Source organism: Aplidium turbinatum, chromosome 14, assembly GCF_918807975.1.
Source record: "Aplidium turbinatum chromosome 14, kaAplTurb1.1, whole genome shotgun sequence".
Taxonomy (NCBI): Eukaryota; Metazoa; Chordata; class Ascidiacea; order Aplousobranchia; family Polyclinidae; genus Aplidium; species Aplidium turbinatum.
The window spans coordinates 19323118-19395206 of NC_137485.1; the positions used below are offsets into that span (position 1 = coordinate 19323118).

Below are 72089 nucleotides of genomic sequence, written 5' to 3' on the forward strand. Positions count from 1 at the left end.
AGAAAGAAACTGGCCACCCTACTCTCCTTAGTGCCGAAGGTTTAGTACAATGAGAACCTTATTTTCTCATACCCGACACTTGAATCAAGTATGAGAAAGAGAAGAGGAGAGATGGAAAAAAAGAGGAAAGATGCTCAAACTAGCAACATGGAATGTACGAACATTGCATGCTATAGGGCGTTATGACAATCTAAAACAGGAGATAAAAGCAATGGGTATTGACAATGAGAATTACTGAAACACGCTGGAAAGATAATGGTAAAATAGTAAATGATGGTTTTGTGATGATTCATTCAGGCGGATGTAAACACATGCATGGAGTGGGAATTCTAATGAAGAAATGCGTGGCATCTGCAATGATTGGATATTGGCCTATGTCCAACAGAATTATAATGATGAAACAGTAAGCAACCCCTTTCTAACTTACATAAATGTCATACAGGTATATGCACCAACACATGATCATACAGATGAAGAAATAGAAAAATGCTATGACAATATAAACAATGTTTTATCATATACCAAAAGGAAAGAAATTACGTTCATAATGGGAGACTGGAATGCGACAGTTGGGAACCAATATGAATTTCCAGTAACAGGACGTTATGGTTTGGGAGAAATGAACCAACGAGGAAGACGACTATTGGAATTTTGCAAACTCAATCAGCTGGTGATAGAAAATACGTTGTTTCAACAACCACCTAAACGACTGTACAGTGTACACATGGCATTGCCCTGGAGATCAATATCGTAACCAAATTGACTTCATTATGATAAATTAAAGATTCAAGAACTCAATAAAACAAGCCAAAACATATCTAGGAGCTGACATAAACTCTGATTATAATCCGGTTGTTGTAAAAGTGCAAATAAAACTAAAAAAAAAACGAAACGAAACCCTGTTTTGGAACATTTAGATATGAATCAACTTACAATTGAAGAAACGAATTACGACAGTAGGCTACAATCTTTTGGTGAACAACAAATTTGCCTACTGAACAACGAATCTGGACCACAAGAAGGCGACACTGAGAACGTGATTGAAAACCAATGGCATGAAATACAGAACTAGAATGATGCAAGCAAAAAAGTTTTAAAACAAAAAAAAAAGAAGTCTTTAAGCAACCATGGATGAATCAAGAAATTCTTGACTTGACGATACAAAGAAAAATAAAAAAATTCCAATATTTTAAACTAACTTACATAAAGAAATAAATCATAAGTGTGAAACAACAAAACAAAAGTGGTGGGATGAGTAATGTAAAACCATTGAACAATTAAAAGCTACGCACAAGTCACGAGATATGCATCAAAAAGTTAAAGAAATGACCAGTAGTAGAAAGTCAAAAGCAAGATAAAACAATTGCATCAAGGATAAAGACGGACAAATGATTTTCGACCGAGATCTGGTGACGCGAAGATGAGAAGAGTGCATTAGCGACCTGTATGGAGATGAGAGAGGAAATAGTCCTGCTATTAATAATGAACAAGGTGAACCAATATTTGAGTCTGAACTTGATGAAGCCATAAATGAATGAAAAATCAAAAAAGCTCCAGGTAAAGATCAAATAACAACGGAAATGGAAAGAGCTCTGGATTGTGAAGGACTAAAACATATTTATAACTTAGCCTATGTAATAACATCTACATGCATGGTCACGTACCACTAGAAATGTATGAATCCATTCTTGTCAAACTGCCGAAGAAGCCAAAAGCCACACAGTGTACAGAATTTAGAACTCTTAGTCTGATGAGTCATATACTAAAAATTTTGCTGAGAGTTGTTCTCAGAAGAAATAGAAAAAGCATCATCGAAAAAGAAATTAATGAAGCTCAAAGTGGTTTTATGCCCGGAAAGGGAATACGAAAAGGAATTTTCAATATGAGAACTATATGTGAACGCTACAACCAAATCAATAAAGACATACCTGCTTTATAGACTATGAAAAGGCCTTTGACCGAGTTAAACACGAAAAATTGATGCAATGTTTGGGTGATATAGGTTTAAATGGAAAAGATCTGCGACTGATAGCTAATCTATATTGGACGCAAAAGGCGTATATTCAGATGGAAGATGGTTTATCTGGTGAAATGAACATAAAACGTGGAGTTTGCCAGGGATGTATAATGTATATACTCTCTCCATGTCTATTCAACCTTTATAATGAAATGATTTTCAGACAGATTGATGGAATGAAGGGTATCAGCATAGGAAGTATGAATATATCCAACCTACGGTATGCAAACGATACTGTTTTGTTGGCTGAATCAGCAGAAGCTCTATAGCCTAAACATAAATAGAAAAAGTGAACAATACTGGAAAGGAACATAACATGAAAATCACCACAAACAAGATGAAAACGATGATTATTACAAGAAAAGAAAATGTATCGGGTTTAAATATTACTATTGACGAAATGCTGGTCGAGCAAGTCAAAAGCTTTATCTATCTGGGACACACAACAACTGAAAAAGGCAGATGCGATACGGAAATATTGAGACGAATAGAAATAGGAAGAAACAACTTCGTAAAAATGAAAAAGACATTAACAACACGCAAAATTAACATCAACACTCGAAAACGCAATATGAAATGTTATATATGGACTACGTTACTTTACAATGCAGAAACATGGACACTATCATCACAAATGCTTAAACGACTTGAGGCATTTGAAATGTGGATTTATAGAAAAATGCTTAAAATTTCATGGAAGGATAAAATCACAAACAAAGATGTACTATCCAGAATACAAACCAACATGGAAATTCTACAAATAATTAAATCAAGAAAATTGAAATATTTTAGCCACATAATTCGCAAGAATTCTATTCAACGACAACTATTAGAAGGAAAAATGAACGGCAAACGAAATAGGGGCAGACCACATAGAATTTGGACTAATGATATTGAAGACTGGTCAGAACTTAATTACAAAACTGCAGTAGAAAAATCTCACAACAGAGAAACTTGGCGCCTCATTGCTTCCAACCCTCGACGAGAGGAAGAAACTTAATGATGATAATGGAAGTAGTAGACAATTGCCGATTCCAGCTCATTTTAAAAATATGACTTCTCAACAATATGACAAAAATCATATTTTTAAAATTACTTAATTGTTGTGAAATGGCCTAGTAGTTACATGACTCCGAGACAGAAAAAGAAAATACTTTGACGTATTAATGGTGCTTTCCCCACCGGAAAAGTTACTCTAATTTTTCCTCTAGTCGCAAAACGGAAAAAAGTTGGTATTTGGAATCATTTTCAGTTCAGTTCATTAGGTCATAGCCCTGAAAAAGACGTTGATTTAGCCTAACGTTTTTAACCTATTCACGAAGTGGAAAAAAGCTGAAAAAATGAAGTTTGTTTAACGATGACTTTTCAAAGAATAGGTAACTTCCCCTGCAAACCAGACAGTGTTTCTCTTTACTACATTCTTTGGTCACAAGAGCAGTGTGTCTCAGTCTGGGCCTGGGGAATGGTAGTTAAGAGTCTTGTTCCCACGACAGGCCATTAAAAGAAAATCTGCTATATATAAAATGAACTCGTCTACTGCTACTCAACTTAAAAAACTTGCTAAAGAGCGAGGTCTCAAAAGAATTTCAAATTACGAAAACAAGTATTAGTAGTGGTATTTGTCTGAGCAGATAGAACGAGCACGATTAAGCAAACCTAACACCAACGCAAATATCCATTTCATAGGACACAATTAAATTTCAACGCAGTGTGTCCTATGAAATGGAAATTTGGGTTGGTGTTAGGTATGCTTAATCGTGCTCGTTCTATCTGCTCAGACAAATACCACTACATGAATGAAATCGCCAAAATTAAATCTAAGTATTAGTAGCTTTGTTAGAAACAGCCCCGGTGCTCCTGAGTATCATAGATAAGCCAGACCCAGAGGTTTCTACCCCTGTTTTAAACCAACTCCTTATATGGAAAAAATGAAGATTAAAGTGAACGTCTTTAGAACTTGGCTACTAAAATACATTCCTATTCTAGATGAGCCAGTTCCAGAGATTTCTACCCCTGTTTTAAAACCAACTTCATATATTCACCCAAACCCTCAACTTTCTGGGTTGATGAATGACTTTATAGGCTACATTGATCACTAACTCTCTTGGAAAAAATTAAAAACAAAATTTAAAAACTTGATTCTTCACCCCTTAAATTCACTGAAGGTCAATCGTCGTTGAAACAATTTGCACAGCAATTCAAAGTCGTTCCAAACCAGAAAGGATATGACGAAAAATCGTTACTCTCGGGTTAAAATGAAGCAAACAAAATTTTAGAAAACAACTCTGGAACAAAAGTCCGGATGGTTCTAAAATGTCTTCTGAAACGAACTCTTTGAAAGGATGAAAACAAGAATCTTTGAAAATTTTCAGAGCAAAATAAATTGAATAAAATAAATAAATAGAGTAGGCCTAAAGTAAATTTTCGGAGTAATATAAAAGTCAGAGTAAAATTTATTCTTAGTTTCACATGAGAATCCCCTTCATACTGTATCTAGGTGCATATTCCACAAGCAACAAGAAGAGCATTGCAACTTATTGTCTTGAAAATTTAAAGTATCTTCAAATATGACGAGAGATTACTGCAGCTCTCGCTATGATTCAATCACCAGATAAATAACAAATCAGAATTTTTGGCTTTGAATCAGTTCGTGAGTGGAATATTGCGTTGAAAAGCAACGCAACAACTGACGAGTACTGTACAGCTGACGAGTACTGTACAGCTGACGAGTACTGTACAGCTGACGAGTAGGCCTACTGTATAACTAGATAGAACGAGGATTTCTTATTTTTAGAAACTTGTTAAAATGTCTATTTCAAAAGAGACATATACAATCTAATGCACCCTGTAAATAGGCAAGGTCTGCGTGTCAATTGGCTTATTTCCATGCAAAGACAAGGACGAAGTAATTAAACCCAAAGCTACCGTCTTTTTAAGAATTTGTAGAAACTTGGATAAAAAAACGAAAGCAGCCCCCCCTTACTACAGTAATAAATTTTTTTAATTTTTACTGTATTTTTAAGCACTGTGCTTGTATTTGTGGTTGAAGAGTTAAATGGAGCTGAAGCAATTTCATTGTAATTTAGAAAAAAATCTTCAAATGAAGAGTTATGACATAACATTTTTCAGATTTTATTAATTTTTTCGAAATGAATTTTTAGTTTTTTATAAACTCTGAAGCTTTGAAACATGCGAATTGTAGTCCAAGCATATCTTTTATGTTTTTGCTCTGTTCTCAGAGGAATTTTTGGTGACGATGAATTCTTCCAATGCCACTCTGGCAATCAAACTATAAGAGCAAGTTTGGTCTGTACTGGCATAGCGCAGTGTCAAGATTGCAGTGACGAAATAAACTGTGAATTTGAAGATGATCAGTTCTCTTGCAACACTCCAACTGTTGGATGTTTCAGGGAGAAGGACAGATGCGATGGACAAGGTCACTGCATAAATTGTTACGACGAGAAAGGTTGTGAATTTCAAAGCGTATTCTTCTGTGAAGACGAAGGAGATTGCATCTCAGCAGATTACGTATGCAATGGCCGGCCTGATTGCAATGACCAATCTGATGAAAAAAATATTGGGTTTGGTTTCAAATGTCCGGCTTATGAAGATAGGAGAGGATCACAAAGTCGTTGTATTTTGCCGCAGGACTTTGTGGATCGCTACAGACCTAAAGGAGAAGTGAGATGCTTGAACAATGACGATCAGTGTTTTGATTCTAATACCGGGTTCTTAAATATTAGCAGATGTTGGCCTTGCTTAGATGGAACTATCATACATCGTCAACAATTCAGAGACAATGTTTTTGATTGTCCTGACTTGTCAGATGAATGTCTCAGTGCTTCCAAAAACAAAGATTCAGCTTTTGCAATTTGTGTTTCGTTGTTGTCAAACAGCGCTTGTGCTCGTGACGAGGTGTCTTGTTCCAAGGATGGCAAACCGAAATGCATCGCGGTGTCCAAGATTTGCGATGACAACGATGATTGTGACAATCGTATAGATGAAAAGTTCTGCACTCGACTGTCAGGTTGCCCATCACAGAACTTTGAAAAGTTTACGTGCTCAAAGTAAGATTTTATTTTTATCCTGTCAAACTACTAAGTTACTAAACAGGTGGCCATCTCGTACTGTCAATGACACAGAATCTACCAATTCTTTAATTTAAGTTTATTTTCTTTGGACTGAATGCTCCATCACAAACAAATCGTTTTATTTTAGATTCAGTAGCCTATTCCAATAATTAAATTATTTCTCAGTTTATTGGACTTGAATTGTATGTAATTTCATTGAACTGTATAACTAGCAAAAAACAAGAATTTTTAAAAAACAGTAATTCTGTCTTTATTTTCACGAGCAGCCAACAAAACGTGTTTTGACGACTAAATTTCATACTTATAAAATTTTATCAACTTGAGAAACATGCAAGGCATGGTTTGCTTTCAATTAGGACTCGCGACCACATGGGCAGTGACCAGTAGCGTACCTAGGGTATGGCAGGCATGGCTCGAGCCATGGGCGCCACATTGATAGTGGCGCAAAAATCGGTTGGTAAAAGTTGAAGTTTGTGACTTAGGCTTTCTTCAAAATTTAATTTGCGCCCAATACAAAAAGGAGTCTCTCATCTTTTACTGTAGCCATTGTTAAACAATGGAATAGTGACGTTGAAAAAGCAACATTCTCCTGGCTCATTTTGCGTTCCGTCAGCAACAATTGGAAGTTTAGTAAAGTCGCTAAGCATCGATTAGTTGAAGCTGAAAAGGAGCACCAGAACTTACTTTCTCATTTTTATAAGAATTTATAAATTTAATCTGTTGTATGACTTCAATTTGGCCTAACCAGAGCACTCAGTCTGTTCTAGGAAGAAATTAGCATTAAAGTACTTATTGTATTATTATTGAGCCTATAGTCTAAGCATGATTATATGAAATTTTGAGACCAAGAATTAGGCTAGGTATGATTTTAAAAAATTCAATGGAATTGTGTCTTTCGAGGGCCAATAACCATCGTAATACACCACATGCAACAAATAACTTAATGTAACATACGTTCCAAACTAAATGTGTTTCATTTGCAAAAAAATTGTCGTTTGCAGTTTCAACATGTTGTATGATTTTTTTTGTAAGATTGTCAGTTTGGTTAGCCAATACTACCGTATGATAATGTGCCTATTTGCAGATGTTATGGTCCTTATAAATATTTTATTCAATGATTTCATTTGCTGAGAAGTTTTGCTTATTTTGTTGTTTAGGCGGAATACATTTTATTGCGCCCATGGTCAATCGAGGGTTAAACCACAATAGGCTTTGACTTTTCGTTTGGGGACAAGTAGATTGACGCGCTTTAGTTGGTTTGTAGAGGTACCGGCAGTCTCTAATCGGTACGGTATTTAAAACAAGACCATTATGATACACTAGCAAACAATTGACATTAACGATACATAGCCTACGACAAACCAACGATATTAGCAAACAGTAGTAACTAGAAGGTCATAACAAACTTATGTCCGATTACGTCCAATAATTCACTTGCTAGTGGGCTACAGTATACACATACACAGCTTCAGATGAAAAAGAAAGGGAAGCTGCGTTAGCTAGTTTTTATGTGGGAAATAACTTGGAAAGAAGGCACAAAGTGCAGCGTTCTAGCAAATTGATCAGGTCCGCAGATAGAATAAAACTTGCACGCCGAAACAATCTCAGTGACTGCCTTTGAACATAATAAAACTGCAATAACACATTTATTTTCTTCGTGATTTGTTCTTAAAAGACTTGTATGTAATATTTAACTTAAATTGTTAAAAAGGGCGCACATTTAAACTTTGCCATGGGCGCCATTTTGCATAGGTACGCCACTGGCAGTGACGAAACCATTTACAAATGCGATGGGAAAGTGGATTGCATAGATGCCGAAGACGAATGTCAAAGCAATTGTCCAAGTAAGTTTTCATACGCCACCTACCTTCTTGTGTCTTACTGTGCAAACCATAAGTTTCTTTTCAAAAACAGGAGTAAAGGTATGCTTGAAACTATAGATTTCTTTTACTCGTCATCAATCCTTCAAGGAGTATATAGTCTACTTCAAAAATTGCAAAAGTATTTCTCCTCGATGCAAGTTTTACTTCCGTTTTGTTACAAAATAAGCTTTTTAGTAAAGACTTCGAGAAGTGTTTGATTTTGAACTGCATTTTATACAGTAGAACAGGAGTCACCAACCTTTTTTGCATGCGGGCAACTTTGGCATTAAGGAGAGCTGTGGCGGGCCGCACTAATAAAATTTTAAAAGGATAGGCTACTAAAGGAAAAACCTGACTTGGCGATTTTCCACGTTCTTTCTGTTTAACATGCTACCATAAAACGATTTTCAATAAAATTTTGCCCCATTGCGGTCTGACCACCATTGCTTTTGTCAGAGCTTTCAAAAAGAGATTGGGCCTGAGCAGCGAAGCGTGCGACTGTACAGTCTGCGTCACTAGAGACTAGCAATCAGCTGATCTCGCAATAATTGTTACCGCGGGCGATTTGACTGTAGGCTATGTATGTGTGTACCGTACATCAAAACATCAGACAGTTTGCTTAAAACATCAGATGTGGTAACGTGGCTTTTGCTATTGCTGTCTTTTGTGACGTATTCTCGATCAGTGTTTGCACTTTTGGTCATTTTGAAAAAAAATGAAAATAAATGAAACATTGGACTTTGGGCCTTGCCAGCGCCATTGAAAACAATTTTTTTCGGTAATTTTTCATGAAATGTATTCTTGAATGTTCAGTTTACGCATTTTAATGCTTAATTCCCGTTTGAAATTTTCATTTAGTAGGCCCATGGCCACCTAAAGATACGGCCTGATTTGTCACATTTTGCAGAAATTTCCAGGTTGTTCTAACTTTGGGCGAACGTTTAAACAAATTTTTCTAAAAATTAGATTTTTACGCTTTCTTTATTTTTTTCCCCAGATGACACAATAGGTTTTAACATCCTCACATGTTGAAAAACAAAGAAAATTTGATTTTGTAGATTTTAGTCAGACTGTTAATTTTGAATAACAGTCTGATTTTGCGTTTTTCAACTTGCTTTTTCTCATTTGCTACTGCTTCCCCAAGGCAACAAAAAATTTTTTGTCATTAGGAAACCGCAAAAATGGAAAACATCTCGAAAAATGTCAATTAAGCAGTAGCAGTAGCTGTAATCAAAATCTGCAAAATGTGACAAATCAGGCCGCATCTCCAGGTGGCCATGGTAGGCCTTTAAGTAGGTTGACTCTTATGCTAGAAAAGAACGCATTTCGTACCCAGTATCCAGCGTTACATGTCAATATTTATCTTACAATACCGCAGCAACAAAATTAGCCGAACAACCCTACTGCCAGGCCAAGCTCCTTTAACAACACTTTTGACTTAATTTTAATGCCTAATAAACGAGGCCAATTGTTTTGAGCACTTATAGCGGGCGAGCGGTTTCATTAGAATATTCATCGCCAAGCAAGAGTGATGTTGTCACTTTGCTTCACAAAAGATATCTTGTAATTAACAGTTTCAGTAAACATGGAAATGTTTGACACATCGCAATGCAGGCAACACTAGTGACCTGCAAACATATCAGCGAAAAATAGGCTCCAATAACAGGGAGAAAGAAACCAGGCACCATGAAACAAACGCTTGTGGAAATCACTGAAAAAACGTTTCTATCGTAACTCATAAACAGTGTTCCCTCTAAAAAAGCAATGAGTTGGTTTTTCATCCTTTTTTTGAGAGTCAATAAAACGGTCTTTCTTTAATTATTATTAGACAACTGTCACTTGCGGTGCTTATTAGCATAGCAAGAATTGTTGATTAACAACATTTTGCAGTACTAAGCTAAATATTTTCATAATACAATCAGAAAAAGTCGTTAAATTTATATATAATATTTTTCCAATTTATTATAAATTGAATTTGCACACCGATCTATTTTGCCAACAAAAACTTGCATAAAGGAACACTGCTCGTGCAACACAATAACGGTAAAACTCACAATAGCGTTTACATGACATTTACAAACTTAAAATAAGCAACCCTATGCTCACAGACAATTTCGAAATTCGAAAACAGACGTTTTAATCAACCACTGGGGCAGTGTGGCCCGCACATCGCATTGGAAAAACTTTAAAGGACCCCCTGCCTAGAATTACAATCTGATTGGTCGGTCGGTGGAATCGTATGCAAAGCGAAAATATGCTTCCCGGAAAGTAGTTTTTGCCTTCATGCTCTTTAACTCCTCAAGAAAAGTATTTTTGGTTTTACTTGTATGCTGATACCTTCCGCGGGCCGCATATAACAGAGTGGCGGGCCGCCAGTTGTTGACCCCTGCAGTAGAATACACTTTCACTGTTTCGCTTAAAAACATGTTTCAAACAATCATGTAAGCTATTGACTGAACAAAGTGAGTCAAGGGGAAAGATGAGCTTGGCAGTGGCGTACGCAAAGAGGAAGAGACTATTGGGCCATGCCCTTCCCTTTATTTTTTTTTACAAAGAGCGTAGGCCTACGTTACTAGTTGAATCGTTATTGTTTTGAATTTCTCGTTTTTTTTTAAATTTCAAGCATCGTTTTCCTTTTGAATTGCTTTATTGAGCAAAAAATCATACCTACAAAGAGTGTATTTGTTTTAGCAGGATTCCAAGCAGGGGCTCTCTGCCAATAACATCGCACAGACCATAATTAATCACGCTCCATGTCTCAGTTTTTTGAGCCAATTGCAATTACACAACGTTTGATATTTTATGCAACATGTAAACGCATCTTCCATTACTTAAACATTTACTGTTTGCACGACAGATCAGTTGAAGTATTGTGAATTGATTTCTCCGATCGACTACTTCGTTCGTTGGAGGAACCTCAGCAATTGTACGGAAGCGATCCAAGTGGGTCAGCTCTGTGACACTATCTCTGATTGTTCCGACGGTATAGATGAAAGATATTGTAATTACAGTCGTTTTTGCAATGAAAGCGACCCCACTGCTGGGATGTTCATTGACAGATGCAATGTCGAGAGGTTAGTAACCCAGCAAACATTGTACTTCTGTCCAACGTAGTGTGACAGATGGTAAAATACTGTAACTTAGTGCTCCTCTGTTGACCCAACGTATCTTGCATCATTCGTCGCAGTTGGGCCAACTAATTTTAAAATCTTTTGGCCAACGTAAAAAAATTGAGGGTTTACCGTAGTTCGCCCGCAAATAATGACGTTGGCCCAACGTTCTGTACAACTACACACCAACATTGGCATAAACGACTTCCTAATTCTAATTTTTTTGCATTTTCATTGTCCCATTACAATTATGGTAAAATTAATACCATGAAGCAAACTTAAACAATTCTTCGAAGGTATCTTCAATTAAAATATTTCAAAAATTGGCAAAACTACACTACCCTCAGCCAACCCGAACAACCGTCAGCCAACGTTGGGTCAAGAAAAAATGTTTACTGGGAATGTTAATTCTAATAATTCCTCACCAAGTGGATCTCATAAGCGTAAGCTTCACTTCACTAAAACAACATAAAACAAGAAACTTTTTTTTTAAATTTTTGAACTGTTCTTGGCAACCAACAATTATTATTTAAGTTCAAATAAATTTTTACTTTGTAAACACTTTCATCAGTCTAACCCAGTGATTCTCAATCTTTTATTTTGGCACTCCTTCCTTTAACAATGTTTAGAAGTTCTCCACCCCCCAGTTTCAAACAACTATCACACCAAAAGTAATTTTGTTTTTGTTTATCACCGGTACCCAGGGGCGTACGCAAGATTTTCTCAAAGGGGGGGGGGGGAGGGTCATTGAAAATGCTTTTGAATCGAAACAAAAAAAATTAAAAAACGCCCATTTGCTAATAATAGCCAATAGGTCACTGGCATAGGTACTCAGCTTGCATTGACGATAATGTTTTATTTTGCAACGGCTAGTTTACTCATTTGGATAGATGTTGTATTGAAAACAAACGATACGATATAACATTCTTAACGTCGCATTTAATGCCTTACGTAGACGACGTAGTTGGCTTACTAAACCCAATAAACTACGCGTATTGAGGGTACGTTCAGTGGCGTACGCAGGATTTTGTTCCGTGGGGAGGGGGGCATTCGATATAATTTGACTTTTTTTTTATCAAGAATTGCCTTATACTACTCTATAGTCTGACCAAGGTTTAAGGTAGCTTATCTGTTGGTGAAATATAGACTCTCACCGTCTTTGCGTATGTCACTGTACAGATACCGATTCTGAATATGAAAAGCATGATAGTAGGCCTGAACGGAGAAGTAAAAACCATAATAGTTCGATCATGATAGGCAACGTCATTACCTTAATTAAAGCATAAATCGAACTACTCTGTGAAAGTTTAAATATCGAATGCAATTTTAACTTTAATCAAAAATTACCGCACTCTGAATTATAGAACGAAGAAGAAGGCCTACCCTAAACCACCCTCAAGTAATAACATATTTACACTACACAATCACAATAACGCTGAAAAAACACGCTCAGTAAGAGACTAAGAGTATGTAAAGCTAATAAATCATTCGATGGACAATTAAAAACTTTGATTAAGATTCTCAAGAAATGTTGCTTTCAACTCTGGTTTCTCTCCAAGCGTAGCATACCTGTACCCATCAAGTTTCATATCATATCATTAGCCTATCCTGAATTCAAAAACAAGCCGCTGGCATCATCAACGGAATGGACTTCCTCAAGGAAGTGTTCTAGCACCGTTACTGTATAACATATACACCAAAGATCAGCCGATAGATCAACACAATAAGCGGTTTATATACAGTACGCCGATGATCTTTGCATAACATCACAAGAAAAGATCTTTGTTGCTATAGAACAAAACCTCACAAAGTCGCTCGAGGAGTTAACACAATATCACACCAACAATCACCTCAAAGCTAACCCTTCAAAGACACAAGTATGTTCTTTCCACCTAAAAAACAGAGAAGCTACAAGGACCTTCAAAATCTCCTGGTCGGGAGCAGAGCTGGAACATTGCCCTAACCCCGTCTACCTTGGAGTGACACTGGACTGTACTCTCAGCTACAAAAAGCACATTGAAAACACAAAGGCTAAGGTTACCACCAGAAACAATATCCTGAGGAAGCTTACCAACACTGGGTAGGGCACTAATCCACAAACCCTCAGAATGACCGCATTGGCTTTGTGCTACTCCACAGTAAAATATGCATGCCCTGTTTGGAACAGGTCCTGTCACTCATCGAAGCTTAATCATTCATTCATCGTACTCAATCATTCTTGTTGTATTATTACTGGGTGTCTGAAGCCCACAAATACCAACAAACTTTATCTGCTTGCTGGTATTGCACCACCACACATAAGAAGAGACGTTAACAGTCAAGCTGAAAGGCTAACCAAACATGTGATGAAAAACATCCTCTACATGGACAAACTGCTGCACAAACCCGGTTGAAATCAAGAAAAAGCTTCCTAACACACGTCAGCCACTAACCTCAACAAAAGAAGAAACAAGACTTGAGCAATGGAAACAACAATTCGAAAATGATCCATCATTCACTGAAATGAAGATCCCCCCAGGAGCACAAGCTCCTTGGGCAAAGTGGAAAACATTAAATCGACTCCCAACCGGTGTTGGACGCACTAAGTCTGCAATGGTGGAGTGGGGCTACGACACGGGCCCAGTTGCATGTATCTGTGGCACCGAGCCCCAAACACCTTCTTGTTTGCCCTCAGCTTGCCACCCGGTGCAGTAGGTGGGACCTGTCAGTGTATAACTCCGTTGCGGAAGAATGTGTCAATCTGTGGTGTATCAACGAACTTTAGAAGACTCGATAGAAGAAGATTAGCCTATTTCAAGCTTTGATACAAATTTTTATTCTCCTTGCATGCGAACCCTAAAGATCCCTAAACTCTGGCGGAAAGCATTGATTGTTGCAGTCCCAAATCCAAACAAACCGGTAACTGACCCAAAGAGCTATCGCTCCATCTCCCTATTGTGCGTGCCATTCAAACTACTGGCGCGCGTCTTACACCGACGAATGGAACCCGTTATTGACCCCAAACTCCCACAAGAACAGGCGGGGTTTAGGAGAGGAAGATCAACAGTCGACCAAGTAACCTTGCTGACACAAAACATCGAAGATGGGTTTGAGGCCAACTTGAAGTCGGGAGCGGTCTTCCTCGACCTTACTGCGGCATATGATACTGTTTTGCACAGGGGTCTCACTTACAAACTGCTGCAGATAATCCCAGATAGACACATGGTTAAGTTTACTGTAGAACTCATCTCCAACCGCAGCTTCATCCTTAAAACCAGCAACGGAAAGAACATCCGACAGAGACGTTTAAGAAATGGAGTTCCGCAGGGATCTGTTCTTTCCCCAACGTTGTTCAACATCTACATTTATGACCTTCCAAATACTCTCTCTAATAAATACGCATACGCAGATGACCTGGCTATTCTTTATTCTCACCGCACATGGGAAACAGTGCAGAACACCTTGACTAAGGATATGGACATTCTATCTTCCTATCTGCACCAATGGCGCCTCAAGTTGAGTGAAGCGAAGACGGTGACTTCTGTCTTTCACCTATGTAATAGAGACTCAAACCGGAAAATTAACATCCAAAATAACGGCCAATCACTTCCTTTCGAATGCCACACCTACATACCTTGGAGTTCGACTTGATCGGTCCATTACATACCGCAAACACCTAGAACACTTACGCGGAAAAGTGATAGCTCGTACTGCTCTCATGAAACGTCTTGCTGGTACAAGGTAGGTTGCTAGCCCCTCAGTGCTGAGAACAAGTGGTTTAGCCTTAGTCTACGCCCCTGCTGAATACTGTGCTGCTACTTGGTGCAGAAGCGCCCATACTGACCTTGTCGATGTACCAATCAACAACTGCCTGCGAACTGTCACAGGTTGCCTCCGTCCAACTCCAACTGACTGCTTGCCTGTCCTCGCAAACATTGAGCCAGCTGCACTACGGCGCCAACGTGCTGTTCTTTCCCTGAGCCGTAAAGCCCTAAACCCGGGCCATCTGCTACACGCAACCACGCTGAGATATCCACCAAAGAAGTGGTTAAAATCAAGAAAGCCATTTGTACGCGCTGCACAAGACCTTCTGGCAGCCTCTGGTGGAAGCCCTAGCAAACAGTGGTGCCACGCGGCGTGGTGTGAACAATGGTCAAGCAGCACTTCCCCACTTCGCCAAGTATTCAGATCCCCGTCCGAAAACCAGCTGGGACATGGCCTCTTTAGACTTGCCTCATCAAGGCGTAACCGTTTGCTCACTGGTGTTGGACGCTATGGTGCAGACATGCTGCGTTGGGGCTTGGCAGAGAGTACTGCTTGTGAGTGTGGCGAAATGCAGACGGCAGCCCACATTATCAAGGATTGCCGGCTATATAGACCACCCCATGGTATGGAAGGCCTAATTTCCATCGATGACAACACCAGGCAGTGGCTAACCAACGGATGCCCTGACATATAGCGACAATACGAGAGAAGAAGATACAACTAAATTTCGATAAATGTAATACGTTTTTGGCATGCGAGATTATATTGATTAGATTACCTATAAAAGTCTTGCCAGCAACTCCAGTGAAACAAGAAGCAAAGATATGTGGATGCGAGCACTGTTAGTCTTTGAATATCTTGAGTTCAGAAAAATGGAGAAACAGGAAGATAATCTCAAGCTCCAGTTCTTCGAAGGTTAACTTGGTTGTGTGGTTAAACGTTAAGGCAGAAAATTCCTCTTGTGGTTTTTCAAAATTGTTTTTTGGTTAGTTTCCATATTTTCATTCGCATCAGAAAATTATTTTATGCTGTTTGCTTCCTCGATTAGTCCACTCAAACTTAAAGTTACCATCTGCGAGTGCAGCGTTCAACTTAAGCTACTATAAAGCTCACTGAATTTTCTTGTTACCTCGAGTTTTCCATATGTACAGTTTGAATATAAAACTTCTACTTAGCATGTATTTTCTGGACAACCATAAGTCATTCGTGTGAAAAATACACCAGATTATACATTATTGAGGCTTTATCGTTTTACACAGGTTGAACAAACAACCGCAAAAGCTCTAGCATTTATAAAGCACTCTGCTTTTGCAAAATTGACTATTTTGATAATTAAGTTCAGGACACTCTTCGTTGCTCTACTAGAGGCAAAGATTTGGATGCCAAGGCTTTTCGATAAATAACTCAAAGAGTGTTGATACCGTACTTAAAAAAAATACTGTTTTTGTTTTAGATTGCAGAACAAGAGCAAAAATGCTCCGTCTGCATGTAAGCCTGCCTGTTATTTCCAGTTCTTAAAAAATATAAATGGCAAAAAAAAGTTTTTAAGACATTAAATTAGGCTACTGCAAAAAGATTAAATATGGTTGGAAAGCTAGCTTGACCAAATGGGGCGTGCCCTCCGGTTAAGAACTACTGGTATAACCTATGTGTTGGGTCATTTGTTGCAGTTGCTTTTATTGGATTTATTTTTAGCCATATTCAACATTTCAAATAGCAAAACAATAATAAGTCGAGATAAGCGTGAAGTAATGTTTTTACAATAGCAAAGTTGTTTTTCATAAGGCTAAAGGTAGGCTACGTCCAGCTTATATAGCCTATATACTTTTATAACCACAAACTATTTTTAAATCTTGTCATAGCCTACATTGACCAGTGAGTGTGTTTGTTTAGATGCAATCTGCAAGCGGATTGTAAAAAAATCGTTGATGAATTGAATTGCTCTCTTCGCACTCATTTTTACTGCGACAGTGCGACAATAACAAAACCTTCGTACCAGTTTGGAAAAAGTTTGACGGACAATACGATTGTGATGACTATTCGGACGAATGCGCTTTCTCCAGTGACAGCGTTTCTTCCCAAACTAAATTAGTCGATAATACCTTCTTAAATATTTCTCTCTGGATTTTCATGCTACTGGCCGTGATTGGGAACGCCATAGTGATCATAAAGACATCCGTTGATCTTAATACGATGCTTCGTCGTCGATTGAACTGCACCTCTCATAGAGTTGGAGTTTGCAACAAGACAATGATACTGAATCTTGCAGTGTCAGATTTCTTAATGGGCTTGTATTTGCTTTTAATTGCCGCTGAAGCTGTACAATTTAACGGAATCTATTGCAGAGTAAGAAAACAATGGCTAATCAGCTCTGGCTGTACTTTTGCCGGTGTCATTGCCATGGTTTCCGGTCAAACTTCTGTCCTCCTCATGGTCTTGATGACGTCTTACAGGCTATATGGAGTGATGAATCCCTTTAATGCTGAAAAAGTCCGTTGTAAAGCAATCTATATCATAATTGTGTTCATATGGTTAATTTCGTTACTGTTGGCGATAGTTCCAATTTTTCCGGAAACTTCCGGAAATTGTGTCAAGGTACATCAGATACTTAGTTGGAAGTGACTACTGTAAATCGTTCATATAATGGTTGTTTGCTTTTCCATGTCGGGTAATACTTGTTGAAGTCTCACTACGAATTCCAGGCTTAACCATGAGTATCATATCAGGGTCGGTTAATAGTTCAAGATTAACATTTGGTTTGCTTTTCTTTTTAAAAAAGCTCCACTTTCTTTTACTCTGTTTATAGGCAAAAATTAACTTAAAAAATTAGAAACTTAAATCTTGTTCTGGAATCTGCAGCACAATCATAGTTAAAAAACAATAACCATAATTACAAATTTGGTGAGTTAAGCTTTAAGAGTTAAGTTAAGTAATTTATTTCAGACCTGAAATTTTAAACCTTTCACAAACCTAACCCTAACCCATCTTTACTCATGAAAATAGAGGAATCCCGTTTATCTACCACAGACAGATGGTAAAGGTGGTAGTTGACTCGATGACCTCACGGTCCCTTCCTGTCTTCTCACGAATGTGAAATAAAATGAAAACTAATCTAAACTTAACTACCAAAGCTAAATTAATTGAACAATGCTATAGCGTATAGCTTACCAGTTACAACTGACATTCTATTATGACTTCAGCAGCATGAGTAGCCTATCATTATCGCCCACCGTCACAAATACCACATAGCGAGTCACAATCTAAAAACGTAGCAAATTAGTTTAGAGGCATAACTTGTGTATTTTTTGGCTTCACTTAGATCAGTGTTATAGCTGTGAGATGGAGCAACGTATAAGGCGTTGGCTTTCTAATTATACAAACCTGGTTCGACTCCCGGCTTGTGCTAGTTGTTGACAATCACCGCTCACCTCCACCCAGGGTGTAATAAATTGGGTGGTCGTAGTTGCTGAAGTAAAGGCGGCCGAGAAAAAGGAACTGGCCACCTTAGTCTCAGTGCCGAAAGCTTAGTATAATGAGAACCTTGCCTTCTCATTCCCCGATTCTTCGATTCAAGTATGGGACTCACCTTTAGATCAATGTTAACTAAGGTCGTTAATTCTGAGTCTTTATGGGAATAAATTAATGTGACTGTCTTTGTTCCTTTCAAACATTGTCACATTTTTCCACCCTCCAGCAACGTGCCGCCCCTGGATTTATCCGCAAGATCCAATGGGTAACTAACTACGCCACTGGTCTGAGGTTCATTGTAGCCTTCTGCTACCGTACTTTCATGGTTTTGTTCTTTAACTGTTATAAAATAACAGTTAAAAGTAACAGATAACATTTTCAAAGTAACGTTAATAACAGTTATTTAAAAATAACAGTTAAGCACATTTCTAGTGACAACCATCTTATGCTTGCAGATGCAATTTAGTGAAGAACTGCGCCAACATAGCCGATGAGCTGAATTGTTCATCTCTGACACATTTTTATTGTGACGACAACAAAAGATTTCTGCCAACTCATAAAGTGTTGGATGGAGCTTTTGATTGTGACGATTACACAGACGAATGCCTTGTCACAAGTTCAAGTATTTCATCACAAACCGAACTTATTGGAAACCAATTCTTTTATATTGCTTTGTGGATCATAATGATATTAGCGGTGGTGGGAAACTTGATTGTAATCATCAAAACATCTGCGGACATTGGTAGAGCCAATCGAAACGTAAACGCTTCTTCAAGTACAACTGGGCTCTGTTTCAACATCATGCTCCTAAACTTAGCAGTGTCAGATTTTCTAATGGGTTTCTATCTTTTATTTATTGCTTCAAAGTCAGTTGAATTCTCCGGAAGGTATTGTGAGCAGAGGCAAAATTGGTTACTCAGCAATCAATGTGTGTTCGCTGGTGCCCTTGCTGTAGTTTCAAGTCAAATGTCGGTTTACATGCTGGTTGTGATGTCATCTTATCGATTGTATGTAGTTTGGAAACCTTTCAAAGCAAAGTTCATGAGTTGGAGGCGTCTCAGTTCCATAATTGCATGCCTGTGGGTCTTGTCAATACTTCTTGCTGTCGTTCCAACTTTCCCATCAATCTCCAACAACCTGGCTACAGAAATTATCATAGATCAACCTTACATACCACAGTCCATTAGCAGAAAGCAACTAATGAATTTGATTGAAACTGCAAACAATCTTCCTGGAGAAAGACAAACTATTTCTGAAGTCACATCTCTGTCCATTTCAAGTTTTTGCAATATATTCAACAAGTCTTCAGTTGTTCCTTATTATTGTGAGGAGTCCTCCCAAACCCCATTCGGATCATTTGGTTATTACAGCACAGATGCAGTTTGCTTACCTAGGTAAGTGGTAAAATTTTAAACTCTCTTCCTGAGCAACGAAGCTGTTTGAAACAAAAACAACCGACCTTGAATGTTTGTCTTCAATTTTGTTTCGTTTTTTTATTTTATTTTTTTTTATTTGTATCTTTTTATGTTTCTTTTTTATGCTTCCTTTGTTTCGTTAGATGCAAAATTTCATGGTTTAAATTGATTTTGTTTCGAATCCGATTTTAAATTAATAATTTGTTTTTGTTTATAAATTGACTTACTTTTGTTCTTTGTGAGTATTTTCTGGAAATAAATTAAAACAACCAACAATCACAAACTCTGGAATTGCTGGCAAAAAATCAAAGTACATGAGCTGGAGCGTTAACAACCAAAATTCGTTAATTCAAAACTTTTTTTTAACGTTATGCGATTTTGCCATGAGAATAATAGTAATCGAGTAGGCTAACTGGTGGGATTAATTGGCGTTTTAAAGATAACTTACAACTGATCTATTTCGTGTTTGCCTATGTCGCACTAGAAATTCTTAACCGATTCATATCGTTACGTTTTTGCAATTGTTATAAATTTGTTTGCCTCATACAAATACAGCCTTCATTTCGTAAATTCGCTTTTATCTTCACTCCTAGCTTCAGATAATTTCAATTGACAACTCGATACGTGTGAGTGAAAACCCTGCTTCGATTTTAAAGGTCACGTGATAAACTCTCATTCCCACAGACCCAGTGTGAGGTTTGAAACTTTGAGAGAATTTTTCACTTTTCCTCCGACCTCTTCTCTTCGCAAACTAACTGTTGCAATTTGTACTTAAATACATCTAACTATGGCTATTGTTTATACTTCCGATATGTTTTTGTAAATCTACATTTTTATCTCTAATCTCATCTTTATTTTTATATTAATCAGATATTACGGCGCTTCATACGAACCTGCATTTATCTATTCGTTTGGGATATTAATGATGAATTTTGCAGCATTCTTCTACATGTTCATTGTTTATGTGATACTTTACTATGCTGCAAGTTACAAAAAGAACCAAGGTAATGTGTTTGCCCCTGATAAATAAGAATAATAATGATGTTGTTTATTTATTATCGCCCTACAACTGCTATGGTTATTCACGTCTGTCTCTTTTTCCAGGTGAATCATATTTACAATGTACCATATAACCGACTTGTTCGCACTACTTCTCTTTGAAAGAAGGTGCACAATCGGTACAGTTTTTAAAGTTGATGGTATGATCCGATCCGGAATCGAACCCTGGACGACTGGTATTTTTATTGATCAAAATTTAGTTATTTATCATTGCTTCAATTCTACAAGCAATCTTTCTACCAAAGTCTGTGTTGTATGTTGTTGTTTTGCTTGGCTTTGTTTAGCCTACTTGTTGTTTAATGTACATTCATAAACAAAGTAATATACTCAACTTCCACTTATGATTTTGGTTTGGTTTTGAATTTTTATCCTCGGACTGGCAAACCCTTGCTTGGCTTTGTTTACTTATTGTTTAACATTACTTTCGTGCACTAAGTCCTATAGACTACTCAATCTTCACTTACTATTATCATAACTACAGCTAGACAAGACAATGTCAACACCGTCAGTCAAGCACAAGCCAAAAGAAGCAAAGACTTACCGGGAACGATCATGCGCATTGTGATCACCGACTTCTTGTGTTGGATTCCTATTTGCATTATGTCCTTTATGTCGTTTGCTGGAGTTGAAATACCAGGCATTCTTTACCCGATAACTGCCATCTTACTCATCCCGATCAACAGCGCAGTGAACCCGTGGATACACTCGTCGTTTCTAGTAAGAAAGATAAAGAAGGTTCCGTCATTTGTTGGTTGGTTTTGAATCTTTATCCTCGGACTAACAAAGCCTTGATTGGTTATTCCTGGTAGTTTCGCATACTTGTAGACGTAGAAGCTTTTGATGCAGAGCCGGTTACCGAGATTGGCCGAGTGAAATTTCCGATTGTTGAAGTGTTGTTGCCGGGGAATTTTTCCATCCATTGTTTGTTTTTTGTTTGTCGTATCCAGGCTTGCACCCAGTGGTTGAAGATTTAGATTAAGTGGACGGGAAGGCAAGGAAGCCAATCTTCGTGTCCACCTTCAGGCATGCCTTTAAGTGTCCTGCCAGAAACACAGCCGCATGCTCTTGAGCGGTGTCGAACCGGCGCCCTTTCGATTGCCGTTCCAGAGCCCTCACCACTCGGCTATGCATTCCATCCATTAGATGCCGCTGAATGGAGAGCAGTCCTGAAATGAGTTGCTTAAGCGCACATCCAGAGAGTCGAACCAGCGCCGCTTGATCTTGAAGCTTCTTCGTTCACGAAGTCACTCGCTAACCAATTGAGCGATCGGGGCATTGATACACATCCAAATGCAGCAAAAACAAACTTTATGAGCAACAAATCACACGAGCATGTTAATCACCTCCAGTCAAAATTTAAACAAGACAGTGTTCTTTATTAATATTGAAAGAACAAGCGTGATTAACAACATTTTCTGACGCTGTACTGATGTTTTGCATGCGGATGAAAGTATTGCTTCTAGACTACGTGTGGTTTATGACTTTATATGATTACCAAATCACAATAATAAGTAACAATAAATAAGTAAAGCATTGTCTTTACTCTTAAGTCAATAGGTTGACGTAAGCTCCCTTAACAATTCTGCCACACTAAAGTCAACAATTTTGTATAGGCTAGGCCAGTGGTTCTTAATTTTTTTATATCGTTACCCATGAGAAAAACAGGATGGATTTCAACTTACCTCCCTTTCAAAAAGTAACAAATTCCAGCTAGCAAACAATCAATAAAAAAGCACGCAAAAGTGATGTCATAGTTGATTGATTGAATTTTTATCCTCGGACTGGGAAAGCTTCTTGCAGAGCTTCATCTTGGCAGTTTCGCATACTTGTAAAGGCTTTGAATCACTGACGCAGGCCCGGTCACCGAGATTGACAGAATGAAGTTTCCGATTGTTGAAGTCTTGTTGCTGGGGAACTATTCCATCCATTAGATGCCGCTGAATGGAGAGCAGTCCATAACGTGCGTTGCTCAAGCGCACACCCCGAGAGTCGAACCAGCGCCGCTTGATCTTGAAGCTTCTTCGTTCCATAAGTGACGCGCTAACCAATTGAGCTATCGGGGCGGATAATGTTGTACATGTCGTGATGGTAACCCGGTTGATGGATATTTTGTCTACGTTCTAAATTTAATCCATAGGGTTGAAAATGCCGTATTTTATAGGAATGTAGCCAAAAGACGATAATCTAACTTAGCCCCCCAAAAATGTCAAATTTTTCCTTTGAGGGTAATTACCCACAGTTTAAGAACCACTGGGCTAGGCCTACTTGCCGAGGGTTAAAACACAACCACTGACACAGACCATGTCAGCGAATTTTTGATTCGATGATATTGTTACCTGTGATTATTACATCCGGGACTACGTGCAAGATGTCGTGGATGAAGAGTTGCCCTCGAAATAAGTTTATCAAACATTTAGGAGCACACATGGACAGTTGAACTAATGTTACGTGATCTTGCCGTTTATTCATGCAATGACGTAGTCAAATTGGCAATTCTGATTGAAAAGAAAGAAATGTTTGGTGTTAGGGGTGTTTTGAAGGTTCATTCGCCTTACAAGCTGAGTCAAAATTGTTGTGCTCACGTCTCTCACGTCTAGGCATAATTCGTTGTGCTTGCGCCTCGCTTAATTTTTGTTGGCGCCTTCACCTGCGGAAAGGCGCCTTCTCCAAGGAAAGGCAACACTCTTTTGTTTCCTTCATTCAGTGTTACGTTGAATCCCATCCGGATGGCTGTATCTTAAATTCTGCATTCTACTTTGGTGTTTTATGTAAAAACCTAATTTTAATCTAGGTCTGGTAGAAAAAACAGAAATAAAAAATAAATAAGTTAGTGATGGTTTGGAGTCTGCCAGGACATGGATAGGGAGACTTACGAAACAAGCTCCCTGAACGCAACAAATGTCTTTCGACAACCTTGAGGGACGCTCCATCACTGAGCATGGTTTTACTTTCTCAGGTCGCAATTGAGCTTTAGAAAATCACTTTCTTCCCAGCCAAAGGTAGAACCACAAAGCACTGCGTTTAGATCAGGGGTGTCCAACCTTTTTGGCCAAAGGGCCACATGCAGTTTACGAATAATTGCGCGGCCACTTGAGCATTTAGGCTACCGGTACTGCTAATTTGTAATCTTAAAAATGACTGTCTTGTAATTTCTAATTAAAACCCTCACACCAAAATTCTAATCTTGGAAATCTGTATTAACCTCTTTTACAATTATAAGAACAATAGACAAACCAAGACATAGTAAAACCAACAAAGCTTTTACTACACGTCGATATTTCAATGTAAAGTTTGGCATAGTTTTTCTCTAACAAGTTAGGCAATATGCGGTGAAATGGACGATGTAGCAATGCAAAACGAGTTTTCCATATGACTGCCAGAAATTAGTGATCTCACAGGGGATTTGATTGATTGATTGAATTTTTATCCTCGGACTGGGAAAGCTTCTTGCAGAGCTTCATCTTGGCAGTTTCGCATACTTGTAGAGGCTTTGAATCACTGACGCAGGCCTGGTCACCGAGATTGACAGAGTGAAGTTTGCGATTGTTGAAGTCTTGTTGCCAGGGAATTATTCCATCCATTAGATGCCGCTGAATGGAGAGCAGTCCTTAACGTGCGTTGCTCAAGCGCACACCCTGAGAGTCGAACCAGCGCCGCTTGATTTTGAAGCTGCTTCGTTCCAGAAGTGACGCGCTAACCAATTGAGCTATCGGGCCGGACTATTTGACATGGTTCATCTGCGAAAAAACTTGCTCGCACAAGTAAGTGTTGCCGAATAATGATGTCAGGAAAACTGCCAATCTGTGAATTCTCTGATAATTTTCTTAATGCACAATTTTTTTTTATAAAATTCTAGCAATGGAAATTTTTGAACTTTTCCCTTAAACCAAGAAATATCACTGATTGACTGATTCTTGAAGTACCAGTACGATTGTGTGGAAAAAGGTTGACGTAACAATGTGGAAAATGTGATGCGTAACAATGTGCATTGTGATACAATAAAATTATATTTAAACAGTTAGGCGCCCCTGCACTAGGGGTTATAGACTATATAGAGTAATAGAGAAAAAAAGCAAACAATAAATGCCAATTTCTCGGAATGTAAGTTCAACATAAATTACGTAGGCGATTGAGTTGATTATACAGTAGAAATCGCCTATAGCGGCTTCGTTTATAACGTCAATTTGCTTATTACGTCACATTTCGCTCGGTCCCGGCAGAATTCCTATCTTTTACGCACATTGTAGTTCGGCTACAACAGCATCGCCTATAACGTCAATACGCATGTAACAGCACCCTTTACAGGTCCCCAGACGTCTTTTGTTCGTTTATAACGTCGCTTTAAGCCATCACCTTCACCACGAACGGTCAGTCTTTTAATTCAGTTAGCGCTGCTGCTTGCAAAATGTCTTCCCTTTATTTTGTTACGTCGTTGGCAGCAGGGACATTAATTAACTGAATTAACTTTTTCCCGCGTGAAAAACTATCACGTGTAAAAAGCAGCTCTACAGCTGACCTTTAAACAACTCAAAGCAACAGTGTAACGAGTTGTATTGCGCAAATTTTCTGTACCTTTTCGCTGTAGATTATTTTTTTAAAACAGTTTCTTTATTTACTGTATTTTCTGCGTGACTTTTGTCAGTTTGGTGGTAGGCTACACAGTAAACCTGACTGGATTATACACCTCTTTGTTTAATCAAAAGACAGTTTTGGAATAGTTTGCGGTAGTTCGTCTATAACGTCAATTCGGCTATAACGTCAGTTTTTGCAAATCCCTTAGAGGTGCAGTTATAAGCGAATTCTACCGTATGCATTATTTCCAAAAATATCACGCAGGCCATTTAGAACCTTCTCGCGGGCCACGGGTTGGACACCTCTAGTTTAGATGTTTCCATCTGCTACCTTGCCTAGGAACCGAACTCGCCACTCATAATGACCGTGTTCCTTGTGTGTTGTCATCTCGTGAAGCGAAAATATATTCAAAAGCAGTGGATTCATTTCTTTAATATCGTTGCCAAGCGATGATGATACATTCCGAGTGCGTGAAGACCCAAATTCGATTCTGTTGTGTTCTCGCATACGTATATAAAATAACAAATACAGGAAAGGTTTGCTGTGGTGAGTCGACCTCCGTGGATTGTTTGGTCTATATTCCGGCACAGTCGGTCCGAGATAAAGAGGGAACGGAGGAAGAGTCAAAAGCTGGAGGAGGAATTACCACCCGGCTTCTGGTCCTCCGTGGACGCGTGGCGAGGTTGTAGTAGGTCCATATGACTCTTTAAAGTCGGATCATGTCGAAGTGGACGTACCAGGAAGATTCGGCTGCCCTAACGCTTAACTACTTCGGCTGTAACTCAGCGAGGGTCCAGGCTTCGTTGTGGTGTGAAGGACAGCACGCAACAAGGATCAGTATTGAGACGTGGTGGGGAGAAGAGTGTCGATCTTGGTTCGAATCTAACAATTGTTGAGCAGTTGGCTCGGAGGGTAGTAACCAGTAGTGGGCGTGCGTCGATACTGTTGTAGGAACTCCAATACGGCCTGTTTTGGGGGCAGTGAAGACTTGCAAAGTGTTTGCATATAAAGGCCCTCCGCCGCTCCATTGGTTTCCGGATAATTTTTCCATGAATAATTTATCGCTTTTGGAAAGGCGACAAGATGTTTTAATTCACGAGATAGTGTCCTTAAACATGTAAATTGTGAATGTCGTCATATCTAGTGGTATACTCTGTTAATTTTCGAGTTCAGGTAAAGAAATTACGAAATCGTTTTACTTAAAAACATCATCTTCTCTTTTTTCAATTTTGACAGGGGAAGCAATGCTTCCCTTGCTTCCATTGAGGATACGCCCCTGCCACATTCCCTCCCTGGACTCGACGCTTCTAGAGAGTAACTTTCTTGAAGGCTTCTACCATCTCTGCATACAATATTATATGGGTAGGCCTGCATGCCTTGCATGGACATTATTTTCAGGTCATTCAAATGGCTGAAAATATCAATCAGATAGAAAGGATGAAAACTTTATCTTTAAACTTTTCATTTTCATCTTTCAACTTTTCGTCTTCCTTGTATCGCATCTGTAATCGCAGAGTACTGTATGTTATCGCAATGTACGCAAATAAAAATACGGGTCAGGACTTTTCCATGGGAGAGCCACCGCACTTCTGTGTGGAAAAAAAGTACTTGATGTTCGCTTTCTATCTCCTCACAAAGCATATGTGCTTTAAAGCAGTGATTCTCAACCTTTTTTGGCCCATGGACCATATTTAAAAAAAATAATATCCAAACCACTTTGCTATGTTGACGCCTCATGAACGCCACTAGTCGAAACTGTAGGCCTATTGCACATAGGTCAGAAAAATCAAGGGCCTGTTCAATCTTAGTCTGTTTGTTTGTTTATCTTTATCCTGCATTGCGGGAAAGCGGACTTGAGCGCTATGCATCGGTGTACGCCTTCCGACGTACACCTGACCCACGCTGCAGCCGACTGCAATGTCTGTTTCCGGTTGTCTACTCTACTTATGACTTAAATTTGGTACTACCCATTACTCGAAATCGATCACTAGGTAGAGGCAATTATCGTTAAGTTTCTTGCCCAGAGACACAACAGCAAGTGCGGGTGGCTGGAGTCGAACATGCAGGCTCTCGACTGCGAGCCCAACGCGCTAACCACTCGGCCACGGCCACGTTCTTAATAAAATAATACTTTATAAACTAATTAAGCAAACCCTTTTAATTTGCACACTTAAGCTTAACTACTTGAATATACATAATTTTAATTTCAAATTTTATTCTAACAAAACATCATGCACAATAATTGCACATATTGTTTCAATAAAATGGTAATCTCTCAGTTGTCAGTTTTGCCTTCTTAGCAACATGAGCTTCTAACATTTTGTTAATTTGAAAGCACTGCAGAATACAGTACTTAATTTAGCGTTTGAAAATGTATAACATGTGACATTCATAAAATAATTTAATTAACATTCAGCGAATAGCTCTACTCTCCCTATAGAAACTTTGTACCATGAAGAAGCGCAATCTTCGTGCAACACCACAACAATTAGAGCAACATATGATTTATTGAATAGGCCTGCAAGCACTTCACTTATGCCTTAAACAGTTCAATAGCCTACTCGTCAACTAGTAAAATAAGTTCAAAAACTGCTGAGCTTATCTAGCACTTCCAGAAAAATCGATCAAAAATCACGAAGTGAACATGATTATCGTGTCACGCTGACATATAATCATAATTTTCTTACACCTGTATGCACTGTTATGCAGTCCTTACACAATTTACTGTACTAAGTTAGTAAATGATACAATTTTGAAGAATGTTTTATAAAGGATTTATAGAACTCTCTGTGGACCAATAGAAATTCCTGGTGGACCACGTTGAGAATCACTGCTTAAAGGACGCCCCCGGATGTAATTGACAACTTTAATACAGACTGCAACAACTTTTTTGAGGTAGGGCGGCAACGTCTTTGCTGCCAAGGCATGGCGATAGACAGTGGTTTAAAATAAGATCTGGTACCCTCTCCTTTACAAGGGCAGACCTGCTTTCGAGCATGGCTGGAGCATCCTCTGTGCAGATTGATCCTACCTTTTCCCACTTAATCTGACGCTTCTAAAAAAACTGTCCAAGAGTCGAAAAACATCTGCTGCTTTTGTCGTTGTCTGCAAAGTTTCGCAGAAAAGGAACTCATCTTTAATCTCACCATACTTGACGTAACAGGTAAAATTGCATTTTTTTAATACTGTATGCAGTTAGTACCCCTACAGTCTATTCCAGCACCCCCGGTTGAGAAACGCTGCACTAAACTGAGCCCGCAAACAATCAACTCAAATCATCTTGCCTTCAGGCACGGCTTGTAAATTGTATCTTTCTGTATTGCTTCCACGTTTGTAAACGTTGAATGAATATAAAATAGCCTACTGTATAAAATATTTTGATCCAGTGGTGCGGCTTTTTGAACAGGCAATTTAAGCACCAGCAAGTCAACTGCAATATTTTACAGGCGAATATGGGTTTGTTGTATTTGCAGGTACGTTGGTACAATGTCTGGAACGTCTTAAAAAAAGCTAGCGAAATGTATTTCACAAAAGAACAGTTTGCACAGAAAACCACACAGTCAATTCACCACAGAAAGAACAAAATTTTCCCACAACTTCGAATAAAAAACACATTGTTCTAAAGATAAAGCCGGTCAGATTCGGAAATCAATCAACTTTTCAATCCATTTTTGCAAATCCCAAAAGCTACGCACAAAGGCGATAATTGGAGCCTGGTACCATAAAGCGGACTTTTCCCCCCAAAGTACACACGGTGTTTTTTTCGTTCCAGGCCCCCCTTGCAAGACTTTGAGACCCTAAAATGGTCCTGGGTCCAAAGTACCTCCTGTAAACACTAGCGGTTACGCAAGAATAATGTAAAACACGATGTAATGTAATAGACCACAAATTTTTCAACTTGATTGTTTATCACAAATTTGTGATGTGAAACAAGATGCTCATGACGAGGTGGCGGTAAATGTACCTCAAGCAAAATGTAAAACATTTACAAGCGATGTAGTTTTGGCGACCACATCTCTGCAAACAAACTGCAACTTGCCCACGAATAATTACTTCCAAGCGTTGGATCAATGCAAAATTTAGCAAATTTAGAAACTATATCGGAAACAGTCAAGTAGACTGCACAAGGTCGTCGGTTCCGTCTTCAGTGGATGTGAAGTTTGTGCTTTGGCAATTCACAAAGAGCTGTCGATGCATCAAACATAAATTCCGTTGTTTTACATCACTCAATGTCAATAGACGTTAAAGTGACGCAAATAATACGTTTGTGTACTGTATGAATAAGTTGCGCATTTACATGAACAAAGCAAATGATAGAATGAAATCAATGGCACTTTGATTTGCTTCGAAGCAACGCCGTCCTTGCTATGACGAAATATCGTGTGAAGCTTGCGTGTCACTTTTGAGTTATTATTTTTTTGATACCGCCAAAACACTGCAAGTGGAGATCTTTAAACAATCAAGATGCATCACCGGAAAGCCTCAGTATAATGGTGTACGCATCTCAAAATAAAATAGTAGACTTTCCTATGAGGATCATAAGTTCAACGCTGACAAACAGGAAAAAGCAAAACTGGCCGTATTTCAATCACGTATTAACATTCCTTCGTCCCAGAGCCTGTGTTTTGCGACATGCCACGACGTGTTAAGTCGACTTCTAACCGTAAAGAAACAAACCGATGAAAGTAAACAGGAAAGCCTTTGGTAACTTCTCAAAAGTAGCAGGATCAAACGAAAAGAAAATACGCAAAATGTTTTAGGTGATTCCTTGGATATTTAAACGGCATGACGTGTGGCCAACTTGAGTGGTGTCGTTTTGAAAGTGAATCGCGATGGCTGTCACGTCAAATAGAAGCGATTGTTTCAGGCGGGAGAAAGGATTAGCGAAATCTTCCCCTTCCCCTGCCGCGACCAAGCATTGCTTTAGGAATTCTGGGCTTTAAATCCTCATCTGCTTCAGAAATACCTGATGTTGAAGAACATTTTGTAAAAGACTGAAATGAATACGCAAAAATACTGAATGCTTCACAAGAACGTTAGCTAGCACAAGCAATGCACTTTTTGTCAGTGTAACTGAACTTATCTGCAATAGACGCCTGTGAAGCAAGGATCAACCATCCGGAAGGTTTAGAACAAAGTTGTTTCGAAACGACCCAAAGGCTCGTTTGAAATAAATTGTTTCAGTTAAAAGACTCTGTTTCAAACAATAACATTTGATTTGAACAGCGAGGAAATTTAAAAGTGCTTCAGTTTCCACATTGGTATCTGCCAGAACTTGTTTTGGAGTTAGTGACCAGCAGACACTCTCTAGACACAAGAACCCAGCCAATACATGTGGGGACTTTCTCATCATCTCCACCTCAGCAGATGGGGAAAATAATTTTGAGATCAACTCAAATAAAGTTCGAGTCCAAAATTTATTAAACCTGAGTTTGCTGATCTCTGAACGTTAAAGTCTCACTCAGTCAATACTGACAGTCGTGATTCTTTTCTTATATCGAATTGAAATTCAGCAGTTGCAGCAAATAGTTTCACCAGAAACCAGAAAACGATTTCGCAAAGCTTTCCATGCACAAATCAATTAATAATTATTATAATCATATCATCACACCATTAAATATAATCAGCTTACCAGAAGACGACATGCTGATAGTGGCATTAAAATCTTCAGACAAGGCATCGATTCCATCACCTGTCACCATACTAGAAGACCCTAGAAATGATAACAAAATGATTCAGTGACTTAAAAACGAGTGGTTGGCCATGACAAGTAGTCAAAGACAGAAAGCCTTGGGTTGACCGGTTTTGAAATTGAGTTGTTGACAACGTTTTATTTTGTCACAAAGTTTCGCTTTTCATCACACAATGAGTTGATAGAAGCGAGAATGAGATTAAAACTGAAAATTACAAAACTTAAAAATAGCTCTGCTCGGCAGCCAACGTTATTTTTGTCGCTTCAAAAGTCGTACACTGACCATGACCAGCCATGCTACCAACCTGAAGGCGGCCACTCCTTTGGCTTCACTGGAAAGTTTGCAGCCATCGTACTTTGCTTCTGAAATAGAAATGTTGGTAATAAAATACAGTAAGTGAGGTAGATTAAAATTTTCCCAACCACAACAGACCCAATTCAAATATTTAGTCTTTAGTTACACAACGCAAAGGTAGCTTATGGCAATTCGATTGGAAGCAAGTTTTGCGAAGGGATTCCTTCATTTAAGAGAATGTGCAAATTAACTGTTGGTGAAGACAGTTTCCACCACCATGCACAATCGCATGATTTTCTAACACAAGTTCACGTTGATCTGCAGAACACGCAGACGGAGTTATTTAATGTGGCATAGAAAAAAATTATAGAGCTTGACATACTAATGGCTTGGGGAAAGCTGATTTGTGATTGGAATAATTCCCCGGCAATAAGACTTCAACAATCGGAAACTTCACTCGTCAATCTCGGTGACCGGGCCTGCGTCAGTGATTCAAAGCCTCTACAAGTATGCGAAACTGCCAGGATTAAGCTCTTCAAGAAGCTTTCCCAGTCTGAGGATAAAGATTCAATCAATCAACAGATTCAGAGCAGGGTGTTAAACGCGACCAACATAAAACATATATAACCAACATATATAACGCGACCAACATAAAGACAGATACAATCCGACAAATTTGCTGTCGGATCTTATTTTCGTGTTACCTTGGAGGATAGTGATAGCAGACCGCTTCAGCGCTATAGCAGAAGTTGTAAAGAGTTTCCTCTGAGAATGTTATTACTTGGAATATGAAGTATTATAAAACTGAATTGAACTGTTTCATTTTCATTACGTTTCTCATTTTATTCCTCAGTAGAATCTATAATTGTTTAAATAAATCAAACAGCGGACCATAAAAAGGAAGGCAGAAGCGAGATAAGTAAACAGACACTTCAAGTGGTGCCTACATCGAGGCCAACTGTGGATAAGAACTTGAAAATGTAAGTGAATCTTGTTTTTTCTTATTTAAATGCAAAAAGACGCTTTCTTTTGACAAGTGTCAGCACCTCAAGAATAGTTCAAACCAGCGTTGCCAGATAGCAAATTTTGTCCCAATTTGGAAAAAACTTAAGGTGGTTAAAAACAAAAAATTGCAATTGGAAAATTTTGGAGTTCCACGAAGTAAGGGTAGAAGGATTAGCTTTAATTGGAAAGCTGGCAACACGGCAAAGAAGGCAAAGACCTTTTTTGAGATCAACTAAGATTGGCGAAAAATCAGCTGTAAAAAACGCAGATGATATGGTATTGCGACTGGGTAATTTTCTATGCGGCTGTGAAGAAATTCACTTGACGGCGTTTGGCAACACTATTTCAACAAACGTTTACTTACATTGGTAAAATGAGGATTAGAGACAGGACGACGACTTAATCCAGTGCTTGGCTTGTTTCCTACCAAGTTAAATATATATTTAAGACAAGGCAGCTGACTATCTTATATTTTATGTTAAATAAACAAAAAATCGACAAATTTAAAAAGGATTATAGTTGGATGAAAATCTTTCTCTACCAATCAAAAAGCGGCTCAGGTAGCAAGATCCCTAACTTTCACAAAAAAAAAAAAAAAGTAGAAACTTTAATACAGCACGATTGATTCATGAATGACAAACTATGTAGATCTCTTCCATACATGATCTTGGGAGGTTTGGTTTTCCATCACAGGTCTTTCACGTCGAAGAACCTTTGTCCTTCACAGCTAATACCAAAGACGAATGTTAGAAGATCACTGTCAGTTGGGCAACCCTGTTTACCACAACTATCCACCCTTGATTAATCGAAATCATTGCTGAGTTAGCTTTTGATCGACTGGCAGCTGGGTATGTTCAGTGGTCTCAAGGATAGTAGGTTCAATCACCACTCAGAGCGGTGTTTTGGTAACACTCAATGGGATAAGCAAAAAGTGGAATAGCTGCAACCTTGAACTCTTTGTTGGAAGCATCACACATTAGCATAGGGATGAAATTGATAAAAAAATAAAGCACATCAGTCAAATATTCTTCTAAGAAACTAACAAACCTACCGCTTATGAATTGCATCTTTGGATCTTGATCTACGCTCTCAGTCAGAGTAGTTGTGTCTGGTGGCATCGAGTTGAAACTCTGCACTGAATAAGAGGAATTCTCAAAGGGCATGGTTGTGCATTGGGTTGTGACAGGTACCTGTGGCGAAAAGGAGATTAAAAAGACGAAACAAATCACTTTATTAGCTTTCGATATGGATATTCAACCACAATTAGCACAAACGAGTCAACATTACCGAAACGAACGGAAATATGTGGAAAGTAAAGATGAGAAGATCTCACAAGAAGAGCTCCATTCCATGAGATCAAGTTCAAAAACGTCACTTACCACGTCAAAACTGGGCCTATAGCGGACATCCCTAGAAGCGTAGCCACTGGGAGGAACTTGTCTGTTCTGCGGATACTGAATGAACTCGTGGTTTTCGTTTCTCCTGGAAGCTAAAGGATTTGGACGATCTCTATTTTGCCTCCGATGTCCCTGAAAACATGAAGTCAGCACAAAATGAGGAAAAAACGAATATTCTTGAATGTAAATCAGGTTCCAAGTAAGAACGTTCGCGTTTTCTTTACAAGCTTTCTTTAAGGATTTGAAGACCCAATCAACAAGAACCATCGATCAACAACTCAAAAATAACAAGGGTTTTCTTTCAATATTCCAACTACATTAATATCGATACGTCCTTCATGAACAGTTCTTGAAGGTATCCCTGTTCGGGGTAAGATATCCCTCACCGGAAAATCCTCGACTTGTTTCGTATCGGGAGCGATGATAGTGAAACTCGGCTCTTTCTTCACAGGGAGATGCTGGTCAGTTATCTCAAAGCCATAAGCCTTTGCAAGCGAATCACTCATCCAGTAACTGCAAGATACAATTAACGTAAATCGTATTCTGAGCAATTTTTTTAAAAGTTTGTTAATGACCAAACACAGCATAGAAAAGTAGAATCATAACCAGTCAGTTACGATGGATGACCACGCCGAATTACCAAATCGCCATCAACACGCAACATTTACTCGTGATCCATCAACAAAAGGTCTAATAAGTCAGTAGTTTTACACTAGTTTTGTGTTATACACAGATGACTAGATCAAGTGATGACAGCTCAGATGTCGGTGTTGGCAGCGCAAGAGCAAATTTATATCCAGCAGCAACTGGTGGATGGATACTAGGCTATTGCACTATTGCAGGTGCCTCGACCGTTTCAAATATTGCTTGTCTGCATTTTGGTTATGTTGATGTAAGTAGACCACCCATCTGAAGTTTTGAAAAGAAAATCCATCAAAGTGTTCCTCGCTTGTCGGGGTAGTTTTTGATTTTCATTGTGAAAAGGTTCAAATTTTGCCACTGGAGGACGCTGTCGGAGGTTCACAATACTTCAGGAGCATTAAAACGATGCACTTTTTTGCACAAATTGAAAACAATTGTGTCCACATTGCCTGTTGCGTCTAGAGCTATGGGCAGTGGGCACTAGAGACACATTTTAACCTTTTGCTGCCAATCTTTGCTTAAACGTTGGATACACGGTCCATACGAATTGACACGGAACCAAAAGTCAAGTAAGTTTAGATTTAAATTAAAATTTAATGCTACGCCTGCAGCATTGCAGCAACCTCATGGATACCTTTTCTCAGCCAGCAAAAGCATAGTTGGTTTTTTCAAATCGTTTTAACGTCATTAAACATTGAAACGATGTGAAAAAGGCAACTTTGTTAAGTACGGAAAAATAATAGCACTTCAACTGCAAGTCGTCCAAGTCGGCGGAAGGCAATTGATTTACCCGAACGCAACTATGTATATTGTATGAGGAAACGAAATGCTAGAATGTGCTATCTTTAAACTTTTTTGGTCGATAGGAGTGCAGGTACAACGTGTGGTGCACCTGGTACGACATTTTCCATCGTAGATGCTTGAAGAACACAGGGATATCTAGAGAAGGGGATATGAAGGCTTTTAATACGTCTGACAATAGAAGGGCTTCTGTTTATCGTAAATAATCTCTGTTTACCGTAAAATGACAATTACCACCGGTAGTAGTTCAATAACTCTTGTTATGATAACCTGCATTGCGCTATTGGCATCAGGCCTGGATACTCACTGCATGCTCATGGTGATTTGTTAATTCAACCACCCGTTTATTTGCTTTACATCTGGCCTACTGCAAAGACTTTGTTAGGAAAATCAGCAAACTGGTAACTTTTCAACTGTCTTTCCAAACAAGTGTTCTTTATATATGCTCTATGTAACATTTACTAACTGTCTTCTGTAACTGACTGTACCAGCTACACAACAAAACTTTCTGCAATTGTGAAAAGAACTGCATGTTTCACGCTCTACAAACTACCGCCCTGGTAGTGTCATAAGAATAAGGCAATCGCTGTGAGCCTTCGCATCCCCTTCTTTAGATATCCCTGGAAGAACAAAACATAAAAAAAATCCCATGTTTAGTGTTAACAAAACCATGTCATATCCGACTATTTCCTCACCAGCATTTGTTCACGGTGAGAAGAGAGCAATGAATACATTCGATCTCTTCATGATAGTCGCACCTGCAAAGCAAGCGAGTGCAATCGTAATCCGCAAGCTATCTGCAACTTTACTCTCACATCAAGATTTTAAGATTTTGACAAACAAAATTGTTAAATGACATAAAATACAAAAGGTTTTGAAAATAACTTGCTGTTGCAACAAACGAATTAAAATGTATCAAACGTGCATTGCAGAACGGTGCACTGCGAAAACTGGCTCACAAGCCTAGTACCTTGGTGCGGTGCTTTTAACTTTTTCTAGCTTACACCCCAGTCCCAGTTTTATTGACAATTTTTTTGAAGGCACACCATGACATCTTACAGAAATATTACATTAAAGAAAGTTGAGAACAGAAAATAGAATAATACAATTCAAGGATTCAATGCTTTGTTCGAATCCACTCGAAGACTGCGAAGAACAGCGCTCTAGTGGAATGATCAATATTACAACTGCAATGATTCTTAAAAAAAAAGTAACTGGAAAGTGCTACTTCTAAAATGACTGCTAATAGTTTCCTTACATTGTGTTTGCTTCAAAGTCATACATATGACTGTTGCAGCCGTTCTCGATGGTACTCAGTGATGGTCTCATCATCCCACTGTGATCGAACAGCTCAGCAGCCATGTCCTCAAGTTCGTACACCTTACCAAGCCTATTGGCAACCCCTGTGCGATAAAGAAATGCGGACATTTGTATTAATCGGTGGGAACTGACGAAGTTAATTTTATTCTTTCATTGAAGTGGCCTAGTGGATATAGTACGTTTAGTTGATAGATATACTACAAATACCTGCCTGGTCATACTAAAACGACATTATAATAGTGCTGCATCTAGTTCTTGGTTACCATTCAGCACTGAAGAAATGAATAAAGATACCGACGTACGCGTCTTACAAAGTTGCTCTAAAACTGTTTAATATGATGGTGCTGAGAGCCATGCATATCTGTGGTGAATATACAACAGCCATATAAAATGCGCTTAAGTGGTTTCCACTTTATTTTGTAAAGCAGAGTTAATGTTTGTCCTCGCAAAACCGTGATTGGCTCCAAGACTTTTTAAACCGGTATAGCTGCCGGACTATTTAACGTCAGGGACGTTTTGCAGGCTCAGGAGAATTTGATTCGTTGTTGAAATACCCTGTAACTTCCACGTGGTAGAGTTCAAATGAGTGTGCCCTCAATTAGATGACGTTTGACCGGCGTGATTGCGTGAAACATGTAGAAATGAATTGATCACAGTGTTTTTGTGTGTGGGGACAGAAGTTAAAGCCAGACCTAGTTGAGGCGAATATTGCTTCATGCGAGTCACTGGCTGCGACTTTTGTTTTGCCAGTACGAAGCAAAAAATCTCGTTCAATCTTTAGCAATAACACGACCAGATGCAAGAAAATTCTTTATGGTGAACAAACAATATAAGCGCTGATAATTTTTAAACCCCCTCACCTGCGTGAGCAGAAAGCCACTCCAAACAGAAAATAGTCTTTCGCTTTTCAGCAATCTGAAATAAAAGAAGTGAATTAACAAATCTAGCAAAGTAACGCATGAAATTATGAATACTGAAAAGTTTGGGTGTTCATCAGGACAATTATCGTTTCTAGCACTAGTTGCTACGTTCATCTGATGAAATTGATGTGTTATTCGCTCTGAGGATGCGCATTGTCACGGTGCGCGAAACGTCAGTGAAGCAATAAACCATCCTGTTTGTTGTTAATTTTACTTTCAATTCCATTAGATGAACGTAGCAACTAGTGCTAGAAACGCATGAAATTATATTGAAATGAAGAGATGAGAACGAAAAGTACTAAAGTCACACTTGAATAAAACAAATTGAGAGCATTTCAAGCATTCGTACGATGAACCTGAACACATTACCAAGATATATGTACGTGAGTCTCCAAAGACACTTTTTCTGGTGAAGATTTCAAGGTTTCAGATATTATTTGTATTTAAGGTTTAAGATATAATTGCTTACAGAGCTCTGTATTCAGTATTTTCGCTGTTTATTTTCGTTATGTTCACAGTTTTCGTTCTCACGTCTTTATACGTTAACAGTACAACAAAAGAGGTAGGCTACACCAGAGCACGCAACATCGGAGTTTTTGCATGGGAAATACTGAAATAATCGTTAGTTTGTAATAATGTCACACAATGCAAAATTCAATATATATATGATTTTTTGCTATTACTAATATTAAAGGGACGTTTTGTCACAAGTAGAGGAAGAAGCCATTCCCCATAGGTGTATGCTTGAGCGGAAAAGCCAAAATCAATCAAAACAATGACTTGTCAATACAAGCCGCGTTTGCAGGGCAATTGAACCTTTGGAGTTCTCTTGAACTATATATATTGTTCATGTGACAGACAGTACAGATGAAAACATTCTAGTAGCAAAACTTTCAATTTAACGTCACAGTCCGAACAACTGAACATAACTGAGAAAGGACTTCCTTAATGGCACCTTTCGGTTGGTCTGTTACCTGTTTTGCTCCGCAAAAAGCGCCAGGAAAACATGTTACATTTACTTAATATCAAAGTCAATGATAATAGAAACTTATTTAGGATCAATCGCATCGCCCCTTTTTTGAAAGTCTATTTTTCCAGTTTTACCATGTATGTAATAATAATAAATTGTAAACACCATTTCAATCGGCAGATTCTGTTCGGTATTGCTCGAATCAAAGTCTTACAGTCTCGTTTTTGTGCGAGTCTTTGCCGCAGTATTTTGAGCACAAGTACAACGTTTCACTGGAATTCCTTGAGAAAAAGAAGTGGATTGCAAATATAATTAGATTCTTAAAGTAAACAGCAGAAACTTTTATTTTAGTAAATTTGACCACATTGGTTGCCGTGTACCCCACGGGACCAGGTGGCCTCTGTATCTGCTACTGGATGATATGAATGAAACAACCTGGATCCTGGACAACCTTCTTATTCTTGACTATGTCTCGTAAGGGAAATTCTCCACAGTCGGCAATGGAGGTTTGAAAGGTGCCACAAAGACAAAGAATAATTTAATACTTATTACGACTTCCAGTGTGGTACGCCTATGGCGTTACTCGAGGTCGGTAAAAACTACAAAAGCTTGCCAACTAGACGTCAAGCGTGTCGATGATCCCAGTCGTTAACTGCGCGTTGAAAATATTGTTGTTTTCTACTTTAGAATTCGGAGTGTTGCAAGTAGGCAGCAATCAAATTTCATTGCGGAAATGTCCTGATGTAACGGCGCATATGCGCTCGTTAGGGGGGACACTGCTTCGTACCTTCCTAGCATACAAGTGAGACAACACAGAGTGACATAAATAAGGAAGTCAAAACAGTGTGGCCGAGTTCATATAAGAAAAGCACACAATCTAAAATAAAATATCCGGTTCAAAGTCTTCCTTAAACTTTCATACAATGATTCTTTAGGTCATTTTCAACAAGAAGCTAAGCAAACAGGATAATGTATCATACCCAGTCAAAATGTGGACCGCATATCAGGCGTTAATTACTCGGAATGGCCCGTTACGGTGAGTCCGATTCGGAGAGTCCGATTCGGAGAGTTCCCTATTCGGAGATTTTTTGAATTTTTTTTTGAAAATTATCTGGTACCGTAGCCTGATTATCATTGCCGCTTTTACATCGTTTTAACGTCGCTAAACGTTCAAATCGTGCAGAAAAAAATAGAAATAAAATGTTTGAACAATTAAATGAAAGTTCGTCGGTACCGTAGCCTAATTATCATTGCCGCTTTTACATCGTTTCAACGTCGCTAAACGGTCAAATCGTGCAGAAAAAATAAATAAAATGTTTGAACAATTAAATGAAAATTCGTCGGTATCGTAGCCTAGTTATCATTGCCGCTGTTAAATCGTTTTAACGTCGCTAACCGTTGAAATCGTGCAGAAAAAAATAGTCGAAGCTTTAGATGAGTGGGGTTTAGATTAGACATAACCATTGAGATCTTAAGACTAAAAAGCGAATTAAATTTATTTTTCAACTATTAATGCTTAAAATTTAATTGTAAAATATTCAAACATGAGAACAGAGTCCATAATGGTTCGAAAACATTGTTAACAGGGATATCACATCGAATTTGTGACAGACAGCTGAGAGATCAATGAACACTTCGTACCTTGCAGAATAGCGGGGGAAATGATGAGTTTCTGTTGGGGTTGACAAAGCGGGTCAGTTCGTCCCATATGATGTGATACCGGTCGTCGGCTTTGTCGAATCCCTCTTCGGGAATGCGATGTGATTTCTCTGCAAAGATTTTTATCTCTGCTCGCATCCCGAGCTTTATTGGTCCTGCAATTTATTAAAATTGAAAATATTTGTTGCTTTTAAAACGATTAGTGACACCTGCCACAACAAATTGTCTATGTAGAAGGAACGATCTATCTACCTATCAGTACAAGCCTCTTTCGTATCCCGGCTGCTATCAACCGCATGTTCACTCATTCAGATAAATACGAGTTGAAAAATCATAAACACACATTTACACAACGAAATATGTAAAAGAAACACAAATACACAAAAATAGCAACAGAAATGATTGGCAGCATTGAAGTCATTGCTGCCTGACATCATGCTTCTGTAATTACAACATCAAAAATATTAACTTTTTACATCAAAGCTAAAGCAGTAAACTGGATGATTATGCAATAGAGTTTTTAAAAGAGACGTAAAACATATGCAAAAGATTTATAGGACTAGTTAAGAGTACTACGTAGTCATAATGGCACAGAGAGTATTAATGACTATTTAACAGCAAAACAGAAAGCATGATACATTACTTTGTACTAAGTTTCTAAATGACAACTTCATGTTGTTTTAATTAGTAGATAAAAGCGTGTAGTAGATATTTAAAGGCAGCTGCTACACAACGAGAGAAAAATCGCTATCTTCTAATTCTGCACAGATAAAAATTTCGAACAAAATAACTTATAAACTGAAAACATTGTTTGCATACATTAGACAAAAACGCCGGGCTGAACTGAAGTCACAAGCCCGAGAATTACACTGCTCGAGATGACACAAATCAAACTCATAACTCACGAGCCACTGAAACGCATCAGTAAAAAAACTTGGAAAATCAAAACGTTCCTATAAATTATAGTCAAAAATTTGAGCAACAGTAACGCTGTGGGAGTGAAGGCCTAAATCAGCTAAAATATGATGTTTTGAACAAATAAGCTGGTACCTGGGTCAATAAATTTGTGCCAAACTCTCTCGATTCCCCTGTTTAGCGTATAGTCGATGCAAGCAACCTCGCACGGCTGGTAGCCCTCTTCATCAGGAAGTTCGAAAAGGGATTGAAAAGAAATCAAGTAAAAATGGACATCACAGACACCTGCAAGCAAGAACGAGACAGTGCCATCAGCACATTTCATTGCAGAACGTGGCTGCGCACATAAATTATAATGAAACGTTTAGATTGTACGGATCTCAAAATATTTCCTCACTGAAACAAAGACAGTGAATCTGCAGTATGCTAAAGAGCAGCAATTTGGAAAATGAAAATCATACGCTTAGCACAATAGTTGGAGTTATAGAATTTGTATGTCTTTCCCAGTAGCTATTTGTATATATACTGTATATATACCGTATAATACAAAAATGATACAATGATACAATGCAAATGATCATTACCAGTTTCACTACTCACTAGCCGCCACTCGTAGTTATATATTATTTGAACTACCACTAAAGCTAACCATTGTATGTTCATTGTTCATCGTAGTCATTGACAGTAACCATAAACAGCTAATGCCCAACACCTAACGATAGCTATTTTACACGCTGTAGTCATGTATATAATGACATAGCTATTGATTTATTCACACAGTTGAATGAGCTTATGCGGGAGTGTTAGAGCGTTTCAGCCCGGTCCCACAAACGAAATAACTCAGAATAACTCGTTTCTAAAAGTTGAGCGATTCCGACTTAATCACAGGCCTCTAGCTCTAAGCTCCCGGTGGCCATGGCCGCCGAGAAGTCGTTAAATGACCTCCGAAACTACCTCTCCGGTAGGCCATGTTTGGACGCCGGCTTCCACAGGCCAACATTTCTTAATACTCTGTTGGAATTTAAAATTACTTTTCTCAATTTTTTTCACCACTCGAGTTTGTACGTGAAATTTTTTTTTCTTTTTACATTAGGGTCTAGTTTGTGTTGCTCTTACTCGAACGAACGCAAAAACACGACATTAATTATTGGATTTTAAAAATACAAATTTTTAAAGGATTTTTTATTTTGGCTGCGGGATCCAAGAATTTGGCCGCCGGGAAGAAGCTCTGGTAATCCATGCTTGGTCGTCGGTAAAATAAAGGAGCTCGGAGACCTGTAATCATCATGTTCAATGGTGGTGGTGGGGCAAATGTTAAAGTCCATTTTTGCGGACATTTACACGTGAAAGCAATTAGCTTACCATTTCCTACAGGCCACTGACTTCTGTAAATTTTCCTTGCTTGCTTTCTTTGTTTTACTGTCAAGTCTTCCATATCAACTCGAAACTGAAACAAATTTTAACATTTGAGGACAGTGAGGTGATATTGAAACATACAGCACTATTACAACAATATAACAAGTTATATAAATAGTAAAATGAAAGAAAGAATAAAGTTTATTGTAAATTAACAGAAAATAAAAAGGTATACGACATTCTGACATGGCTGACTTGACGCAAGACAACTGATCGCGGCAGACCTGTCGCGGAGATATCTCACGGCGAAACTATTTTTCACTAAACACTTGCTAAGATGAAAAGTCATTCAACACCTATTTGGAACAAGAAACAACAAGCTACGCAAACACAAAAAAGACAAGATCATTCTATTAAATAATATCGTCTTTTTTAAACAAAAATGGACAGCTGTTTAGTCACAACAAGACAGTGTCGACTAGTCAAAAACAAGTTGTGAAGGGAATTCAGCATGATTTATAAGCAAAAGTATCCACACAATGCAAGATAGAGTAAACTTTGCGTCAAATAGTCTCGCGGTGTCTTCTCTACAACAGTTGGATCGCGATCAATTGTCTCGCGTCAAGTCGGACGTGACACAATGTCCTGATCCCTCAATAAAATCAGCCAGGTTGAGAAATGAGAAACCTGTTATTTATTGATAAAGCTACAGCTACCACAGAGGCGGCTTCTTCATTAGTCTATCCTATTCAACTAGAAATTAACTTGTAATTCAAACTTAGCTTGTAATTTTTGCAGTGATTTTAAAAAGAATTTTGAAAAACAATAGTTTTGCATATCTTGGACCCAAATTTCCATTGCATGACCCATACATGTCTGATAACAAAACAGAAATAACATAGACGTTAGTACTTATATACAATTATACATATTCTTACATCCATAGGCTGGCCAGTGCAATCCAAACGACCTGGCCTATTTTGTTTTTTATTTTGAATTTTCCATGCATTGGCCTTTTCTTCGTATACAGATTTTTCCGCTGGACTCATATTCTGAAACAGCAAGTAACTATAAACAAAGCAGCTTTGAAGGTTACATATGTTATTGGCAGTGCACTGCAGATTATTCTTGAAAATTACAATTGAAGCATTGAAAATTATTTAATTTATCAGTTTAAACAAACACCAATACTAACAGGCTCAAAACAAAAACGTTTAGTTCTTAAACAAAACATTGTGCTCTATAAAAAAACGAGATGAATAAGGTAACAGTGCATGCAAAAATGCCTAAAAAGAAATGTAAAAAGCTCAACATTTAACAAAAATGAGAAAAAATGGACATTTTTAGTGCAAGGTATTAGAACAACTAATGAAATTGTTGTAAAGTTTACACAGTTTCAATATCTTTGTAGGTGAATACAAATCATCACAGGCCTCGAAATTCGTTTTTGTTGACGGCCGACAAACATGTCCGGTCTGAGCAGCTATCTCGGCGGACAAATTAAGTCTCTCGGCGGACACACCAGTTTTAGTGACGTCATGCTTAATCACTTTATAATTGACACTTGATAATTCTTCGCCATTTCAGAACTATAGCTACGGTTTAGAAGGCTTTTTAAAATTTCAGCAAAGTCACTGTGAAAGGCTTTCATCAGATCAACGACGTGCGCTTGAAGAGTCAAAGAGCCCTGTAGCTGCCTAATACGCCGCATGACTGATTAACTTCTATCGAACGAGGTCGTGTGGCTTCTTGCGTCACAATGCTCTGGGCACAAGTTGGGAAACGTCTACACCAGGGGTGTTCAAATGGCGGATCTCGATTCCGGATCTTTTCAACTTTTTGTGTGGATCTTCCAATGTCAACGGAAAAGATGGGATACCAGTGCATGACAGTGAAGCATTTTAGTTTGGTGTGCTTTAGCATTCTGCATTCAAAGACTTGTCAATTTATGCCCTCACATGTTTATTGCCACTCGTTAGGTTGACATGTTCCACTTTCCATGCTTGAAAGTGACTCTACAAGAAGTTAACTGTGATAATGACTTGTCAAGCTTAGTTGAATTTCTGGAAAATTTGGACACTGAGTTTTGTAACACGTTCAAAGAATTTTATGAAATCAGTTCAGTTATAGAATCATGAAGAGTTACTTAAGCAGAGATGGGGTTGCTTGGGGCCCACAAGACCATTATCACATGTGGTGGTAGGCAGCAATATTTTATCAAAACTTAACTTTATAACTAAACCATTCCAACATTGAACCTAAAACCCTCACATGTTTGATTGACTAATCTCTTACTCAACTTTATATTGCCAATAAATTTTCTCAATTTTTTCAACATTAAAGAATTGTGTTAACGTCAAAGTCACTTGATGAGATTGAACTACTATGTTTCATGGCAGAAAATTAAGTAGTAAATGCATGAGTAGAGCAACAAATATAAAAATACACCCGATAGTCAACATCATTACACTTCTTCGCATGGCGATCTGAATCTGGTGATAAAATTGTTAGAGAAGATTATGATTAACGCTTGGAGAAAAAAAGTTAAATTAAAGCAGCCTTCCATTATTTCCCTTTGTGTGATCTCCATCATGCTTGGTCAACTGCATTTAAAAGCAAACTTTTATCAGCTTGATAAAATGTTCCATAATATATGGGGCCCGACATAATAAATAGGATTTCCATCCCTTTCTGAAGAAAAAGGACCTGATTCACAACTACATGGAAGAATGAAAATTAAGAGAACGGCAAATCCAGAAAACTTTAAAGTTAATAAAAAGAATAGCTCATAAAAGATGTGCAAAAAAGATCAATAGACCTGCCGAGTAGCAGAAAACTAAACCGGCTAGTGGCTAAAGCATTTATGCAGGATTTACGTCAGAAGCGTAACAATCAATGATGAGATTATTGCCAGTAAAGTGGGATGTTGCAATTAGAAACTAAAAACTAGGTTTATCTCAATTATAAGACATTCTTCCATATGACAAAATAACAAGCAACATGTCATTTATGAGAACTTGAAAACTAATACCAATAATAAAACACTACAAGCCAGTGAAATGCAATTTACCTTCCACCTTTCAGATGCATGAGCAACTGCTTCACCTTTGAATGAAACATTTTGTCCAGATCGTCTAAGTTCTTTCACTGCATCCTCAAGGTAAAAACCAAAAGCATTTTTTGGTGCTTTTTTCTTAGAGGTCTTTGGCTTGTTTACGAAAATTTGCTGACCCGCAACATGATTCATTTTCAACCAAGTTCCTTGAAATGCAATTAACTTCCTTGTTTAAAAGTAGAGGCAATAGAAGAATATATAAAAGTCTAAAACAGTCAAGATATAGTTCATTATCTCACTTGCAAAAGTGGAAATTTTATATTTATCCCTCAGATATGTTTTGGATGATGACTTTGAAAAAAAAAACTGAGCTACTCAAAATGAAATTCATTTGATATCCACTAGAAGCATATGCCAATTTTTTGCACCTCATTCTATGTCACTGCTGCACCAGCGATAGACACTGTTCCGAAAGTGTATTTTATTGGGTGCTAGGCGGTTATATAGCATCATCATACATGTTATAATTATGGCACTTTATATAGCTGTCCAAATCGGAATGGCCCGTTTCGGCTAGTCCGATTCGGCTGATCCGATTCGGCTAGTCCGATTCGGCTATTACCCTTTTCGGCTACAGCCCGATTCGGCTAGTCCGATTTGGCTGATCCGATTCGGCTAGTTCCCTATTGGGCTACAGTCTTTAGCGGTTAGTTCCCTATTCGGCAATTTTTTGAAAATCCAACGATAATCCTTCTGTAATCCAACAAAATCCAACATCGTTTCTTTTGCATTCCGACAAATTTAGCGAAAAATGTTTGAATAATTAAATTTCTTTTACAGTTGAAATTATCGAAGCTTTAGATGAGTGGGGTTTTGACCTAACCATTGAGATCTTAAAACTAAAAAGCGAATTAAATTTATTTTTGAACTATTACTGTTTGCTCAGATGAAATTGACATGTATCATGCGTCGCCGTCTGCATGCAAACTTAGAATATATTAGAATCCTCAACTATTACAAAATTCTAAATCCAACGACGCTTTCTGTTTATTTACTGTAGAGAAATGTGTATTTTGATCTCGAAGCTTTAGATGAGTGGAGTTTAGACCTAACCACTGAGATCATAAATCATATTTATGACACCGGTTACATCCCTAGTGATATGGTACGTTCCATATTCATAACTTTACCAAACCAAATCGGAGCAACAGAATGCTCACTCCACAGAACAATTAGCCTTGTGAATTACGTAACAAACAGCTTACTCCAAATCATGTTGATGCGATTGAGACCAAAACTACAATCGGAAATTTCAACAGCACAATTTTTATTTGTTCCAGACAAAGGGACCACAAAAGGAATTTTTACATTAAAAATGATAACAGAGAGATGTGTCCGATCTCCAGATCTTATCAACGCTTACAGTGAGATGATTTTGAGAGACATCGAACATATGAATGGAGTAAAGGTTGGGGTACAAAATGTAACAAGCTTGAGATACGCTGATGAATGATGATACAGTCCTGATAGCAGAATCTGCAAACGATCTACAGGACTTATTAAATTGTGCTGTCAATAACAGTACACGAATGGGTAAGAGTTAAATTCAAACACAGAATGTATGACCGTATCAAAAATGAAAACTTATCCAAATTGCAACCATACATTCAATGGTGTGTTGCACTCAATGGTGTGAAACAAGTTGATAAATTGAAATATCTTGGGTACACTATAACTTGCGATGGCAAAGTGACACTGAAATTAAAAAGAGAATCGCTATAACAAAGGATACTTTCAGTAAAATGAGCGTAGTCTTCAGGAATCGCAACATGACAACAAAGACCAAAATTAAACTTTTGAAAGCATATGTAATATCAATTCTAACCTACGGATGTGAATGCTAGACAATAAGTAACGATATGATAATAAGAACAGTTAGAAGGCGCCAGATGCAATTTGTAGGTCATATTTACAGACAGGGAGATTTGGGATGGGAAAAAGAAGCAGTGGCCGTCAAAGATTAACTTATTTAAACAGATTGAATCAATGGGCCACAAACACAACAGTTAAAACGAACGATTTTATACGAATGGCAAATGACAGAAAAGATTGGAAGACCATGATCGCCAACGTCTGTATCAGATGAGACACATAATCATCATCAATCGTTTCTTTTGCACTCCGACAAAGAAAAATAAATTGAATTGAAATTTAGCGAAACATAAAAAGCGAATTGAATTTATTTTTGGACTATTAAATTAAAATGTTGCTCACATAAACTTGACATGTATCCTGCGTCACCGTCTGTATGCAAACTTAGAATATATTCGAATCCTCAACTATTACAAAATTCCAATCCCTAGTTTAACAAGTCAATACAATCAATACGGTACATAACAAGTAGGGTGGGTCGAAACGGACTTTTTCTCCGATTTCATTGCTACAAACTTTCTTTCTTGCGAATAATCATAAAACGACATTCCTGAAAGTTTGAGCTTGATCGAACATCGTCTTCATTTCTAAAAATGCTGATTCTTGCCAGTGTTCACTACCTGTGAAATAAGTAGGGCCAGTAAAAGTCATTAAAGTCATATTTTTTTGGTAATGCAGAAAGTTGTCAAACCGATAACAGTGAAACAACGACGTTTCTACGGTGTCTATTTAAGAAGTTATAAAGTCATAAAAAGTTATATTTTCTGTTTTAGATCATAAAATATGACTTCATTTTTACTTCAAAATACAAAGATTGAGCCGGAGTAACTTTGTAAATGCAGTTCAAACAGCTCCTGTAGACATTGAACTTTGATAATAATTTGTGGAAGGGAGGCAATGAGAGTTCTCACGCTGAGTCTCACTTAGCATTGGAAGCAACATTTTTATTACTTTCTGTAGCCTAGTAATAGCGCTTGCTGTTTGATGTTAATTTGCATTGTGACATCATCTTGACACATTATTTTGCAACACACAATCCAGTCTCTGAACATTATAAACACTTGCAGTAGGCCACTACGTCGCTAATAAGCTGAACCGTCGTAACTCCAAAAATGCAGTTTTGAGAAAATTGAATTTTAAAGTTCACGCTGTGTTTGCTGTACATTGTTTGATCTTTCTAAAAGTTCTCTAACGGAAAAACATGAAAACTATATATACATTGTCTTTCATGGAGCTTTGTTGTTGAAAAAAAGATAATTCTTTTTTGCAAAAATTGAACGTTAGAAAAATGAGTATGGACATACGATAGTTTAACAATAAAAAATTGTCGAAATGTAGTTACAATAAAACAGCAAAATTGTTATGCGAAATAGAAAGAAATATAAGTAAGCCTTGAATATCAACATGCAAAAAACGATTGAAAGAAAAATTACCTAAAAGAAAAGGGAGTGTTAACGTGAAACGTGTAAAATTACTTTCAGAGCAGAGTATCGTAAGTCCCATTTTATTATTTTATTTTTTTGCAAAACTATCGTAACTCCAATTTGCGATAGTTCATCATTCTGTATCATCAAAACTAAAGCAGATGGACTTACGATGCTTTAACAAAATAAACTGTAGTTTATAAAGATATCAAATCAACCAAAAACGCAATTTTGAAAAATTTGGACTTACGATAGTTCAGCTTAACGGCGACTAAGTCAACCAGTGCTGAGACCTCAAGAGTCAAGGGTACTTTTCGAGTACAGAGCTTTGACTCGTACTACTAAGTAGCTGGTTTGGTAGGTAGGCCTACACATAGGCGCCGACTTTTATTTTTGCACGGGGTGGCAGATAGCACAATATGGCAACCTATAAACTTTCAAACTGCATGTTTTTGTTTGATTTTTACTAAGCATTCGAAAATTGCATTTTTTTAATTTGAAAATAGATATTCATTTAGGGGGTGGAGCTAATTTTATTTCCGAGTATTTTATAGCTGTCATAATTTATAGCGATATTAAGCAGTTTAAAATTTTTCAAAAAAGATTTTTGGGAGAGGCAATGGAAAGATCGTATTTTATTGATTAATAAATCCCATTGTAAACCTAACAAATGTAACAATGACTTATGAAAAGTAACAAATAAAACGATCCCAACAACAAGGAAACAAATCGTAGCCACGTGTTGCGTAATCTTCACGTAGCTTGCTTGATGTTACGCAAGTATCATGCTTGTGACAAAAACAATCATTTTCTTCGCAATACTGTATTGGTTCACCTCTTGCTTTACGTTGACTTGAAGCGAAAACCAATAATCAAAAAAAGATTTAAACGTCCGTTCAAATTACATTTATTTGCAGTAAGTAATGTAACCTAAACGGGGTGGCTGCCATCATGCCATAGAGGTTATGGGGTGGCGTGGCTGGCCACCCCGCAAGTCGGCGCCAGTGGATGCATTAGACATTTGAATTTTTGTAGTGATTTTCAAGTGAAATAGAAGTGTTTTGTTAGTTGTTCGAGTGTGTTGTTGTTCAAAATACATGTAAAAACTTACATACGAGTTATTAATTAGAGATTAGCATAAATTTGATGCTTAAAACAAAGTCATATATTATCATATATTTCAAAAAATAAAGTCATATTTTTCAATTTTTTAGGTAAAAAAATGGCCCTAGTAATAAGTAATAGCACAACGTCACTATCAAAGCAGTTGTTATTATTAGGGTAGGGCAGTCCGTGGTGCATTCCCAGGTCCAACGTCAATGCAGGTGAACAATGGTTGCGATTATTACAATTCAAGTACTTGACATTTCTTGGCACATTTTCTCAAATGATCAAAATATAGTCATCATAACACACATTATTACCTGATTTGTTGCCACACAAGTGTTGATGCGAGCCTTGCATTTCTCATCACGTCGGGAACAACGCCAGTATTTCTTAAGCCCGTCTGGACTATATTGAGCTAGTTGAAACATGTAGCCATCATGTAGAAAAACCTCACCTTTGCGCTGTGTACTAATCGATTCCTCTGCCATGATCAAGTAACATCAACTGAGAGTCTAACGAAGGAACTAACCAAAGGAATTTCAGGTCATGTAACGCCGAAACCCAGGTTTACTCTAAACTGCCACTTAGGTTTTAACTTCATCTTTTATTGCAAACGCTATTTGGCAACTGTCTTTTTTTCGTTGACACGTTTTCGCTGAGACTTTATCTCATTAACCCCTATTGGTAATCATGAAAACTGTTGTTTTCATGTAAAACACATATTTTGAACGAACCCAGATATCAAAACTCGTCATTTTTACATTGATTCAACGTCTGCAGACGTTGAATGAATGTAAAAATGACAGATTTTGCCGTCTGGGAAGGCACTCAAAGGTAAACACTGGATAAAATGCAAGAATGCAAAAGATACCATATTGTCGAATTAAAATACAAAATTCTCTAAATAAACAGAAGAACCGGACATACATTTCTCTGTTATCATTTTTAATGTAAAAAATTCCTTTTGTGGTCCCTTTGTCTGGAACAAATAAAAACTGTGCTGTTGAAATTTCCGATTGTAGTTTTGGTCTCAATCTCATCAACATGATTCGGAGTAAGCTGTTTGTTACGTAATTCACAAGGCTAATTGTTCCGTGGAGTGACCATTCTGTTGCTCCGGTTTTCTTTGGTAAAGTTATGAATATGGAACGTACCATATCACTAGGGATGTAACCGGTGTCATAAATATGATTTATGATCTCAGTGGTTTGGTCTAAACTCCACTCATCTAAAGCTTCGAGATCAAAATACAAAATTCTCTACAGTAAATAAACAGAAAGCGTCGTTGGATTTAGAATTTTGTAATAGTTGAGGATTCTAATATATTCTAAGTTTGCATGCAGACGGCGACGCATGATACATGTCAATTTTATCTGAGCAAACATTGATAGTTCAAAAATAAATTTAATTCGCTTTTTAGTTTTAAGATCTCAATGGTTAGGTCTAAACCCCACTCATCTAAAGCTTCGATGATTTCAACTATAAAAGAAGCGATATTACAACATTCTCTAAATAAACAGAAGACGTTGTTGTCCATTTTATGTGAGCAAACAGTTCAATTTAATAGTTCAAACATTTTTCGCTAAATTTCATTTCAATTTGTTTTTCTTTGTCGGAATGCAAAAGAAACGATGTTGGATTACAGAAGGATTATCGTTGGATTTTCAAAAAATTGCCGAATAGGAAACTAACAGATAAAGACTGTAGCCCAATAGGGAACTAGCCGAATCGGATCAGCCAAATCGGACTAGCCGAATCGGGCTGTAGCCGAAAAGGGTAATAGCCGAATCGGACTAGCCGAATCGGATCAGCCGAATCGGACTAGCCGAATAGTAGCAGACCCGTCCAAATATCCAAACTATCGCCATGGATTGTCTGCTTTTCAGCTGGATAGGTCACAGTTTTCTGGGTCTGCTACTATTCGGTGAGTCCGATTCGGTGAGTTCCTAACCTCTAACCCCTAACCCTAAAATGGCAATGATAATTAGGCTACGGAACCCGACAATTTAAAAAAAAATTTGAAAAAATCCCCAGTGGGATCGTACTCACCGAATCAAACTCACCGAATCGGACTCACCGAAACGGGCCATTCCACAGTTTTCTACACAGAAATTGGAATAATTTACCATATGCTGTAGTTCAGGCATGCACAACATACGGCCCGCGAAACCTTTTCATGCGGCCCACGAGATATTCCGTGATTTCGCTCATTTTTGCTGAAAAATTTTACAACAACAGTCCAACCTTTGTTGCTTGTTTCTGCACAAAGTGCGCGGATGAATATTTTCAAAACGTAGTGTCTGGTACCGTAGGTGTCAGTGTACATCAGAATTTTACTGTTGGTTGAGTTGTCAGCATTTTGTAAAATATACAGTACCCCGTAATCGCGTTATGACAAAAGATGTAACGTTTCTCATTAAATTTCATGTTTTGATATTAGTCTTGTATTATGTATAATAGATATTAGTATTATATTAGCATGTAGATTTCTTGTTAATGTTAGGAATTTATACTTCGTTGGATTTGTTATTGTTTGTCACCGTCGAGGGGTTACTTTTGTTGTAAAACCGTCGAAACATAGTTACAAGCTCTTATGAGAGATAAATAGAACAAAACAGTAATAAACTTTTCTCCATGGTTACAGTTACATAATCAACGAATCCGATGCTTTACCGCCGATAAGCGTTAAAAACAACTAGATACTGTAGTGCGAGAGGCAACCGTCTCTTGACAGTAACCATCTTCTCAACTATATCTCTTATTCGACAGTTAATCGGTCAAATTATGTAAAATAGGCTACACGCTAGTTACAACAACGTTAGCACGCGCCCGCAAAAAATATTTTTTTGCTAAAACGGCCCGTGTACTGTTTTGAGTTGTGCATGCCTGGATTGCCTGCTGTAGTCAATAGTATGTCTATTGCAATATTTAAGCGACGTGTCAAAAACTATTTATGATTGTGTCTTATCTTCTCTGCTTCTTGTGATCTTTGTTTTCTCTTCATATCAATTGTTATTTGCGAGTATGTTAATGTTTTTCTCTGTAGTACCGGTACCATGTGTACTGGACCAGAATACAATATAATAATAATAATAAAGTTTGTACATACAAAATCGATTAATTGTATAGAGAGAGAAAGAAACCTTTTATTTTGTCTGTTGCAACAATAGTACGGTGCAATTATACACAATACGAATAAAATAGTACCATAGCTATCTAAATACCACAACAGACAGGAAGCAGCGAAAGACTATATCAGTCATCGAGTCAGCTGCTTCCCAGTTCTTAATGTGACAAATGTCAAGCATTCGCAAATTACATTGAAACAAGATAGGCTGATGTTCAGTAATATTAATGAAAGAAAAGAAACCATGTGCTGCTGCAATCCTCAAGTGAAGCCCTAAGGTTTTATTCAAATATAAACTTTATTACGGGTGATTAAAAATAGGAAAAACTTTTGAAATCAATAAACTCTTGTAGCAAGGGCGTTTAAACTTCACTGCAACCAAAAAAAGTTCAACCCAATAAATAGTACAAGGCTACGAGTAAAAACATTTTCAGCAACAGTATTATATACAATACAAAAATAATCACAATTTAAAAAAAGATATAGGCCTATTATTCTGTCATAAAACAAATGGCTGAGTGACTCTCAGTGTGACCTGTTAGGCTGCATGAAACTAGCGCAATGTGATTGTATAATTTGACAAACAAATTGAATAGAATGTAAATGAGAAATAATTGAGTGTAACCTAATAACACAATTATAGATCAATAATGTTTTTTTCAGACGAAATTTAACAAATCAAATCCAGGTGACGTATTATTACAAAGTTTGAGCCCAAAATAACAATTTATGACAATTTTTGACACTTTTCCAGTGACGAACAACGCATTACATTTTTGCGTCGTTCGGCAAACATGGTCACATCCTCTTATGACGAACGGAAAATTATCCAGAGAAATTCTTAAATTCAAGAAAATTAAAAAACTCTTAACTTTATTAGGCCTACTCATATTTGAAGACATAAAAAATTGGGCTGTAAGCTACTCAAATTAAAAATTGACCACAAAAATGCAGAAGCCTAACAATTAAGTCACTTCGGGTCAAACTTTAATTAAAAATTGAAAAAAAACGCTTCCGCGTAGTACCGTATCGAACTCATCCCCTCTGGAGCACCAGCCCGATAAGTATCCTATGCGCCACCGAATCAGTTGAACGTAGGTGTTGAGTTTAGAACTTATATAGGCACTCTTCTCGTCTTTTGCTTTGAAAGAGAAAAAGAAAAAAATGCCTACATAGTGACGCCATGACCGGTCAAATAGTGTTTTAGATTCAAAAACCGGCGCCGGTTAAATAGCCACTGCCCAAAAAAAATGAAAAATTACATTAAATTTGGTGCATTCTGAGCGTATTTTCAGCTCTAAATTGTAATGAAAAGTTAAGATAAAACTTTTGCGGTTTGCTCTTTTAAAGATTAGATTTTTTTCCAAGCCAGATGCCATTGTCAAATGAGCCATAGGTTCCCACTCTTGTCCTGAAGTTTTTCTACTGTACTCAGAAATAATGTAACAGAAGTAGGTACGGTAACCCTAAACTTACACCTTAAATCTTCCTGTCAACACGTCCTATACCATCCTGGTTTTTCCATCTATTCCTTGTGTGGGTGTTGTTTCTTTGTGGTATTTTTAGAACATCGTTTCTTTCGCATTCCGACAAACCTAACTAAAATTCATGATCAATAAAAAATCAACCAGGTTTGGTAACTACAAAAATTTATTGGTAGAGCTTTTGCCGCCGTAAAGGCGGCTTCATCAGTACTCTTATTCAAATAGAATGATTATTTCAATTAAATAGAATTATTTCTATTTGAATAAGAGTACTGATGAAGCCGCCTTTGCGGCGGCGAAAGCTCTACCAATAAATTTTTGTAGTTACCAAACCTGGTTGATTTTTTATTGATTATTATACGTTTGGTTGAATCCTCTCACATGGATCCTACAATTATTTATGATTAGCAATTCCCATAACACCGAGAAGCCAGAACTGAGGTTAAGAGTCTGCAGAAACCTTTTATTATTAAAATTCATGTGTAGCGATTTTAGGTTTTTATGCTGCTGCATTTTTCTCTGTACAAGATTGCCAGATTGGTATTTCCGCAGACAACTTCCAGACATTGACTATTTCTCGGCAAAAATACAAATGGATTCCTGAAAAAATTGCCACTGTTTCGTAACGTATTCTATTGACAACACTGAATTTGAGTACAATTTTAAACCCACGTGTAGTACTTGTCCAAATTGAATTGAATGCAAAATTATTTTTTTAAAGATGGAAGCAATAATATTTATTTGGTATCTTTGATCTATGCTTGTTGACTGTTGTTCATGTTTTCCCGTGAATTGAACACCCGAAAGGGAATTTCCCGTGAATTTTTAAAAGGGGATTCTGATTTTAACTGCACTTCAGAGCAGTGTTGAGCGGAGTGTGATTTTTGAAACTCCGATTCCACTCCTACTCCATGAACCCAAATTCCACTTCAATCAAATTCCTAACAATTTCATCATGTCAGACTCTGAATCCACTCCACTCCAGAATCAAATTATGAGTAGCCTAAAGGAAACACGAGCACGTGCGTATAACAGGAAGTTCAGTTCAGTTCATTGTTTTGCTGGCGATAAACAAACAAAAAGTACATACAAATTGAGTGTCTATCAGCAAAAAAACAGCTTAAAGCTGCAAAATCCAATGTCAACTTTATCAGCACGCAATTTTGTTTGTGGCGCACGCTCATGAGCATCAGGTAGGCCAGAGTGGTCCAAACCCTGGCACGCGGGCCGCATGCGGCCCGCGAACACTTTGTGCATACCGCAATTATCAGTGCTAAATCCAAGGTTTAAAAATACACCTACGTTACAGCCCTATATAAGTCGCGCATGATCGGGTCAATAGGTAACTATGAGGGAACAATGTCGGTTTGTGACGACACAAACGTGCGTTGATATTTTGCTTTTGTTGCCAGCACTTTCTCCGTTATGAAGCGATTAAAAAGCGACACACGGAACAGAATGGCCGATGAAACTCTGGATGCCTGCTTACGTCTATCGACCATTGAATTTAAACCAGAGATCGACACTATATGCAAAAGCAAAAAAACAATAAATTGTTTTGGTTTGCTAATTTGTTGACGTGTTATGTACGGTATCGTATCTTTTTTACTATATACCTAGCTGAAAATCACTTTTTGAGTCGCAAACAGAGATTAAAAACTTAGTGAGTTAGACGTGCAGCAAAACATTAGGTCGATCAGAACAGCAAACTCAGTCCTTTCATTGCAACTGTATTTTGTCAGCGACAAGATTTGTTAATGTTCATAGCCTGCGAACAGTAAGAATGTAGCTAAAACAGATCGAAATCTATAGAAAAGAAGTACAAAATCGCAACCTAGTTAAGTTTTTATTTAACAGCGTTTCTACTTTCAGCAACGCCTTATCATTTCTCACTATGCGGCCCGTGAAGTTTTTCTCAGATCCTAATGTAGCTCTTCATATTCGCAGTCTTGGACCACCCTAAGATAGGCTATAATGCTTAGCCAAATATCCTGGGGAGAATTTTCATTTCATCAATCATCAATCATTTTATTTTTCGTCATTAACGCGTCGGGGACGAAAAAGATACTAACTACAAAAATCGATATAAACCTACCAGCACGTTAACGAACGGGAAAAGGTGGCAAAACCTTGAAAGGTTTAAAACGTGCCTGAATGAAAAATTATGTAGTAGGCTATATAGGCTATCAGTAGTTAGCACGGCCACAAAACCCAAAAATTTCTTTTTCACCTGAAAACAAAACTAAAATGTGTGAAACTTAGCCTATTTGATTCAATCAAACTAAAAGTTCTAAATCCAGGCCAAAACTTTTTGTAAAACATGAAACTCCGAATCCACTCCATTTTCTGAAAATCGAGCAAAACTCCGGATCTACTCCGACTCCACTCCTTGCTCAACTCTAACGCAGAGGTGTACATAGTCGAGTTTTCTGGACTTCTGCTACCCACCCACTCCGAAGCTATTCCAAATATTGACTCCAAACTCCAATCCAATTCAAGATGCAAAGCATAAATGACAACCGACATTTTTTTTGCCTTTTACGCATAACATTGATACCTTCTGATACCTTCTTCTAAAAATGGACTCATAAAAAAAATAAGGCCTGGAGAAAAGCTAATTTTAGAAGAACCAAGAAGAAAATTTAATTGTAGTCATATCAAAATCAAAATTTTCAAAATCCATCAGAAAGTTGCAGAGATAATACAATTTGAAGAAACCTTGAGTTAGACTAGCCAACAAGTCAACAGTCATTTTCTGCATTTAAGAAATTAAATCACTGCTGCTAGACAAATCATCAAGTTTTGAAGACAAAAAAAAGTAAGTCAAAAGGACTCATTTTGGCATTCTTTACATTTTCTCAACCGAGCCATTATTTTTTACCCAACTGTAAGTAGCCTAACCTTCAACCCAATCAAGACCAAGTTCAACCATCGACACCAAAGAGGTTCATTTATTGGAAGCTAAACAGTTCAAATTCAGAAGAAAAAAGATTAAATCTGGACAGTTCATCGTACGATACCACTCCATTTTTTTTGTTTAATTTTAGCTTGTTATCCTATTAATTTGTACTTCTGCACAATATTGGAGTGATTAGCTATAAGGCTACTAGGTCAAGACTGACTGCTAATTTTTTTCCCTAAGTTTCATAGTTTGTGACGTAATAATAGTATTTTTGAAATTTTTACCATACATTTCGTTTTCCGACATTGATTGGTATCTTAAACCGACTAAATTAAATATTTCATAACGCAATAATATAGTGTTTATTTTTCAAAGTTTTTCGTCTATCAACTGAAAGTCACTCCGTAGCCTAATCAGTCATATTGTCATTATTCATTGCACATGTATATGTCAGTCATTTTTATTGTGTTTGTTGTAATGTCCACTACTAACATCAATTTCGATTCCAAAAACTACCTCTCTACATCTGATACTAAAAAATTCTTTCAAGAAAGTAAAAAAACAAAGCTCTCCTTGTTCCACTTCAATACCCGCAGTCTAAGTAAAAATAAAGACAAACTCGAAGAGTTTTTGGCCGAAATTAATCACCAACCTGATATTATTGCAATTTCTGAAACTAAAATAAAACCCAATTGTGTTGATAACTTTAACCTCATCGAATACAAATTTTTACACAAAAACTCTCCTACAAATGCTGGTGGCGTTGCACTTTACATTAAAAATAATATTGCATATTCTATACGTAATGATATTAGCTTAAATGTACCAAATTGTGAAGACCTCTGGATCGAGATAAAAAATAATTCTCAAGACAGCGCAGTCGTGGGTGTCATCTACAGGCATCCTGGACCAAATATTGATAGTTTTCAAAACAGGATAATATCAACTATTGCGGAAATTGAGAAGACGAAATCACAATACATCATTTGTGGAGACATCAACATCAACCTTATGCATGAAAATAAAACCCCTAAAGTAAAAGAATATTTGAACTCACTTGTGGCCATAGGTTGTAATTCCGTGATAAGCCATCCAACTAGATTTTCTAAAATTAGTGAACCATCTTTATTGGACCATATTTATACAAACATTGAAAAACAACACAAAACCAGCGGTATCTGTTTATATGATGTTTCTGATCATTTACCAGTGTTCTTGAGCGTAACTAATTTGAATTTCCTTAAAACCAAAGTTCCGAAATTGACACGATGTATGCGGCATTTTGACAATGAAAACTTTTTATCTGAAATGCATGTTGCTATGAACTCCCTTGATTTTACAAAAAACAACGTCAACACACAATTCTGTGAATTCATAGACACGTTCCAAAAAACACTCAATAAACACGCACCGGTAAGGAAATTATCCCGTAAAGAAGTCAAATTGCAAAACAAACCCTGGATCACAAAAGGAATTCTTAAATCCATAAAGACAAAAAATAGACTATATCGAGCGTGCTATAAGCACAAAGACGACATGAAAGTAAAGAAATATAAAGCTTACAATAACCGCTTGGTGCATATAAAAAGATTAGCTAAAAGACAACACTACACTCATTTATTTGAAGCAAACAAAGCTGATGCATCGAAGACATGGAAAGTAATTAACGAATTGATCACTAGCAAATCCAAGTCAACATCATCGCTTCCCACCAATATGGAAATAAATAACATTTTACACAAAACTGAATCAACCCACTTTGCAAACATAATGAATGAGCACTTCACCAATATTGGTACTAATATGGCAAGTAAAATTAAACCAACTGGCGTATCCTCTTCAGATTTTTTAACAACAACATGCCAATCCAGTTTTTTACTTGAAGACATCATTCCCAGTGAGGTTTCAAACATCATAATGACATTGAAAACAAAAACTTCTCCTGGAATACACGATATCCCGACAAAATTCATCAAACTTGCAAACTGTATTATTTCACCCATCCTTGCTCGATTATACAACAACTGCTTTGCTCAAGAGACCTATCCAGATCCACTGAAGCTGTCTAAAATCATCCCAATACCAAAGGTATCCAATCCCACCGCTTTAACCGATCTCAGGCCAATATCTCTTTTGCCCACTTTCTCCAAAATTCTTGAAAAGCTTTTGTACGAACGAATGATCAAATTTCTGGATAAAAATAATATATTAACTCCCAGTCAACACGGCTTTAGGACAAACGATTCGACAGAACTCAGTATAACTCACATATATGATCATTTACTCAAAAACTTAAATAACAATAACTATACGTGCTCCATTTTTCTTGACTTGAGTAAAGCATTTGACACTGTTGATCATGGAATTTTATTGAACAAATTGTATTGTTATGGTTTGCGTGGAAAAATATGGAACTTGATGAAGTCTTATTTAACCAACAGACAACAATGCACCAAACTTAACTCATTATCATCAAACTTTTCGACGGTCAAATGCGGCATCCCCCAAGGGTCAGTCCTTGGTCCTTTGTTATTTTTATTATATGTAAACGATCTACCTACTGCGTCCTCTTTCATGACCACTCTTTTTGCGGATGACACCAGCCTAAACATGACACACCATAATTTGACTTGCCTAGAACAACACGCCAATGAAGAAATAAAAAAGATTGATGTATGGATGAGAACTAATAAATTATCGATTAATTACACTAAAACTAATTTTATGATCATTTGTAGAAATCCTCCTGTTGCAAAATCGTTCTCTCTCACCTTAAACGGCCAAAGCATTAACAAAACTGATCAAGTAAAATATCTTGGAGTAACGATGGACCACAGATTGAACTGGAACGCCCATATATCTGACCTTTGCACAAAATTGAGTAAAGTATGTGGCATTGCTTACAAAATCAGATACTATGTCCCAATATCCACATTACGGTTAATTTACTTTTCATTATTTCAATCAAATCTTCAATATTCAATAATTAATTGGGGTAGGGCCAACAAAACGTTAATACACAAGGTAGAAGTGATTCAGAACAAATTTATTAGAGCCTGTTTGTTTGGTGACAGGAAAACCTCGACGACCTACATGTACAGCAAATTTCAGGTATTAAAAGTGTGTGACCTTGCAAAGCTGGCATATGCACAGTTCATGTTCAAGTACGAAAATAATTTTTTGCCAGCATGTTTCTCTGGCTACTTTGTTAAACTAGACGACATACATCAACATGATACAAGACATAAGGCTAAAACCAGATTTTTTCTTCCCAGGTTTGAAACAAACTTTGGCAAAAAAACACTCCATTTCTTGTGTGTGCAAGTGTGGAGTGAAATTTCACACGATATAAAAGATTTACCGTTCCAATGCTTTAAAAAAAATGTCAAAAACCAACTGTTACATGAATATACATGCGTACCTTAAGTGCTCAATACAAAGGATAACTTACCTTTACAGTATATCATCATATCGTACTTATTAATCTTTGTTCTCTATAGTTAGTATCAAATTGCCCTGTTTTTGTATGCTTTACATAAAAATTGTTGCAATTCGGTGGTGGTATTCACGTTTTTCCCCGTTATTTCAAGAAAACTTTCGCAAGTGCTGTAGCCTATTATAGCACACAATCACTTATTGGTCGTTGGTTAATTCTTGGTCGCTGGTTTGAATCTTCATCCTCGGCTTACTCAGTTTGAGGATGCAGATTCAAACCAACAGCAGTTGTTTTTCAATCTCAGTGGCGAACCTTTTTATTCAATGAAGTAGTGTGCCTGCCTCTGCACACTATTGTGTATGAATGTGTAGTTAGATTTACTGTGATGGGGTGGTGGCTGACTAGATGACTGCTTATGGTCTTTCGCTACCATCCTGATTGCGCCATAATCTAACCAACAGTTGTACAATGCATTGTTTTGACAACTACATTTTACTCTGATTGTTTGTTAATATATGGCGCTGTTAAAACAAAATAAATTGACTTGACTTGACTTGACTTCTGTTTTTGCCAAACTTTTCATCAATCTTTCCTCTGTACCAATAAAAAAAAAAAAAAATTAAAGTTACGCATCATGGTTTTATTGGTGTGTAACGACAGTCGACAAGAGGTCAATAGACCTTTTGCATAACAAACCAACAGAGCGTGACGTTGGAGTCGTGAACGACTAGCCGCTGTTCACAATGCTCATTGCTGTGCGATAGGGTTAGTGGCGTAGCTTGCAGGCGAATAAATTGTTTAACGTTTGCTTGAGCTGTTGTTTTGTGGTCTTGAGCAAGTTGTAAATTTAGGCTACAGAAGTGTAAACCTTCGACCAGGTCTTTGCTGTATTGGAAGCGATCTTGCCAGGCAAAGATAGAAAGAATTTCTTGTATTATACAGCTTCAAAAGCTAAGCATGCAAATCAAAATATTGATGCAGAACTTAATGACGAGGCTACTTTCGAAATACCTCAAAATGCTACAGGAGCACTGCATCTACATAGATTAGCGGTGGAAGATTGAATTTTTGCTGGTGTTGAAGCTTCGCCTGGGTTTGTTTTATACAGACAAGCACAAGGTTTGGTATTAGTTCTGCATTCGTACTGTACTGTACAACGTTTTTTTCATTCATGAATGCACCTCATGTATTTAAGATTGATTAGTTTGAACATATTCCCTCATCGTGACGTTATCATAGCAACCATGAAGTCAGACTTCAAAAAGGACTACTCAAGCACCATGATCATCATCGACTGCACTGAAGTAGGCCTACGTCTCGAAACACTGTCCTCACTTCACCGTCAGTCGCAAACGTACTCGAACTATAAAAGTACAAACACTGCAAAGGCATTAGTCATTAGTGGGAGTTGATCCAAATGGGGGTAATATGTTTGTATTTCAGTTGTACACTGGTAATGTGAGTGACAAAGAAATATATCAGAGGAGCGGATTTTTTCACCTTTTGAAGCAGAAAATAGCTGCTAATGAACTGCACTTCATGATGCTGTTATGGCCGATAAAGGGTTTCTTATAGAAAAAGACTTAGCCTACATGGTATTGGTCTACATTTGAATATCTCACCGTTCCTAGGTAGAAGGCCTCAAATGAGTGAGGACGAAGTGTTGAATAAACGAAGTATTGCACGCCATCGCATTCATGTAGAGAGGACCATAAAAAAATTCGTCAATTTCACATCTTCGACAGGAAAATACCAGTGACTATGCTTGGTATCATCAAAAAAATGTGGTTGGTTCGTTGCATATTATGTTATGCAGAATGAAAATAAAATGTTGCAAGACAAGGTGCCACTATCGTGGTCCATAATTCCCGGTCAAAATGCACACGCTTCACAATGGCGTCCTAAATTGCCTTTCCTAGTCTGTTAGCCAACACTATGATTAAAACGAACAAGAATTGAAGTGTGCCGATAATCTACAACAATTCATAAACACAAAAAGTTTACTTTCACCTGCCACCGACCTCACGCTTGCTTGCAATAACAAGAAACGCCTTCATAAACCGTAGTAAACCAGCGATTCTCAACCCTCAGACTCCGCGTAACTCAAACGTCACGCTCTGTTGATTTTGAATGTGCAAAAGGTCTATTCTCACTCCTTTTTACTCCAGCGTAGTTCCCAAATAAAATAAGTTTTCATCTTTGATGTTTGTTTGTATCTTTATCCTGCATTGCGGTAGCCTAATATGGGTAAAACTTTATTCTTGTCAGGAAAAGTATTATGAAGCATTTATTCACTATGTGAACACTGCGAGCAGTGCTGAAAAACTCCACTTTAAAGGGAAACTTTCTTCATTCATGGTTGGTAGTTACTAGCAATTTAGTTAACATGGGTGGTGGGCATTTGAAAGGAACATTAACCTAAACCTTTTCTGACAAATGCACTTCCTTTTGACAGCTAAAAATATCAGTGATAAGATCTCTTGCATTATGTCACAAATGATCTGCAGGAAGCATCAATGACAAAGTGTCTAAGACCTTACAACACACGAAAAGAATAGGTACTTCTGTTTCAACATTTATAAAGCATATTCATCGTTGTTAAGCTATCAGTTAAAAAACATGTTTAAACAAACTATTGGCAATAGCTTGCATTAGTAAAATACCACAAACAAGGTACCGGTAATGTGTGTTCTGAATACTGCCATCTTATTTTTGCCAAAATTTCGTCAACCCATTGAGTGTGTACAAGAATAACCAGTAGGCCTACCGGTATACTAACATCGTAGGCTACCTTCCATAAAGGGCACTTCCATAAAAGGAAAAAGAAATTAACTCATCTACATTATGTCATTTATCAAATTGCATTAATTCAATGTTTGTCAGGTCTACTGCCACAAACATGCCTGAGAATGAAAAAGAAAGTGAAACAACGTAGGCTATAGGGCTATGCAAAAAACATATGCTGCTGCCAAGCACACACACTTGGGAATTTCAGCACACCAATAAAACCAATTTTACTAGTTTAATGTTTTTCAAGAGCACTATAATGAAACTAAGCTGCAAATTGTAAAAAGTTTGCAACTTTTCCAGAAAAATATGAAAAAGAACCAAAAACCGCGTGTTTTTTTTGGCCCAAGTTTTTTTTGAAAAAAAACAATTTTTTTTTTTAAGAAAAAACGGTTCGTTTTTTTTGCATTTACAACTCTAGCCCTAACGTTTGCTGATCACAGTTTCCGCAAACATTTTTCCGCAGTTTCTGCTAACCCTTACCCTAATTCTAACCATAGAGTAATGTATGCTCTAACCCAGGGGCGGGCAACTTCTCCAGGCGGCGGGCCTGATATGGGAAAATGAAGTAGTTGGCGGGCCGGATTCATGAATTGCTACATTAGGCGTGTATTTATCCACCTAGACAAAGAATGAATTCTATTTAATGTAATGTAAACTTTAAGTTTAAAGCATAAAGACCAAAAACAGTCTTTAATGAATTTATTAACAATTAACGTAATGTAGCTTCTGAAGTCAATGAGACATCTGTAGTCGATCAAAGTTGTCACTTTCATTGCAAAGCAAACGTACGGTAGCCTACTGCTTTCTTGCCGACTTGTGTGAAAAAGCGCTTGAGCATATTTGTTAAATTCGCGACACTCCTTTTCAACTTTACGTTTCTTGGCAAAATCCATAGGAAAATATTTATTGTAGGCTACATTCAAAATCTAATTCTAACTGAAAACAAAGAAACTAAAAACACAAAGAACCAGAGAATAACCAACAATCACCATTATTTGTATACGTTCCCCGTGTAATTATTACACTAATCAGCCAAATTTCACTTTGATCTATTTTTCCAGCTTGAGACTGAAGGAGGTTCTTACAAGAGACAAAGAAAAGGGATGGAAGGCCCGTTAATGACGGAACATAACATGCTTGTCACTTGACTAAAAACCGAAAATAAATAATCAAAGAACTAAAACATAACCAACAGTCACTATTATTTGACGTAGTAAACAAGTAGTGGAGGATTGCGGTAGAGTGGCCGCGGGCCACATTATGTAAAGACCGGAAACTGCCTGCGGGCCGCTCAAAATTCCGTCGCGGGCCGGATCCGGCCCGCGGGCCGTATGTTGCCCGTCCCTGCTCTAACCCTAACCCTCGCTGATCGCAGTTTCCGTTAAACACAGTTTCCGCTTACCCATGGATAGGGGTGTTCAATTTCGATTAAGGTGATATTCGAAATTCGTTTTTTGTATCGGACATATTCGAAATTATAGCCGCCTTTTCGGCTGAACGAAGTTGAAAGTAACGCAAGTGGCGCGAAAGCTGTCTTGTCGGATTTTGCAAGCGAAAAAAGACTTCGACACATGCGCATCGTCTATCACGTGACTATCACACGCTCTCGCTGGTCCAACGGCCAGTCCTGCACCAGGGATGCCAGGTTGGCATTTTTAATGCCAAATTTCTCAAGAATAGAGATAGCTAGGTTGTGCAATAGCAGAAAGTGTAAGGCTGAGCTTTGTCGCAGTTTTATCCATTTTTTACCGAATCCATAGGCGCCTAAGCCGTGTCGTGGGAGCAGGGCCGTTGCCAGACCGCAGAGCAAGGGGTAGCCATACCGCAGAGCAAAGGGGGGGGGCGAAAAAATTGATATGGGCAAAATTATTATTATTGCAGCTGTTGCCCGAGAATGTTGAGATTTTGCTAAGGGGGGGGCAAAATTTTTTTCAGGGGGGCGATAGCTACGGGCCTGCGTGGGGGTCCAAGCTCCTACGCATATTTCTGTGAGAGGGCAACTTTTTATGCTGTATTGATACATAAAACAATAGATGAACTAGCGATCGGCAGCAGGAAAACACTTTTTGAACGCAAACCGCAACAGCTTTGCGATAAATAATCACTAGAACGAGTCGCGATGCTACAATCCAACACCAGACAACAAAATCTGTCATCTTTACATTGATTTAATGTCGGCAGACGTTGAATCAATGTAAAAATGACTGATTTTGCTGCCTGGGACATAGCAAAAATCAACCATTTTGTGTCGATTCAATGTCATCAGATGTTGAATGCACCCAAAAACAACATAATTTGCTACGTAGACGGAGCGTGCGTTTAGCTTTATGCGCTTGCAAACATACTCGATGTCACTTTCAAGTCGAAACCTCTGCACTCTGCAGTGAAATGTTGCGGCAGTGAATCGCTCGCTGTGAAAATGAGCTTGAAGTGTTTGGGATCCCAGCAACCTCGGCTCCAGCGGAGCGATCATTTTCAAAAGCTGGCCTGACCGTCATGAAGCTGAGTTCCCGACTGACCGGTGACCATGTCGATCAGCTTGTGTTCATAAACACCAACATGGGCCTGGAGCTGTAGACGTTATTTTGTGTTCTTTTTTCGCAAATTTTCATGGCTTTTGTTTGCATTTTCTAGCAAACTTTCATGTCGTTTCTTTCAATAAAATCACATTTTGCAGTTTGGTGAATAGTTGTGATATTCAAAATCGAAATTCGGAAATTGAAAATAAATTGAATTTTGAATTTCGAATATTCAAATAATCGAAATTGAACACCTCTACCCATGGATCACGGAATTAGAAATTAATAAAAATTAAAAATAAGGATTAAAAATCTAATTCAGTGATCCATGGCTTACCCTAACTCTAACCATAGAGTAATCTATGCTCTAACCCTCGCTGATCGCAGTTTCCGCAAACATTTTTCTACCGTTTCCGCTAACCCTAACCCTCGAGTTTGTTTCAAATTGTTTCCAGAGGAAACTCCGATCAGTGACTTCGTCGTTGTGTTATTAAACTGCGATCAGCGACTTCGGCTTTTTTTAATTTTTTCTCTCGATCTTTTTAGGGTACAAACTGACTGTACAAATGGTTCAAGGTACAAACTAGGTTGCACCCCTTCAAGCGCACGTCGTTGGTTGATGAAAGCGTTTCAGAGTGACTTTGCTGAAATTTTAAAAAGCCTTCTAAACCGTATCTACTGTATAGTTCTCAAATGGCGAAGAATTGTCAAGATAAAGTGATTAAGCATGACAATCGATGTTAAAACTGGTGTGTCCGCTGTGAGACTTAATTTGTCTGCCGAGATAGCTGTTCAGACCGGACACGTTTGTTCGTCGTCAACAAAAACGAATTTCGAGGCCTGTGTTGGCTGTCATTTTTATACATTGTGCATGTAAATGATCGTGTATTTATGATACTAGTGTTTTTTTTGTGAATCTAGTGTTTTTTTCAGTCAAATCTAGTACTTTTTCATGACAAGAGAGTGGCAACTGAGACTGAGAGAGGTACTGCTAATTTTTCAGTACCATGTTGCCATGTAGTAGTCTTGAAATTTCCGTTATGACAGAAACTGCTGGAATATATGCCAGTGAAAAATATATGGAATATATGCCAGTCAAAATGTCTGACCCCTTCAATAATTTGGGCTGGCTACGCCAATGTCTCGACACTGACAATTTCCTCACGATTGATCTGAGGCGGAATCATTAAAATTAATCAGCTTCTCCACTTACAGATCTGTCCAGGTTTGCTTTTTTTTTGGGTGGGGAAATTGAGAAAACGTCTTATTTTAAAAACACATTTTGATGGTAAAGAAACTTGCAATAGATTGAGTTTCGCTTTTAGCAGCATGATCGTGTTTAAAGATCGAGCAAGTTAAAAAGCTTGCTTGATCTTTCTGTTGATCTCAACAGTTTTTCTTTTCTTGTCACTTCAAAGACATCATGCAGCTTTCTTCCTAATATGACATCACAACCTTCAACAATTTTTTGAAGCTTTAAATACTAAAATTTGGGACTCTAATTCACTTGTGTTACTTGTTTGACAGCGCGATTGTGGCTTTTCCCAATTTTAGTAATATGACAAAATGCACGAAAGTCGAGTGTTTTTAAGCACTACCAGTGCAATTGGTTGGTTGAGGCAACATGGGTTACTTTTGACACGACATACTTATGGTAAGTGTGGAAGCGATATGGCAGAAAGAGTGAAAAGAAACCTGGCGGATGGGAAACTTTGGCATTGCAAAGAAAAGGTAGTGCATGTTAAATTGATTTAAAAAATGGAATAAATTAGTAGGGCTGTTCGAAACAAACTTTCTCAAGTCGAAACGAAATCTTTCTAAAGATGTTTTACTCCGAAACAAAACCAAGATAAATAATTTTTGGTCGAAACGAAATCAAGAATTTAAGCAATTTTGCTTCGAAACGAAACATTTTGAAATATTTTTGTTTCGAACAGCCTTAATGCGAATTCACTTCGATGCATGAGTTTTTGGCACTTTTTAAATTCCCAAATTTTTGTATATTTTGTTTCAAACGCAGAATGAAACCGAATGGCTTAAATTTCGAAATGAAACGAAATTCTTCACTCAGAAATTATTTCAAAAAGAAACTAAGAAGAGGAATTTCGCTTCGAAACAAAATATTTTTGTTTCGAACAGCCTTATAAATTAGCATCAGATTATGCTAGTTTTGATGTGTCTACAAGCGGATCCAGAAAAGTTTAAAAGGGGTGGCTTTCCCACCCAGTTATGAACCACTTCATTTCATTTTAACGCTCCACAGCGCAAAGTTGTGTCTACGTTTTCATTTGCCCAAATAGTTTAATGTACTTTTAGTTCATAATCGGAATAGTTTTAACAGCCACCGGTACCCCCCGGCAGGGTAGCCCACTGTCGTTTAGCAGCCCATTTATTTTTAGCTAGCTTATACAATGTTTTTAGCTATTTGAAAACAAGAAAGATGAACGATTGCTCTAGAAGCTCGGTATTCAATCGTGCAAAGCCCTAATATACTCCCTCTGCGTAGGCTACCAACAGCTACCGGTAGGGCACGGCTGTTCAGGTGCTCGCTCATTTTTAGTCTGCCTAATGTTTTTTGGCTATTTGAAAAGAAAAGTGATTAAAATACTGCTGCAAAAGCTCAATATTCAATGGCTTACATCACACTAGGCGATATTAACCACTGTCCGCACCCCAACTGAACGGAATGGCCCGTTTCGGCAAGTGCCCTATTCGGTGAGAACCCTTTTCGGCGAGTTCCTTATTCGGCGATTTTTTGAATTTTTTTTTTAATTATGGGGTACCATAGCCTAATTATCATTGCCGTTTTAGGATTAGGGGTTGGAGTTAGGGGTTAAGGGTTAGGGGGTTGTTTGAACGTTTAGCGACATTAAAACGATGTAAAAGCGGCAATGATAATTAGGCTACGGTACCCCATAATTTAAAAATGAAAATTGAAAAATTACCGAATAGGAAACTCGCTGAAAAGGGCTCTCGCCGAATCGGACTAGCCAAATTGCACTCGCTGAATAGTAGCACCCAACTGAAGGGCTCAGTCATTTCTTATTTATCCAGCGTTTTCGGCTATTTCAAATGAATGCTGCTGCAGAAACTCGATATTCAATAGATTACATCAATAAAGTTTTTTTATTGTCAGTCATCATTTGCATGCAACCAAGGCGTACTTTACCTCATCCTTGTACATTCTCTGGGATGGGGATTTAACTTGGGGATTAGATTTAACCTCTGGGATTTAACTTCATACAGTATCATACTTGAGTGAATAAATGTAGTGGTAAGAGGCATACTTTTGTTTAGGAAAACTGCATTGACCAAGATTCGTTACCCCCGCAACTCCTCTACTAACTTTAAATATGCATCGATATCTAAGCTTGATATCATGTGATTGAACGAGTAAAAGGAGGAGACAACTTGAAAAAAAATTGCACTGCTTTGGGGTGGACGCATGACTAAGCTCCCCTTTGGCCTGGTACTGAGTAGGTCATGAAATTGTTTCAGCTCCACATTGCGTTTTACAAAGATCACATAACTTGATCTTTGTAAAACTGGCTGCAACCTCTTACCTCTCGCCTTGATCCGGCCACAAGTAGGGACATCACATTTTTAAGGCGAATGTTTCAGTAAGGATTTGAAATTGTAACAATTTCATCAGCCGTTCCTACATATGTTTCGTGTAGACCTGCAGAACAACAACATCACTTCGGAAACGCTCCTTCTTCGAAAAATCTAATTTGGATCTCAAAACGGAAATCAAATTAATTTTCCATTGGGCAAAAGACGATTTACCACAAAGAGGAATTCAGGATTACACGAAAGTGGGTCCTACAACAATTGTGCAATGGATGGTGTTTCTACACAAGGTTTGTCAGTTAATGTGGCTTTTGCATGTTGTCCATTGCAAGGACGTGATCTCAATATCAATAGTGTGTAACTGTAAGGCATAGCGTATTCACGAAAGGCGTGTTTGGCATTAAAAATGTTTATTTGAAGATGTTTCATTTAAAGTAGCATACTGTAATGTTGGAATCATAGCCAGTAGCGTACGCAGGATTTTCTCAAGGGGGCCATTTGAAATGCTTTTCGAAACGAAAACAAATTTTGAAAAAAATGCCCATTTGCCATGAATAACCAGTAGGTTATATTCAGGGTTGCCTTCCCAGGGGGGGGCTCAGCCCCCGAAATATAAAAAAGCATGATGAAGGGAGGGGGCTCATTTAAGCTTTCATTTTTAGCTCTTCTGGCTGAATAACAGCTTTGATTGAACGGTGAACAGCTTTCTCACAACCGAACTATAAAAACTACGAAGATAGATTGGTGACAAACGCTGTTTTCCCAATAGGCTAGCCTAGCTCAATTATATCGGCAATAATGGATAGGAAAGTTAATTAAGCTTGTTGTAAATACGGCAAAAAGGAATGATATGACACATTTTGTTTTTTTTGTCATCATAGATGTCCACAGTCCGCATGTGACGTGACTCTCCAATTGAATTGGCCTAACTTTTACCACTCAATGAAACTTCTGTTAAAACCATGGAAATTGTTGTACCAGAGTTATGGCTTGCTGCAATCGAAGTTCTATGGTAAGAAGGAGAGCAGAGATTACGAGAAATGGAGAGGAGGTTTCATGTTATGGCTTCTATTTCCGATTGTAGGCTGCATTGACTGTCCACTTGCTAATTGTACTGTCTGCTAGCCTACACCGATTCCTTGTGTAGCCTATATACTTTGCCCATAACAACACAGGTTGGGACCCCCAAGAAAAATGCTAGGAAAACCCCTGGTTATATTCGGAATGGCCCGTTTCGGCGAGTCCGATTCGGCTAGTCCGATTCGGCGAGTTCCCTATTCGGCGAGAGCCTTGTTCGGCGAATGCCCTATTCGGCGAGTTTTTGAAATTTTATTTTTGAAAGGTAATTATCGGGTACCGCAGCCTAACTGTTTTCACATCGTTTTAACGTCGCTGAACGTGCAGAAAGGAATAAAAATAAAATGTTTGAACTATTAAATTAAAATTCGTTATGTCAGTTCAGTTGTTTTTATTTCAGACCATCATATCAAAAACAATACACGTCAACATAGCAAAGGTAGAAGCGACAAAACGCGAACGCTAAAACGTGCTTGAATTCGTCATGTCAGTTCAGTTGTTTTTAAGGTAGAAGCGACAAAACGCGAACGTTAAAACGTGCTTGTGACCGAAGTAAGTTATTGAGTTGAAAGAAATTTGGCACGGTCGCAACACCTTCAAAAAAATTTGAGATGTAAAGGGAAAATAAAAAAAAGAAAATGTTACATAAAAAAATCATGTTTATATCTATAAGTTAGTACTTTTGAATAGTTAAAATGATTAGTTTGGATCAACAAATGTGTGGCCTACAGCTTGGATTGAAAGGAAATTATCGGGAACCGTAGCCTAGTTATCCCTACCAGCAAAAATTTGTTCCAAGAACCCAGTTAGCCTAACAGTTCATTTTTACATTGTAGTAACAGAATGAAAAGACTCACCAAATGTGTGGCTTATCGTTTTAACGTCGCTAAACGTTGAAATCGTGTAGAAAAGAGAACTTTGATGACTAGGATACGTTGCAAACCTTAAAGCAGCCGGCGACCATCGCGGCCATGGCCGCTAAGTAGTGCTTGAATGACCGCCTGTGCTACCTCTACCGTCGGCCAAGTTTGGCCGCCGGTTTCTTCTAGCCAATTATTTAATTTCGCAATAGAATGATCGTGGATTAAATGTCGAAAATATGTAGTATCAAAGAGTGACGCAGAATTAAGTCAGCGCATCATAGTCACCACTGTTGTATATATTGAATATATCCAGCTGCGATCACCAGCGCTGTAAGTCTTGTTTGCAATTCCCAATGTTTATTTTAACGAAGTGTTAATCCGAAGTGCTAATTTACATCGGCTGGCAATATTGTCGTTTTTATATCGATTCAATGTTGTCGGATATTGAATCGTTGTTAAAAAGGAGAACTAGGTTAGTTGACATCCGTGGGTA

The 72089-nt window shown here is 37.8% G+C and overlaps 2 protein-coding genes across 4 annotated transcripts in view; one reads left to right on the forward strand and one right to left on the reverse strand.

Moving 5' to 3' along the window:
• Positions 1-28625: 28625 nt before the first annotated feature.
• Positions 28626-54506, reverse strand: LOC145783139 (protein maelstrom homolog). 3 transcript variants are annotated; one of them, XM_082594925.1, is made up of 16 exons: positions 54432-54506; positions 45381-45571; positions 43249-43362; positions 42317-42401; positions 41090-41239; positions 40022-40194; positions 37351-37405; positions 36429-36573; positions 35866-35928; positions 34114-34240; positions 33710-33859; positions 33382-33520; positions 32695-32753; positions 31336-31393; positions 30971-31051; positions 28626-30304 (listed from the first exon to the last, which is right to left on the reverse strand). In XM_082594925.1, exons 2-16 carry the CDS (start codon positions 45555-45557, stop codon positions 30219-30221), a joined length of 1662 nt encoding a protein of 553 aa, XP_082451051.1. In that variant the 5' UTR covers positions 45558-45571; positions 54432-54506; the 3' UTR covers positions 28626-30218. The 3 variants fall into 3 exon arrangements, with proteins under 3 accessions (XP_082451051.1, XP_082451052.1, XP_082451050.1); XM_082594926.1 differs by lacking the exon at positions 54432-54506 and adding an exon at positions 51878-51903; XM_082594924.1 differs by lacking the exon at positions 54432-54506 and having other exon boundaries at positions 45381-45627.
• A 13022-nt stretch (positions 54507-67528) lies between these two features.
• The window catches only part of LOC145783669 (uncharacterized), a 13171-nt gene continuing 8610 nt past the window's right edge, over positions 67529-72089 (forward strand). The window contains exons 1-3 of the mRNA XM_082595557.1: positions 67529-67817; positions 69764-69946; positions 70538-70668. Of these exons, the coding sequence (XP_082451683.1) occupies positions 70599-70668 (70 nt within the window). The 5' untranslated portion in view covers positions 67529-67817; positions 69764-69946; positions 70538-70598. The remainder of the gene's footprint in view (positions 67818-69763; positions 69947-70537; positions 70669-72089) is intronic.

Excerpts from the sequence above, each read along its gene's own strand:
- LOC145783139 (XM_082594925.1), bottom strand. The coding sequence starts at position 45,557 with ATGAATCATGTTGCGGGTCAGCAAATTTTCGTAAACAAGCCAAAGACC. Across the intron at positions 34,241-35,865 it reads CTCACCGTGAACAAATGCTG|TTACTGGATGAGTGATTCGC; the intron begins GTGAGGAAATAG and ends TGTATCTTGCAG. Across the intron at positions 31,394-32,694 it reads CTAATCCTCATTTTACCAAT|AAGCAAAGTACGATGGCTGC; the intron begins GTAAGTAAACGT and ends TTTCTATTTCAG.